At 48.3% G+C, this 71,722-nt stretch overlaps 1 protein-coding gene across 11 annotated transcripts; it reads right to left on the bottom strand.

The window, feature by feature from the left end:
• Positions 1–41,920: 41,920 nt before the first annotated feature.
• On the bottom strand, positions 41,921–70,632 carry C14H10orf143 (chromosome 14 C10orf143 homolog). 11 transcript variants are annotated; one of them, XR_006739214.1, is made up of 7 exons: positions 70,515–70,632; positions 56,190–56,354; positions 56,022–56,084; positions 47,747–48,097; positions 45,610–46,005; positions 42,960–43,302; positions 41,921–42,497 (listed from the first exon to the last, which is right to left on the bottom strand). XR_006739214.1 is itself a non-coding variant. In XM_045568379.1 (4 exons), exons 1-4 carry the CDS (start codon positions 70,581–70,583, stop codon positions 42,468–42,470), a joined length of 327 nt encoding a protein of 108 aa, XP_045424335.1. In that variant the 5' UTR covers positions 70,584–70,632; the 3' UTR covers positions 41,921–42,467. The 11 variants fall into 11 exon arrangements, 3 of the variants coding, with proteins under 3 accessions (XP_045424335.1, XP_045424334.1, XP_045424333.1); XR_006739217.1 differs by lacking the exon at positions 42,960–43,302 and having other exon boundaries at positions 45,610–45,763; positions 45,852–46,005; XR_006739213.1 differs by lacking the exon at positions 42,960–43,302.
• Positions 70,633–71,722: the final 1,090 nt, after the last annotated feature.

Raw genomic sequence — 71,722 nt, 5'->3', positions numbered from 1 at the left:
TCAGTGTCCGGCTGTCCCAGCGCCAACCGTGAAGACAGGTTACGAGGGTAAGGACACTGCTGTCACATGCCCACTCAAACCGTCTCTCTCTGTTTTGGTCTCCAGGCCACAGGGTGGGGAACTTGGGGACAGGGGCATCGACAGCCATTGTCACACAGATGCAAGATTTGAGGTCTTGTTCTGAGGTATGACTTCGTGGGAATTGGATGTGGGCAGGTGCCTATGGTGGCTCCACCCCTGGCTAGACGTTGCCAGGATTCCAGACCCAGCTCCCCGGAGCCGGCCGGGAGCAAAGGCTTGGCTGACGCGAGCACTTCTCGGACGGCCCTGCAGCTGCGTTCCCACCAGGCCCAGGCGGTGGATGTCGGCATCAGTGCTGGTGTTGGGCATCAGTGCCAACCGTGTGCCAGCCCTTGCCTCCCCTGCAAAGACGGCTCTGACTTCTCAGCTGGACGTGTGATGTGTCCTGGGCTTGACTTCACGGTTCTGAGCTCTTCCCGGGTAACAGGCTTTGGCAGGCAGCCGTGGCAGGGTACATGTGCTCTCAGGACTAGCGGGCGGGGCGGGTGGGCCCTGTGGGGGGAGGGGGCTCCCTGCCCCAGGAGGTCTCCGTACGGACACCAAGAACCAGAGCTTCCTTGTGTCCTACAGGTCTGCTTTCACCTTTCCTGGGATCAGCTGGCCTGTCAGCCACTTACACCTTAGTATGAATTTGTTCATCCTGCACAGGCTGCCTTACAACCCGGCAGCTGATAGTAGCCTATACCCAGTTTCAGGCCCACCCAGCCCTGTTGGTGCTGTGAGACTCTCATTCTCCACCTGAAAGGAGACTCTGACCCGGTACCAGCCTTGTGGAATTTCAGGACATTGGCTGGCACGGGAGGTGCTGCTCAGACCCGAGGAGCCCTCACCTGTCCACCTGGCGCCGGAGCTGGGAGATCGCGACCCGGCTGTTCAAACAGAAAGGAGGTCTGTGCACACGATTCCAAGCTACTAATGAAAACATGGAGGAGCTAAAAATAATATAACTAACAGAATTAAGGGGATAATGTGGGAAGTGGAAATGACTTCTCTTCCATACTGGGACATCAAATAGAAATTGTCTAAAATTGATAAATCCAGAAACAGAAGTAAAAGCACTTTATCTAGAATTATGGTGGCAACCACAAGATCTGAAAACATAAACTGTTAAGATGGGGGTCTCCCGAGAGCAGGACTAGGGCTGGGAAACTTTTCTTTTTCATTTAATATCAGTCGACATTGCTTTAACATTTTCACTGTGTGTGTGTATTACTTTTATAATTTTAAAAAATGTGGGGAAAAAGCCATGTACACAGACCTCAATATCCTTGTTTCCTGTAAAAATGTCTTCACTTATTTATGATTTAGTATTATGCCACTGGACTTTATAGAGGGTCAATATAAAAAACAGCCATCTGAAGAGTGTGTCTATATTGTTTGAAAACTGCAATAAAAGACATTCATGTCCATTATGTCAACGAATGTCCCTTATATGAGGATTCATGCTGCAAACTTCTAGAATTTCACACCTGAAAAAAGTTTGCCTCCACCAGGGAAAAATACCTGCCACAGATATGGAGGACAAAGAGGGTGACATTCTTAATATAGAAAACTTTCTCAAATTAATAAGAAAAAGTCTTAAATACTTAGAAAAAGAGAGAGAAAGGATACAAACTTTCTTACCAAAGAAGACATAAAAAATAGCCAAATAAACCAGACAATTAACATTTCACCTCTGGCAAAATTGAAGGAGGAGGATGAGGGAACCTGGTCCCCTGGGCTCTGCAGTCGGGGCTCCACCTTCTTCTGCAGGCCAACTTGATAACCTGGTCAAAAACCTGGAAAAAAGATAAGTGTGAGTCCAGCAGTTTCACTTCTAGGAGTTTAGGCTAAGGAAATAATTGGGTTAGAGTGCAGAAATACACTTCAATCGGATGGTGCACAATATTTAAGGAGTGTCTGTGTTCTATGCCTAGTGCTGACAGGGCTGTTTATTGCAGGAATTTAAAAAAAAAATAGCTCAAAATATTGGAAACAAACCCTCTGTCCCTGTATGAGCTTTCGAGGGCTGCCATAACAAAGTACCCCAAATCGGCTGACTTAAACAATGGAATTTTACTCTGCCAGGGTTCTGGGGAGACTGAGATCAAGGTGCCCGTAGGGTTGGTTCCTTTCAAGGCTGTGCAGGAGAATCTGTCCCCTGCTTCTCCCTGGTATCTGTGGTCTGCTGGCCATCTTTGGTGTTCCTTGGCTTGTCAATCTCTCCCTCTGTCTTCACATGGCGTTCTCCCTGTGTGTGTCTGTGTCCAAATGTCCCCTGTTTGTAAAGCCCCCAGTCCTCTTGGATTCACCCTAATGACTTCGTCTTAACTTGGTCGTCTGCAAAGATCCTGTTTCCAAATCAGGTCATGCTGGCAGATACTGTGGACAGAGGCTTCAGCATCTTTTTGAAGGGCACGATTCAACCCCGGATGATTTCAAACAGGGAAAACGGTGAAGTGAAGGAAGCTCATCCGTGCCATCAGTGCTGAGCAGTCACCAAAATAGTAGTGGAAATAAATATTTAGTCATGTAAAAAATGTCCACAATATAAATTAAAAATTTTTTAAAAGCTACAAATCAGTATAATAGCATGATTCAGGTGTGGTCACACACATTTGGAAAAATGTACTTTAAAATACTGACAGTTGTTTTCATTTAAGCATTTAACATGCATTTATGGAACACCCATTTGATAGCAAGACAGGTGAGCCGCCGCCCCCAGGGTGTCATGGTTACGCGGGGGCGGGGTTTGTTTCTGACTTCCTAGTATTTACCAGGACTTGCAGCACGTTCACTTGTGCGTTCTCTCCTTCACTGCTGCTTTGCTAGACTGGAGGAGCCACGGGGGCCAATACTGCTCACGACTGTATACCACCCTTAGTCCACTAGACCCAAAACCAGCACAGCTATGCGCTGCATGAACAGCGTTCTGGTCAGTGATGGACGCCAGGTACAATGGTCCCATAAGATTACAATATTTTTACTGTACCTCTTCTGCGTTTGGATACACAAATACTGTTGCGTTACAGTTGCCTACAGTATCGGCTCCGTGACCCCGCCACTGCAGGGACACAGACTCCTGAGGTGGCTTGAGGGCTGGCAGCCCTTCCAGCCCCCAGGGGATACCAGTACCGTCCGCACGGCAGGGCAAGTCCTCCTCATGGGGGGGGAGTGCACAGGGCACCCACTGAGCCGGGCTGAGGCAGGACAAGGCAGTGACTAGGGGGTCTCAGCTGGGGGCTGTGAGCACGGAGCCTCTCTCCGTCTGTAGAGATGCCCCATTTCCTGGGTTTGCCTGTCCTCTGCCCAGCCCCCCAGGCCGTCTCGGCCCCCCAGGCCCAAATTCCCAGGGAGGTAACCTGACTGGCTGTATGTTAGGCTACAGATTAAGCTGCTGTAACCAAGGGCCCACAAAGATACAGCAACTTAAATAAAGTGACATTGCTTCTCTCCTTGTATGGGTTGGACAGTGTCCCCACAAAATGCACATCCATCCAGAGCCTCAGAATGTGACCTTATTTGGAAATAGGGTCTTTGAGGATGTGATTAGCTAATAAGAAGAGGGTGCAGCCTACTCCAGTGGCTGGTGTCCTTGAAAGAAGGGGACAGGCCACACAGATGCACCCAGTGAGAACGTCACACAGCAGCAGGCCCAGAGATCGGAGCGCTCCAGCCACAAGCCAAGGAATGCCGAGGACAGTCACCACCACGGGCTGGGCAAGCAGCCAGGAAGGAGCCTCACCCTGGCGCCGTGGCAGGGGTCAGGCCTGCCTCACCTTGACCTTGGGCATCTGGCCTCTGGAACTGTGAGAGAGTAAATTTCTATTACTATAAACCGCAGGTCTGGGTCCTTAGTCAGGCAGCCACGGGAAACAGCAACTTCTCTAACAGCCCTGGGACGGCTGGACAGGCTCGGCTTGAAGGGGACATCCAGGCCCAGTCCAGCGGTCACCTCCAGCGGAGGGGCCTCCTTCTGTGGTCCACAGCAGCTGCCACCAATGCTGCTGGTCCTCGGCTGGCATGCAGGGGAAGAGGACGTCAGTGAGAGCTGCCTGGGGCGGGCACAGGCCCGCTGGTTTGACCTGGTCTGCCCAGCTGCAGCCGCTGTGCCAGGTGGTCCCTGCTGGGTCTGTGGTCCCAGCTGGAGCTCAGAGGTTCCAGCCCAGAGAGGACAGTGGGAGATGATGCTAGGGGTGGCCTGGGGCAGTCTGCTTGCCGCCCTCCCATGCCGTGACCAGGAGGAGGCTCGAGAGAGACAAATATGGCTCCTGGGGACCTCCTGGCTCACGGGCCGGTCCTGGAAGGCAGCAGGGCTTCCCAGCCAGCCGCGGAATCGAGACTAAATCAACACGGCAGACAGAGCGATGCTCAAGTGTCCGCGGTCCAACTTAAAATGATGTCTCTTTCCTCCTTTTCTTTCTTTTACAAATAGGCCAGGTAAGAGCTTTACGCCACGTTTCAAAGGGGAGGCATTCTTGCAAGCTGTAGCAAGAAAGGCAAAATAAAAGGCAGTTTTACTTTTGTCTCTAAGGGGAAGCCTCCACGTGGGTTGAAAACAATAGCAGGAATAATAATAGCGCCAATATGGCCCCGAGAAGTGCCTGGGTGCAACCCCGCGAGGTGGAAGGACCCGCCCGTCTCAGAGCTGAAGTGGCACGGAGGTGACGGTGCGCAGAGGCTGAGCCGGCGGAAAGGACACGCAGGGTGGCAGCTTCACTCAGGAGCTGATGCCAGTCGCCACGTTGTTGGCCCCTGCCCTGGGCTGCTTCCTCGGGGGACTGCTGTACACGCACCAGAATAAGTGGCTCGTTTTCTACCCGGTCTCATGTTTTCCCTATGATGCTGTGTCTTCTTAGACGTGAATGAGAGCCGTGCTTCAGAGGCAAAAATTATATGCGGAACCTTCCCTGTTTCCCCTCGAGGGCTTCAGTCGTCCACAGCAGCAGAGCCCAGGGCAGGGTCCCAGTGGGCCTGGCGCCGGGTGGCGGCCTGGGGACCCGGCAGCAGGAGGCGGGTTGGGGGGGCGCCCCTGTGCTCCTCTCCCCTCACTCTGGACTCTGCCCCCAGCCCTCTGTCCCACCGTCCTCCTGCTGGCCATCGGTCAAGTCTCCCCTGGATGTCAGAGGACATGGAAAAGCTGGCTGGTCAGCAGTGCAGCCATCAGAACTGTCCCCTCCCTCTTCATGGGAGGAATCACCCCTCCTCTGGCGTCCACGGTGAGAGCAGCAGGACCAGGAAAGCAGGAGGGGACCTCAGCCTGCGACGGACCTGAGGCTCAGAGGGACGGACATGGGCCTGGAAACCAGGCTCAGGGCCACCAGGGCTGCATCCGAGGACAGGGCCCTGCTCTCAAGTTTGGGGACAACGTGGCAGGTGGGAGAGTTCAGCCACCTTTGGTGACCTTGGATCCACTGGAAACCATCTGCCCAGGTAGCAACCAGGGCTGGCGTCTAAACGATCCTGAGCCGGTTTTGCAAAGGCAGAAGAGAACTTGGGAACCAGACAGTAATCATAAAACAAAATAATGAATTCATCCAAAGTATGAGATATTGATTTAGCATCACCTAAGAAGGCATCCTAACGCTCTATGAAGAATATGTTTTCAGTTCTAAAATCTTCTAATGGAGATGTCAATTTTAACAGATTTTTCTCTGTTAGGTCTAAATCTTTCCTTTGGATTGTTCCACGCAGCTGTCACAAGCACGGCGCATGACAAATGGGGTTATGATACACATTTCCATTTTCCAAATGAGCTTTTCAGCTGGGGCTGCAGCTGGCCGGGCTCTTTCCAGGCGGAGTCCCGAGGCCAGGGTGGGGCCCCGGGGGCGGGAGGGGACTCCATCCACAGAGACCCGGACCGGGCAGGGCCCACTCCCAGTGCCATCTGGGGCCATCTGTTAATTTAATTCCTTACAACAAAGCTAGTATTGTCCCCTCTGTTCTGCAGGTGAAGATCTGGGGCCCAGAGAGAGGAAACGACTTGCTGAAGTCTGCTTTCAATAATAACAGCAGCAGCGTCAGTAACAAACACCACACGGTGTTGTTTCTGAGCCAGGTGCTGCTCCGAGCACTGTGCCATTACTAACCCACTGAATCCCCACAAGTCACGTATTATCTGCATTTGACAGAGGAGGAAACCGAGGCACGGAGACACGAGGTTTGAGACATCTGCCCGAGGCCTTGTGGCAGCGCGTGGGAAGCTGCAGGTTCCCATCCTAGTCGTCTGGGCTCCGGCCTTGGTGCCAAGTCCTGCTCTCTCCAGGTTGTTCACACCGAGGACCCCCGACCTCTGACCTCCAACCCCACCTTTGGGGGCAAGTCAAGGCTGCTTTTCGGTGTGAGGCCCCTCCCTCCACACACCAGCCTCCCCGAGGACAAAAGGCAGGGACTGTCCTGCCACTGGCACTGGCCGGGCCCTCCAGGGTGGCAGTCAGGTGGCGGGTGGTCCCCTGGGAGGCCGGAGTGGCTCAGCAACAGCACGGTTCCTCACGTCCTTTATCACACGTGCCATGTGCCACGGTGGCTTTTATTGATTTTGCTGCCTCGCTATGCGAGGTTTTCCTCAGGACTTTACCGTAATAATGTGTTCTAGTCGGGCTGATGATGTCTCCCTTAAGAGATATTAATATTCAAATAAACTGTTCTTAAGGTGCATCTACTTATGAAATAAACTATAATAAGCACACTATAGTGTTCCATGGAGCATAGTATACATCATAATATATAGAAGGATGTCGAATATTCATAACTTTGCTTTAAGTTCCTGAATCAGTCTGCAAGGGATGGGATGCCTTTCTAGAACAATCTCTGTGAGGGAGGAAAACTCTCCCAATGCTTCTTCCAAACGAGCTGGAGTGCTGGGCAGGAGCAGCCTTGCTGGGCAGCTGGGAGGGGGCTGCAGGGCCCGGGGAGTCCCCAGGGCAGTAGCGGAGGCCGCTGTTCACCAAGGCTGCCGAGGTCTGCAGTCCCATCTCCTGCGAGATCATCGGCCCCCGCCGGCCTCTCTGGGTATTTCATTGCTTACACCCCAAAACCACCGCTTGAGGAGGACTTCACTGCACTGGAAGCTCTTTTCTTTAGTGGTAGGTCCAACGTGTAGCCACATCCAAATGTTGCCTTCATTAAGTATTAAACATCTGCTCTGAACAGCGGTGTGAAATGCAAATGTATTCAGATAGATCTGAATACAAAATTCACTGAATGGGTAGCCCCAAACTTTCCAGCCTCATTATAAAGCTGTGTGCTTCACATGCACTTACCGAGACGCCCTGTGGCCCCACAGCCTATTCCTGAAGGCGCGACCTTCGGGCTGTGGGGCGCACAAGGGCGATGCCAGGGGGTGGAGTGGGCGTTGCCGCTGTTACCCAGGAGGAGGAGGAGATAGCGGCTTTGCTTGTTTTGAGCATCCCTGAGACAAACTAGATGCCCAGCTCAGAGAACTCTCGGGTTTCAGCACCAGGTAAACCCAAATGTGTGCCTGGGACCTTGGTGGCCCCATGGCATGGGGCAGGGTGGGGTGCAGACCTGCAGGCTGCCCGTGGGGTCAGCGCCCACAAGGCCAAGTCACCGTCTGCAGAGAAGACTTGCAGGCAGCAGAGCCCCCACCCCGGGGCACTGGGTAGGTGAGCCCACCATGCCTGTGGGGTACAAAGCAAACGGGACACGGGGCTGGGCAGAGACCCGGAGCCTTTCCTTCCCACTGCTCAGCCACTCAGAACTGCATCCCTGCTAAATCGCAGGGCACCCAGGGGAGCTGAGACCACAGGGGGCATCAGACACCACGTGGAGGCCAATCAGCAGCTTGATCCTTTGCACGTTTTTCTCCCTTCCATGATGGCGAGAGTCTCAGCCGCTCAGGTGGAGACCTGGTCCCAGCTAATACCCTTGTCACCTCACTGGAGCTGTAATGTGACTGGTACCACAGGGCCTGAAGGTAGTTTTTGTTAAAATGTCTTCCAAGAGATTCACTATGACAATTTGGCATTGAAACGAAAGGATTGTGAGTACGCAGAAAGATACCAAGCATAAATTCGACATCAGTGGGGTAAATACTCATCGTTGGGAGAATGACCTCAAGGCCATATTTTTTTTGCAAAACAACCACTAAGTAATTTATGAGCCTTAAGAAGTGAAGACGTCCACAAGGAGATGAAGCTGGGTTGTGTCTGGTGACTGGGACCCAGCAGTGCCACCGAAGGCAGGAGAAATGGCCAAATCCCTGGAGTAGAGGAGACACTGGCAAACTCCAAGAAGCTGTTGTGACTAATTCTGGGGTCGGAGTGTCTGTCATAAGGCCTTGCATCACGCTGTGATGGGCCACATTCTCATTCCTAGTCCTTCCTGAAACCATGGCACAACTTACAACCATGGCACTTCCGTGGGTGAAATCAACAAGCCATAACTACAACAGGTTTTGCAAACCAGTACTCGACTTTGGTGTGCAATTCGCTCCATTCTAAATTCTAATCATGACCTCCTGCATGGTCATGACCACGATTTCCTGGCCCAGTAGCGGACTGTGGGTTGCAAGGTGAATGCAGGGAGCCATCCCGACCACCCAGAAGAAGAACCCACCTGGGACATGGAGGAGAGACGTCACACCGAGGCCTCTAAATCAGCTCTGTCCCATAAAAATGCAAGGGCTGCCATGGGTGCAATTCAAAATGTGGAGTAGCCGTGCTAAAAGTGTGAAAATAAGCAGGTGAAATTAATTCTAATAATGTTTTATTTAACCCAACATATTAAAAATTTTTTAACATGTAATCAACATGCAACGATTACTGCATCCTCTTCTCCATCCTAAGTCTGACATTGGTGTGTGCTGAAGTTACACTCGCAGCCCATCGCAATGCAGACCGGGCACGTTCCCAGTGGCCAGTAGGCAAGAGCCCCAGGTGGCTGGTGGCTGCCACACTGGGCGGCACGGCTCCCGGGCAGGGGTCAGCAAACCTGTTCCGTAAAGGAGCCGATTATAAATATTCTAGGCTCTGCAGGCCGATGGTCTTTGCCACGACCACTCCACTCGGCCGTTGCAGTGTGAAAGCAGCCGCGACGACACTTCAGCAGATACATGTGGCTGTGTGTGGGCGGCAGAGCAGGCCTGGCCTGTGGGCCAAAGCTTGCCAACCCCTGATGTGGGTCACTCCGTGCCTGAAGCCATCGGTTCTGGACTCTCTGGCTCAAGCCAATAAATCCTCTTTCTAAATGTGCTTAAGCTGTCATCAAAAATTCCCAATTAAGATAGCCACCGCTTTGATCTCCGCTTCCCTCAGCGGGCACTGGGCCGCACTCCGGGCTCTCTCCCGACTCCTGGGAGGACGCGCCTCTGCCTGCACCGGCCTCCCCCTCCCCCCACTCCTCCTTTCCCTTCTCAGAGTGGTCGCGGGTTCCCTGCATGTGAAAAGCTGCAGGGACATGAGGTTGCCCTCCGTAAGAGCCAGCACTGGCTGTCAGGGACTCGGAATCCCTCATCCAGGGAAGGGGACAACCGTCTGGCTGGCCGAGGGCAAGCTGGCCGAACGGGTGGAAAAGGCCCTCCAGGTGCACGGCTCTCAGGCCTAGAGAGAAGCCTCCCCCTCCTCCCTGGTCACTGCCGCCCAGGGCCCTGAGGGGCGGGTGGAACCAGCACTGCGCATCTCGCGCTTGGACACACAAGCGGGGTCAGCCAGGTGGCTCCAACCGCTGATTTCAGCTCCAGCCAGCCTCTTGCCCAGCCCTGCACAGGGAATTAGTTTCAAATGACAAACATTAGCCTGGTGGCTTCCAAATGTCCTTCCCAGAACCAAAGACCGCTGTGTGATGCAGCGTGGACCTCCATAGTTTGCCGCCCGGTCCCTCACCTTCTCCTGGGCGCCCTGGTCCCCGGCTGGCCTCCGCTGACTGGAAGGCCCCTGGCCAGTGAGTCACCGCTCGGCAGATGCTGGACAGGGATTGGGGGGGTCAGGCTTTCTGCGTCCACTGAGCCCCGACCTAGAGGCTATTGGCAGCCGCACCGAGAAAGCTGATCTGCCGTGGGAGGAAGCCGATGGCCCACGTGCCAAGGGAAGCGGGCAGGGAGCTGGCAGGAGGGACAAGTGGGCATCGTGGCCCTGGATCTCGTGTCGGGGTCCGGCTCATTCTTGCTCTCCTAGCAGCTTAGTAGCTCCTGGAGGTGTCTCCCAGTCTTTTAGGGCGTGTCCTTTCTGTTTGAGCCCTTACCTTTCTACCACTTGCAAGCAAACGAGTCCTAATTACGTCCTATTAACAGGGCCAATCTCAGTCAGGTGGTGGGAAGTCATGGCATGGTGACTGCAGGTGAGAGGAGAAGGGGTGGGCTGGAGAGTGCAGGGACAAGGGGGGCCCTGGTCCCTCTGGGGCTGGAGCCTGTCTGAGGCCAGCGGATCCCTCCCCACTCCATGTCCCTGTCTGCAGTCGCTGTCATGGGGCTTAGTTTAGGCTGTGGAGGCAGCACCTCCCGCCCCAGAGGAGGAAGCTCAGGCTCCAGGGTGGGGGAAGGGGAGGGCGTGGGCAGCTGGGCTCCATCCACTGGGACTCACGGGGACAGAACTCCCCGCCCGCCCCTGCATCTTTCTGCAGAAAGCACTGACATTCGTCAACAGCACATGATGCTTTGGGAGTGTTAAGGGTGTGACCTGGGGAATAAAAACCAAAGCCACCCCAAGCTGGGGAAGGGTGGCTGCTCTTTATAACAAGCTTCCTGACAGGAGTGGGGTGGCTTGGATGATGCCCCCAAAGCCATGTCCACCCGGAACCTCAGAATGCGGTATCATTCGAGACAGGTCTTTGCAGGTGCAATTAGTCAGGATGAGGTCATACTGAGGGAGAGTTGGCCCCGGTCCAGTGACCAGTGTCCTTAGAAGAAGAGCAGAGGACACACAGGGGAGATGGCCATGTGAGGACGGGGCAGAGGTCGGGTGACTCAGCTGCAGGCCAGGGGTCCCCAGCAACCCTGTAAACCAGGGCCAGGAGGACCGTCCCCCAGCGCCTTCAGGGACAGCACAGCCCTGCAGATGCCCTGCTCAAGGACTTTCGGCCTCCAGACCACGAGAGAATAAGTTTCGGCTGTTTTAAGCCGCCTAAGCTTGCAGTGATGTGTTGCAGCAGCCCCAGGAGCACCTGGAAGAAAATGAACTCACAGCCCCTCCTGCAGCCCCTGCCGGCAGCCCCTGGGCCTGTCCCGCTGGTTTGCACTTGCTGGGAGGCGCGGGGTTCCCCTGCACAGCCCCTGCTGTCCCCGTGCTCCTGCCCTCCTGGACCCTGCTCCTCCCTCGGGTTCCCTTTGCCGGTGACCTCACAGGGTGCCAGCGTCCGCATCCTGCCGGCCTCCCTCTCCTGCCCCTGGGGGCTGCCCCGCCCCAGAGAGGCGGCTCATGAGTGACTGACCAAACAGGGTCACTCAACAGGTGATCTGCAGGGCCCAACATCACGTGCACTCGAGGAAGAACTGCTGGGGCTTTGTTGGCACAGCAGGGATTAGGGAAGCAACCTCCGGTGTTTACCAAGGGCTCGACATTCTTCAAAACTGTGCCAAACTCTGCTTGCCTGGATGGGTTTCTTTCTCCTTCCCGCATCCAGTGGGGGAGATGCTCCCAAGCGTGTGTGATGGATGAGGTGACGGAGGCCTGGCGTGTCAGCGGGTGGCCCGTCAGTCAGGCTCTGGAGCCCCCGTGTGCCACCCCTGACTGTCCAGGGCCCCCTGCCCTGTGGGGCCAGACCAGCCCTGCACAAGAGGGAGCTCGGGCCAAGACTTTTCCCCTGGGAGGTGCCCAGCAGCCGCCCGGCCCCACCCGCTCTTTGCCAACGGGACAGCCGCCCACACCCACTCACAGTGACCATTTCTCACATTTTGATTTAAGGCCCAAGTGCCCTAAATTTGGGCCATTATATGTTTCCAATGGGTATTAATAACAGTCACACAAATTCCTAAGTCTCGCTTTATGAAAGGGGGAAGAGCTGCCCCGGTCCCTCTTTGGAGCCGTCCAGAGCCCTCCTGGGTGGAGGAGCCCCGGGCTGGCTGTCCGGGGAGCTGGGGTGGGTGTTGGGTGAAGAGCTGGGCAGGGCAGGGACTCCCTGGGGACAGAGAGCTTAGGGACCTGAACAGATGGAGTGGGGCGAGGGGACCGTCTCCAGGCCTCGTTCCCTACCCCTGACATGGCTCAGTTGTCTGCTTCCTCCAAGCCCAGCCAGGGCACACCTAGGCGCACCTGGCATGCTTCCTGCTGAGCCCTGGGTCACAGAGCCCAGGATCCGCCTGGCTGGCAGGACAGGGTGGCAGGGACCCCAGCCACCTCCTCTGTGCACTATGACTCATGAAGAGGACAGTGGTGCCCCACAGGGCGCTGGCTGTGGTTCCCTTAACCCAGACTGTGCCTTCGTGAGAATGAGGAAGCCGCTCCTTCCTGCCTTCCCCAACACACTTTGCTCCCCGATTTGCTCCCCACGCAGGAGCCCATCTGCAGCTCCCCTCGGCTCTCGGTGGAAGGGGTGGGAGTGCCCGCTCTCAGGGGTGGGGCCCGACTGCAGCACGGCCCCCAGCGGCCTGGGGAGGGGAGGGTTGTGACACCCCAGGGAGTTGGCCCCGCCCACGGGATGAGCCGGGAGCAGAGACCTGGGGTGGATTGTCCTCAGGGACCCCTGTTAGCTCACGTCCCGCCCGCCTAGGGCCTGTTCCCCAAGCACAGGCCTGGCCCTCCTCGGCCTCAAACTATGGAAACGATCTCACAAGAGCCTGCTGTGCGTACTCACGCCTGACAAGACCAATCCTGCTCACCGCAGACATTCTTGCTGCGGGTGGGGACAGCGGGCATCGTGAAACACAGACGAAAGAGGTGGCTGGAAGTTTGTTTTGGTTCATATCCATTGTATGCAGGGTATAAGATGCCTTCTAAAAATACTCAAAAAACGCAAATTGGGTGGTTCACAGAAAGCTTCCTTGAGAAGCCACTGTCCCCACAAGCTCAGCATTCAACAAGATCCACAGGACATGTGAGTACTCACGTTTGTCTTTCGTGCAGGACGGGCCCAGGAGGTCCCCAGCCTGTCTCTGTCTCCAGGGCTGGACACACTGGCTGAGTGGCCTTAGGAGCTCCGGCTCCACCTCCGTGAACGGGTCTGTTGCCCCCGGCCCTGCAGGTGTGGCGAGGCCCAGGGGCAGGTGCAGAAAGCCTGTGAGGGACACATTTCTGCTGTTCAGCAGCCCCCTCCCCAGCTGGGGGTGCTTTGTGGCACCAGCCCCAGCAAACTAACAGGCAAGCTGCCTGCTCTTGTCCATCTGCCCCACGTTCTGCGTCTGATGACTCACTGATCGGTACCCTGCCACGTCCCAGAGGGACGTAGTGTTTTAAGGTCTGTGCCTACAGGTGAGTGGTCCAGGGAACAGTTCGCAGCCACCCACAAAGGTGTGAGCTTTGCCCTCTCACGTTTACGGCCGCGTGGTCAGGCGCTCACCTTTCACCGAGCTGGTTTGAGCGGTGACAATGGACTCACCAGCTGGACGATGCCACGGCCCGTTGGCGGCCGGACTGCGGTGCCGCTGTCCACACAGCGCCCGCCGGTGTGTCTTCGGGAGTCACGCGGCCTGAACAACAGAAACAGAGGGTCCCAGTCGCAGAGCTCGTCCAATCCTCCTTCCACAGAACTGGGGACACATCCACGTGCCCCTCCGGAGTACTCTCTGCCGGGCGATTTCGGGGGATGTTCCTGGAAAGTAATTTGTCCTCTCTCTGCAGCGAGCGTCGGAATGGCTGTGCTGTGAGCGGGGACTCCAAGTGCTCCCGGTTCACAGGATGTTCTCCCTAATTGGAGATGTTTTCCCCTCGCAGCCGTTGAGCCCCCGCACAAACGATCCCGGTGTTTCGCTTTGGAACAGAGCTCCGGCGCGGCCGGCGTGGGGAGAGGAAGAGCAGGTAATTTGAGCCGTAGAAGGCGGTAGAACCTCCCGCGCACATCAGGATATGAAGGGAGGGGGAGTCGGCATTCAGCCAACCCTGGGGGCCATTGGCGTCGTGGGGCTGCCGTGAGAAACAGGCCTGTTGGTGGGATGGACGCACTGAGGGGTGGGTGACCTCTGTGAGCCAGGACTGGGTGCCCAAGGGCCCCTGGGTTTCTAGCCTCCCCCAGCCAAGCTCCTGGGCATGGACAGACAACTAGCACGTGGGCACTTGCCCATTCTGTGGCTCTTTGGCTTTAGAGGAGGTCATACGAATCCCTGGGCCGCTGAGCAGGAACAAGCGCCCGTGGCAGGCCCCGGTGCCCAGTGTGCTGCAGGAGCACGGCCGTCTGCGTGGGAGGCAGGGGCTGCAGGGACACACCGCGGGCCACACGGCCTCAGGCTGTTACCTGAGCTTGTTCCCTGTTCCCTGGCCTGGGAGCTCTGAGCGAGGGGAAGGCCCTGAGGCCCTCCATCCGCCCTGCTGGTGGGACCTAGGGGAGCTCTGAGTGAGGGGAAAGGTCCACGCACCTGCTGCCCACCCCACGGGATCAGACTGTAGGCCGGGGACCCGCACCAACCCTTTCCCAGCCAGAAGCCACCACCCCAGCCGGCCCACATGGCCCCTGCCCATCTCACTGTCTTTCCCCTGCCCCACTGCAGAGACCCCCCCACCGTGCGTGAGTCCAGACACCAGGCAGGGCCCACAGGGAGGCCTGACAATGAGGGAGGAACCGCAGCCTCCCTGCTGCTCTGTGTGCCTGCCCTGCCCCTCCCCACACCTCCTTGTGTGCCCGTTCCCCCTGTCCCACCCCCACACCAGGAGTGGTGACCATGGCCAGCCCAAGACTTAGGGCCACACTCTGCTCCTGAGGCTGCTGGGCTAGGACAGGGTGCACTACATTCCCGCCTGTGGGTTGGTTGGCTTTTGGGGGATAGAGTTAAAGGTAGAATGAGAGTTAGGATCGCATAAGAGCCACGGCTAGAGGTGGGGTTAAAGTTAGTGCTGTGGCTAGAGCTGAGACCCCATTAGGTTTGATTTCAGATCCTTGAACAACTCCTCTCTGAGAGGCGTCCTGAGTCCCTGCATGGCCCCCACCCCAATCCTGGCAACACCCAGCCTCTTGACCTGAGTGGCTTTTACTTGCAGCTGTTTGGAGTAATAAGAACATTCCCGAAGGCCAGCTTCTACACAGCACCGTTCAGGGCGTTTGCCGGTGCCAAGACCCGTTACTCGGTGGGGGTCCTGTGGGGTCCCATGCAGAGCTCAACCTACATTCCTCCCCCACCGGCTTCACTCTGGCCCAGCAAGGGTTGTCCTGGGACATGGGGCCCCGGACCCTCTGACCGCACTGCCTGCCTGCTGAACGGGTACCCCAGGACATCTGCACCCTGAACGGACAAGTGCATCTCATGCGAAGAGCCACGGCCTCCCCAGGGCTGAGCAGGGTACAGCATAAATACCAGTTAGGTCAAGGTAATTGATAATACTTTTATAGCACCTATATTTTAACTGATTTTTTCTCTGTTTGTTCTATCAATTGCCAAGAGATGGCTATTAAAATCTCTAAGACTGTCGAATTATCTATTTCTTCTTTTATTAGATGCATACATATTTATGATTGTTGTGTCTTCCTGACAAATCGACTCTTTCATCGCTGTGGCGTGTCCCTGTTCATCTCACTTAATGCCCTCTGTCCTGAAGTCTGTTTTGTCTGACGTTAATGCAGCCACTCCAACTTTCTTTTGCTTACTAGTTGCAGGGTATATCTTTTTCCAACTATTTATGCTCAACCTATCTGAGTTTTCATATTTAAAATAACATAATTATTATTACAGCAAGGTCTTGCTTTTTAAATTTTTAAATTTTAATTGCACTAAAGGAAACATAACATAAAATTTGTCTCCTTAACCATTTGTAAATGCACAGTTCAGTAAGTGGATATGCATTGTTGTGCAACCAATCTCTAGAACTTTGTCATCTTGCAAAACTGAAACTCTATACCCGTTAACAGCTCCCACTTCTCTCTTCCCCCAGCCCCTGGCAACCAGCATTCTACTGTTTCTCCAAGTTTGACTACTCCAGATGCCTCATATAAGCACAATCATATGGAAAGATCATACATTTGTCTTTTTGTGATTGGCTTATTTCACTTAGCATAGTGTCATCAAGGTTTACCCGTGTTGTATTGCAGCATGTGTCAGAATTTACTTCCTTAATAAAGCTAAATAATATTCCATTATTTGGATATGCCATGTTTTGTTTACCCAGTCACCCCTCAATAGATACTTGGCTTCCGTCTTTTGGCTATTGTGAATTGTGCTGCTATGAACATGGTGTCGTGGGTGTGCAAATCTCTCTCTGAAACCCTGCTTTGAATTCTTTTAGATACATACCCAAAAGTGGAATTGCTGGATCCTATGAGAATTCTATGTTTAGTTGTTTTGAGGAGCTGCCAGACTGTTTTCTATAGCAGTTGCACCATTCTACATCCCCACCAATAGTACACAAGGGTTCCAATTACAATTTCTCTACATCCTTGCCAATAACACTGTTGTTTTCTTCTCTTTTTTCTTTTTTTCTTGGATAGTAGCCATTCTAATGGTTGTGAGATATGGGTCTGGTTTTATAAAATCTATTCTGACAATCTCCGCATTTTAATTACAGTGCTCAGTCCACTAACATTTGACATGAGTATTGACATGGTTAGGTTAGGTGTGCTACTTTATTATTTGTTTTGTACTGTATGTAAAAAATATAGAAACCTTACAACTCCATATGCCCTGTGCCCTAGGTCTTCATGCTATAGTTGTCATTATGTATTAATCCACATACATAATCCCATAAGACAATGTAGTAACATTTTGCTTTAAATGATTTTATGTATTTTAAAGACATTAACATTTTTAAGGCTTTTATATTTACCCATATCTTTCCCAGTTTTGATATTCTTTATTACTTCCTTAAATATGAATTCCCGCTGGTATATTTCCCTTCAAAGAACTTCTTAAAGCATTTCTTGTAAATAGCTATACATTCTCTAAGTTTTATTTTATCTGAAAAATATCTTTATTTTGTCTTTATTCTGGAAGGATAATGTCTCCAATTAGAGAATTCTAGGTTCATAGGTTTTTCTTTCAGAACTTTAAAGACATTGTTCCACTGCCTTCTGGCTTCCATAGTTTCATTGAGAAATCTGCAGTCATTCAAATCATACTCCTGCATCTGTAATGTGTCTAGTTTTCTCTGGGTGCTTTAAGGATTTCCTCTTTCTTTTGGTTTTCAGCAGTTTGACAATAGTGTTTATGCATGGATTTCTTTATATCATCCCATTTGGGGTTCACTGAGCTTTTTGAATCTCAAATTTGTATGTTATACCCAATTTAGGAAATTTTTTGGCCCCTATATCTGCAAATACTTTTCTGTTCCATTCTGTTTCCTCTACTCATGGGACTCAAATTATGTATCTGTTATACCTTTTGATATTGTCCCTAAGGTTCCCATTTATTATTTTTCATTTTTTTTCCTCTCTTCCTTAGATTGGATTTTATTTATATTCAAGTTCACTGATATTTCATCTGTTCCCTCTGCTCTGTTATTAAGGCTATCCAGTGAATCTCTTAATTTCAGATATTATCTTTTTTCAGGTCTAGAATTTCCATTTGGTCCTTATTTTTAGTTTCTATTTCTTAGCTGAGATTTCTTATCTTTTTTTCACTGCCAGCATATTTCCCTTTGCTTCACTGAGCATAGTTACAATACCTTCTTTAAAATCCTTGTCTTCAGCCAGGCATGGTGGCTCATGTCTGTAATCCTAGCACTTTGGGAGGCTGAGGCAGGAGGATCACTTGAGGTCAGAAATTCAAGACCAGCCTGAACAACATAGCAAGACCCTGTCTCCACAAAAAGTAGAAAAATTAACTATGAGTGATGACATGTACCTGTAGTCCCAGATACTCAGGAGGCTGAGGCAGGAGGATCACTTGAGCCCAGAGGCATGAGGTTGCAGTGAGCTACGATAATGCCACTGTCTTGTCTGGGCAACAGAGCAAAACCCTGTCTCAAAAAAAATAAATTAAATAAATCCTTGTTTCCTAATTTCAATATTTTGGTCATCTCAGGATTGTTCTCAGTTGATTGACTTCTCTCTTGAAACTATGTCACATTTTCCCGGTACTTCATATGTCAAGCAACTTTAGATTGCATCCTGAACATTGGGAATGTTAAGTCATGGAGATTCTGGATTACGTTCTAGTCCTCTGGGGAGAATGTTGACTTTTGTGTCTTCTTGGGCAGTTAACAAGTTGAACTTAAACTGCAAATTTGGTCACTTTAGTATGAGCTCAAATCACAGGTTAGATCTTTTATGCTTAACTAAACTGCTTTGAGACTGTATAAAAGCATGTGTGGTTCAAAGGTCAGCCAGAGACTTGGGTGGAGTTTGCTTTTTTCCTTTTTGTTCAGAGTCTATAGCTTTTATCAGTAAGAGGGTTAGGTTCAGTAGGAGTTAACTTGGCCATACTTAACTGTTTTTTCCTAACCCTCAAGTGTTTTGTCCACCTGTCTCTAAGCCAGGAGGCCTGTGAGCAGGTGACTTGGTGGCAGGTGAGAAAAGCTTCAGAGAGGCTGAGGAGTAAAGGGCCCGTCCCTCTAGCTGAGGGCAGAGGTGCTGGGTCAGGCAGCTCAGGCTTCCATGGCAAAGTACAGCAGACCGGGGGACTTAACTAAAGAAGTTTGTTTTCTCATAGTTCTGGAGGCCTCTCTCCTCGGCCTGCCTTCTCACCGTGTCCCCATGTGGTCATCCCTTGGTCCGTAGTGTCTGTGTCCTAATCTCTTCTTCTTATAAAGACACCAGCCATCATGGATTAGGGTCCACCCCGATGACCTCATTTAACCTTTCTTACCCTCAAAGACTCCATCTCCAAATATCACATTCTGATTTACTGGGGCTTAGAACCGTAATGTATGGACTGGAAGGGGACACAAGTCAGCCCTTCACAGGGCCCTTCAAAGGTGGACGACCACCCTCTCCTAAAAGGCCACGAAGGGAAGAGGCTGCCTCGTGGCGCCTTTGTCGTGGGACGTTCGGCTGTGACTCCCAGAGCCTCGCGCCTTGCCGTGGACACGGCGCCCTCCCTCTCACGTATCCTCCTCGCCATGGGGGGGTGTGGGTAGATGTCACCATGCCCACTTCACAAGTGTGAGGATGACCCAATCACACAGCGGGGACACGGATGCCCACCGCACACCACGTGCTCACTGCGTGCTGGCCCACGCTTAACGCAGGTTAAGTCAGTTGATCTGCCCGGTGGCTCTGGTCTTAGTCTGCTCGGGATGCCAAAACAAAATGCCACAGACTGAGTGGCTTAAATAGCAGGCACTTACTTTCTCACAGCTCTGGAGGTGGGTAGCCTGAGCTCAGGGTGGCAAGGATGCCCTTCCTGGCTCGCTGATGGCCGTGTCCTTGCTGTGCCTCCTTTCATGAGGACCCTAATCCTGTCAGACCAGGGCCCCACCCCCCTGACACGTCTAACCATAACTGCCTCCCAGTAGGCTCTGCCTCCACATAGGGTCACACTGGAGGTTGGGACTTCAACATATGAATGGGGGGACTCATGTCCCTTCATAGCCACGCCCGTGTGTCTCCTGTAGTCTGGTGAGGAAACTGAGGCTCGGGAAGATGCAGTCGCAGAGGAGGGAGTGACTCAGCGGGGTGCCACTCCCCAGGCCAGGCCTGTCTGGCCAGGAGCAATTTAGGGTCTTGAGTCTGGTCCCCCAAGCGCAATAGGTCAGGGGCACCGTCCAGGGACCTCAGGACCTCCGGTCACAGGACCACGGTGAGCACCAGTCAAGGCAGTTCCGAGGGAACCAGACAGTTCTTCAGGCCTGAGGCCCAGCATCGGCTCCTGGTGGCCCTGGTGGCCTGACCCGAGGCAGGCGGCTCCCCCTGCAGAAGCCAGGACGCCAGGGCCCTGGCCCATCGCTACAAACCTGCCAGGTGCCTCCAGCCTGCGGGGAGCAGCCCCTCAGCTTCCGCCCAGCCGCGTGGTTCCCGCGAGCATCCTGCATTTCGCAATCTGGTCTGCATTTGACAACCAAAGGAAGCCCAGGCACCTCTGAGATTGTGATTCACCAAAGAAAATGCTCTAAGTCCCCAAAATACAACAGCAGTGAGATGGGGGTGCAGCCTACCTTTTCATGGAGCCTGGGTGGAAGTTCCCAGAGAACCGTGGTGCCCAGCAGGGTCTGCAGAGTCCTGGAGCATCCGGAGTCCCACACCCACCACTCACCCCTGCCCAGGGGGGACCGCAGCGGGGGTGAAAACTCCTCCAAGGTGCAGAGGCAGGGATGAGGCAACACCTGTACGAGCAGAACTGAGATGTTTGCAAAGCTCGGCCTCGACACTGTTTGAAAGTGCAGGTGGTACTGAAGAGCCACAGGGAAGTCCGGTTGGAGGCAGGGGCGGGGGCAGGGTGATGCCCTTGCACGCGGGAGGGGTGGGTTAGGGTTACTTGGCAATGACACCTACCAGGGCCAGGCCACTGGTGCAGTGGCACGTGCACATCAAAGGACACTTTTAACTAAGCACTGTGCCTTCCCCCAGCTGAATTCACCCAATTATTTGCCCCAGTTCCATGGCCTGGCACCCCACTTAGCCCCTGATAAAGTGTTTGCTGAGCAAACAAACATGGAGAAGGATCACTCCCGGGCCTGCGTCCCACCAGCCCCCTCGCTGTGAGAGAACTGGGTGCTCGGCCTCCAAGGAAGACGGCTGGCTCTGTCCTCTGTCCTTAGAGCATGTCCCCACTCCGTCCAGCCACCCTGCTGAGGGAGATGCCATTTGCAAGGCGTGCATACCCCAGACAGAAAGCAGCACCGCATGTGCATTCGGCCATCAGGAAACTGTGGCTCAGCACGCAGGCCGGGGGACAGCCACATAGGAGGATGTGCAATTACAGGGACAAAAATACCCCAAGGAAATCAACACGGGACTTATTAATATCAGACCCATAGGTGACAACTGTCAGACAATCGGTCAACAAGGGGCCCCGTGTCTGTGTGATCCCAGCTAACCCATTATGATCTTTATGAAGTGTCCTTCTGGGGGGTCCGGATCTTCAAATATGAGGGGCAGACCCTTCCCTTTTATTAGCAGCTAAGCTCTTTATACTTTTACCATATTGCAGCAGGTTAGAAGTCTGAGCTTTATTGTCTTATGTTATTGGAAATCCAGATTCCGGCAGGCATCTCCCTCAGGTCAAGCTTTGTCTGCGAATACATTCTCATTTTTCCATGTACAGAGACCGTCTGGAGAGGGGCAGAAAAAGATTATGACTGTAATATACTTAAATCCAATTTATTTGCCTGGCCAGAAACTTCCACCCTCCACAATTGCTTCCTACCCAAGATGTTGTCTTTAATTCTTTCCTGACAGGGAGTAACACGCGTTGGCTGCTCCCAGCAGGTACAGGTGCAGAGAGAGGCTCGGATCCCCCAGCAAACCGGCCAGCGGGTGACAGGTGGCCCGAGAGAGGGCTCCAGCTGCTGACTGAAGTTTTGGGTTCAGAACTTCTCATTTGCTTATGAGGAATGGCTCTTCAGCGGCATGTTGTATCCTGGGAGAGAAATATGTTAATTAGAGAATAACAAGCAAGCCATTGTCCAGGAAAGACATCCGGCCCTGCCATTCTCGCCATAGCCCTTGGCTCGCACTCTGTGTCCCCAGGAGTGGCCGTCTTGGTGGCTGCCCAGACCTGGAGAAGCCTGTGTTGGTCCCTCCTGGCCTATCCTCTGCTGCAGCCTCACAGTCTGGGAGGGAAACGGTTTGGGGGATTATTTTCTTAATTAGCATTTGTTCATTTTAAGTGATGGGATGAAAGGCACTGCCAGGGCAGATGGGAGGTGTGGGCAGGGCCCGGCTGCCCAGGGACACCCTACCACTGCCCACGCCCGTCCCCACCCCTACCCCAGCCAAGTGATGCCTGCACCTGCCTTGGCCTTGGGCCACCGGGCTGAGGAGCTTGGGCCTGGCTGCCCCGCTGAGTGGTCCTGCGGGCCCTGCCGACACCCGCCACGGAGCCACGGAGCACTGACCATCTCCGCGCTGCCCCGCAACCCAGAGAGGAGTGACGGACCGGCAGACTCTGCCCTCAGGGCGGGGGTCTTGGCCAGCAGACCTGGGAGGGGCTTGGGAGACACTGTGTAGAGCAGCCAACTCGGCCCGGTTTGCCAGGGCGTATGTGATGTCAGCACTGAAAGTCCTGCACCCCAAGAAACCCTCAGACAAACCAGGACAGCCGGCCACCCCAGCAGCCAGGGACGGTGACACGCAAGCCCACCCCAGTGCTGCTCTGTCCTGTCTGGGCGGCCCCTGTGTATTGGGTTCTGCAGAGAAACAGAACCAACAGGATATGTGCGGATATGTAGGGAGGGATTTACCAGGGCCTCAGTGCACACGTCGTGGAGGCTGAGAAGGCCCGAGGTCTGCCACCCGCAAGCTGGGGGCCCAGGAGTGCTGGCGGGGGGGTCCCAGCCGGAGTCCAAAGGCGCAAGGCCAGAAGCACCGACCCCCGAGCGCAGGGGGAGATGGGTGTCCCGGCTCAGGCAGAGAGCAAACTCGCCCCCTCCTCCGCCTTTCTGTTCCAGTCAGGCCCTCAGCCAACCAGACGGTATCTGCCCGCATTGGCAGGTGCGGATCTATGTAGTCAACACCCAGAAACACCCAGAAATAATGCTTTACCGGCTGTCTGGGCATCCCGTGGCCTAGTCGACACATAGAATTCACCATCACACCCGAAGGCAGCTGACTCCCGGGCCTGTGTCCTCATCCACGCACGGCAGATGATAGGGTGACTTCCACCTCCAGGAAAGCTCCTGGCTTCTCTGACACTCTTTGTTTGGGTCCACGGCCTTCCCAGGGGCACTTCGGCTGCCTCCAAGGAAAGCACAGTGGGTGGCCACCAATTTGCTGTCCCCAGTAAGCCAATGGGCATGATCCATGCAGGAATGTGGCAGATGATGCAGCTGGTATCATGCAAGTTTTGGGATGAGAAACTGGCCTGCCCGGGGAAGCCAAGTCCGCAGTCGGTTTTCACAGGCTTAGCACGAGTGTGCACATATCCAGGGGACACCAGGGCTGGGCCGGAACAGATGGGCTTGGATGCTGCCTCCTTAAGGGAATGCTGGGGAATTCAGCGGCCAGCACCCGGAGGCCTGGGATCTGGGACCCCCAGCCCCGTTCCTACTGGGCCGAAGTCACCCCGTCCCAGCTAGCTTGTTGCCAGCAGTCCGGAAAGAGCTCCCAGGACCGTGTCCCCACACACGAGTGGAGCAGCCTGCCCCCAGCCTGCACACAAGGCCGGTCTGAGTAGCTGGGTCTCTCCAAGGTGGAGGTCGCAGCAGGGCTTCTTTTGCAAAACAGCTCAGGAAGTGCTGGGGTCAAATCCTTCCTACACATTGGAATAAGACATCAGTAAGCCTTCCGTGGTTCTCCACCCCACACTGCGTGCCTCCAGGCGGTAAAGCGCCTCATTCCAAAGAGACCACAGCGGTGGAGCCAAAAGCCCAGTGAGAGGGGCTTCAGGACACCGTGCTGGTCTCCTTGCTCCGGGGCGTTCCTGGGCATGAGCAAGCATGCAAAGGGATTCCTGGGTCTTGGTGAGGACCCGCTGCCACCCCCAGACCTCCACGAGGTTGCGACAGGTGGCAGAGGTGCTGCCCACCCTGACAGTCCTACCACGTGCAAACTGAATTCTTCTCTGCTTTAAGGAAGCTCCTGAGCTGAAGGAAGCTGCTCGCAGCCAAGGGCCAGAGAGCAGGGGCACTTCAGACAGTAACAGATTTTGCCAGGAAGACAACTCGTTGCTACCAGCAGTGACTGAGTGCCTATTCTCCAACATCTTCACCAGCACTAAGTATTATAATTTCTTCAAAATGTTGCCAACTTGATAGCAAAATAATATCTTGTATATTTGATTGGCATTTTTAACTTATTTAACATCTTTTCCATAGCCAAAATTCAAGAGCAACCCAAGTATCTATCAGTAGGATCTCAGTTATGTGAATTACTGTTTGTCTATTCAACATAATAACACGCAGCTCTTAAAACAGGAGTTCTGTCTGTGCTGATGAGTTGTGTCATGAGAAAGACTATCAGGACATAGTAAGAGAAAAAATGTTGCAGAACTTTTGTGTATAATTTTAATAGGCTCCACACACACCCACACATGCACGTATACACATGCAACCCATGTGCACACACTCATACACATACCCAAATATGCGCTCATGTGCACACACATACATTCACTCACATGTGTGCTCATGCATGTACACAGGAGCACAATGCATTGTGCACATTCATAAACACACATGCACACATGCCCCGGCAGGGCCCTACAGGCATCAGTGTGAAGATGTGAGACAAGCTGGCCCTGGGGGCGGGCGGCTCTCACTGTTGGGATGCAGGGCTGGACTGCTGCTTTGCTAGATCAGAAAACATGGGCAGAGCTGCCAGCACATAGAAAGAGCATCCCGCAAAAGTGTCAACCAGTTTAGAACAGTTTGCATGTAGCTTAATTAACTGGCCAACTAAATATATTAGAAAATGAAAAGTCTGCTAATTTCATTAAATTTACATTCTTAGAAGAGCTCGAAATGGATAAATAGGAACAAGTTCCTTTAGGTCATTTTTTCAGAAGAAACATTGTGATTGATTTCACCATCATTTTCTAGAAGTCTTTGTGCTGGAAAATTATGCCAGTGTGCTTGAGGGCTGAAGCCCCAAAGCCCCTTCTGTGCTGCCTAAGTCACCAAGATGAGCCACTCTGACCGAAGACCACCTTGGCCTGGCCCTCCCCGCTCCTCCCTTAGCCATCACCCTGCTGCTGCACTGCAGACGTCTGAAATTCGTTCCTGCTGTCAGTTTTGTATCTACCTCTCTGTTCTCAGGTGCGGAGCTGCTCAAAACCACACTCTGGTTACATCATTCCCGTCGATGTTTTAGAAAGCCTAGGAAGCCTACGTATAGCCAATGTGAGGAGGCAGGAAACTGAGAGTGAAAGTATGGACAGAGTCTGGGCTCCTCGGTTCTCACCTGTAACTCTAGCACTTTGAGAAGCCAAGGCAGGAGAATCTCTTGAGGCCAGGAGTCCAAGACCAGCCCGGGCAATATAGCGAGACCCCTATCTCTACAAAAAATAGAAAAATTAACTGGGTGCAGTGGCGGGTGCCTGTAGTCCCAGCTGCTCAGGAGGCTGAGGCAGCAGGATCCCTTGAGCCCAGGAGTTCCAGGTTGCAGTGAGCTACAATGACTGCACTCTAGCCTGGGTGACAGAGCGAGACCCTGTCTCAAAAAAAAAAAAAAAAAAAAAAGTAGAGAAGGAAGGGGTGGACAGATGTCACCACTTGGAGGAAAATTGAACAGGAACTAGATATCAGATTATATTAAGGGGTCATTGATAATTTTAAGTGTACCAACGCAAAGCTGTGTCAAAATGTCCTTATCTGTTAAAGACACATATTGAAGTATTTAAGGGTTAATTAAGGATTTGCCTTAATACACTCCAGGAAAAAAGGCCTAGGAGAGAGAGGAGGAGACAGGACTTGCTGCAGCTGGGTGAGGACCACGAGGCTCACGCCCCTAGTCTCCCTGCTGTCGTGTATGTTTGAATTTTCCATAATATTAAGGTTTTTAAAACTCCTACCAAGAGCAGGGAAAAAAAATTTTAAACAAGGAAGTTAAGGAGCTGATATACTTAAAATTTATTATTACTAACAAACATGTTGGTATTCTTAGGTAATTTAAGAGAATTAATTTGTTAAAATATTAAAACAAATTGGAACAGTTGTCAGCTACCTACCTACAAAATACATCAAACCGAAAACTTCTTCCAAATGCCAGCCATAACGCTCTGGAAAATACAAGTTTTGAAACATGCCCATTGTTAAGACGGTCTAGGTCGCGTGTGCAGGTGGGAGGAAGCCCCTGCCCCACCTCTGTGTCACCCTTGCTCTCTGATCTCCTCTCCCGGGCCTGCGAGGGCCTTCTCTACGCGTGGCACCACCTCCACCCCGCGTGCTAGAGGACGGTGGCACAACCTGCACCCCGCGCGCTGGAGGACGGTGGAACCACCTGCACCCCGAGCGCTGGAGGACGGTGGCACCACCTGCACCCCGCGCGCTGGAGGACGGTGGCACCACCTGCACCCCGCGCGCTGGAGGACGGTGGCACCACCTGCACCCCTCGCGCGCTGGAGGACGGTGGCGCCACCTGCACCCCTCGCGCGCTGGAGAACGGTGGCGCCACCTGCACCCCGCGCGCTGGAGGACGGTGGCATCACCTGCACCCCGCGCGCTGGAGGACGGTGGCATCACCTGCACCCCTCGCGCGCTGGAGGACGGTGGCGTCACCTGCACCCCGCGCGCTGGAGGACGGTGGAACCACCTGCACCCTGAGCGCTGGAGGACGGTGGCGCCACCTGCACCCCTCGCGCGCTGGAGGACGGTGGCGTCACCTGCACCCCGCGCGCTGGAGGACGGTGGCGTCACCTGCACCCCGCGCGCTGGAGGACGGTGGCACCACCTGCACCCCGCGCGCTGGAGGACGCTCCCGCCTTCGCATAATCCCTGTCCGGGTTAAACCAAAACAAAGGATCAGGCGCCCAGGGGAGGGCGGAGCTCCGCCTCCTCCAGGTAAAGCCTGCCTGCGCTCTCGAATGCGGAGCGTCTTTGTAGGTTCTGCACGTTGCAGGTTTGAAACTCCCGGGGGTGGAGCTCAGCCCAGACGGTCGCCCCGGCCCCGCCCTCGGCCACCCGCGTCGTCCCGGGGAGCGGCCTTCAGAGCCTCGTTCCAGACACGTTTTTATTCTCTGGCATTTTCAGTGAAGCGGGGCTTTCAAAGAATGAACGCGGCGAAGAAGGTGTCACGGGGCGGCCAGGGCGTGTCCCGTCACAGCCGCACGCCTGGACACGAAGGCCCGACTCGGAAGTCGCCTGCGCGGCGCCGGCCGAGCTGGGGGCCTGTCGCTGAAGCCCGGCCCCGGGGGACGACGGCGCCGCGGGATCCCGGGCGGTCCGCCTTTCGGGGAGCAGCCTCCTTCCGGGCGCGCCCCCACTTCCCGGCGGGCGTGGGGATCCGGCGTGGGGATCCGGCGCGGCTGGGGGCGGAGCCGGGTGGGCCGCGGCCTGGGGCTGGGCGTGGGGGGCGTCGGGGGCTTCGGGGGCGTGCGGGCCCTGGCGGGGCTGCGGAGGGGTCCCCGCGCCCGCCGCCCACCGCCTCCCCCGGGGCCGCTCCCGCAGCGCCAGCGCGGGACCCCACACCGAAGGCAGCCGTCTGGTGGTTCTCACCGCAATTCATTTTAATTACGTGTGACATAAAAAGACCACCTACAGATGAGACAATGCTGCCGTAGAGGCTCAAGGTTACTGTAGGGAATTCTTCATAACCCAAGTGTGTTTTCCCCAAGGAGTTACACTACCATTTGATTTAATTTTTAATTTTTACATTTTAATCAAAAATAGATCAAATGGTGGTGGTCTCTCCGGGGAAACATTCTTCAGATAGGAAGCCGGCCATGCTCCTTTTAAATAGGTAAAGCTGCCACCTCCCCCGGAGTCACGGTGGCGCTGCTGCCAGCAGCCCCCCGCGGGCCGGGCGTGTCCCTCCCACCTGCTGCAAGCGGCTCACCTGCCGTAATCACGGCACCTGCGCAGCGCGTGGGCCTCACGTCCTCGGGAGACGGCAGTGACGGCCCCAGAGGCAGCTCCCTTTCCTTTCTGGAGGCGCCAGGTGGGCGGTGAGAATCTACCTGTCAGGTGTGTGCGGGCACACGTGTGCACACTCGCACGCTCATGCTCTGTGTTCCTGTCAGTACCACTGTTCAATCGCATCAAAGTCGTGCGTTTTTACCCAGGTGCTTCTTTGGAAGGGCTGTGTCTGCCATCCACGATGGTCACCTGGCTTGTCACATCCCTGCACTGCAGTTGGCCTAGATTCCTGCTGATACCCAGGTGGGCTCCGAGATCAGCCACCCAATCCCCTGTGTGACTTAGGGGATGCATTGTGTGCATTCTGCAGCTTCCCTGGGCTTCGTGTCCTTATCGTACAGTGGGACCAGTCTGGTGTGAACTACCTGGTGTTGCCACCTGGCATTATGGTGGAAGGAAGAGCCTGCCAGGTAGAGTGCTACGGAAGTGCTACTGTGTTCCTGTCATTGTCATTGCCAGGGAAATAAAGGCTCCCTTGCTCTCATTCTGAGCATTTGCACAGGGCGTTTCTGGGTCCGTGCAAGGCATCAAGGGGGCTGGGCGCTTGGTAGGGAAGCACCAGAGGGACCACGGGGGAGGCTGGGGGCTTCCAGAATGCCCGCTGCTCCCCACGGCTGCCTTCACGCCCTGACCGTGCCGACAGCTCCCGGCTGCAGCTTCTCTCTCAAGTACCCGCATCCCCAGCACTAGCAGCCCGGCCCCTGCACTCCAGGCTTCCCTGGAGACCTGAGCGCAGAGCGAGTCAGCCCCGAGGAAACTGGCAGAGCTGAGTGACGGGGGCGTCCACTTCCTCTTCCTCTCACTCCTGTTCCAAACCTGTGGAGGTCAGTGACACCTGGCCACGTGAACCTAGCTCCCTGAGACATGCTTTCAATACTTACACCTTAGCAGGCGGCCTTTGCCTCTGGTGCCCATATGGGACGCCCAAGCCAAGCATGCTTCTCCACCACCCATCGATGTGATTTACAAAAGAACCACTGAACATATTTTTCTGACTTAGCACCTGGAAAATAATGTGGCTTCCCCTACAGAGCAGTGTGCGTCCTTTCTTCCTCTGCCTCAGAAGCCCAGAGACAGCTGAACGCTCCAGTCTGGCAGCCTGGCTTTTGGGCCAGCACCCCCCTCCATGCAATCTGGAGTCTGTCTCCTGCCTCTGCAGCTCATCACAGACAGCTGTGGTGCAACACAGCCCCCATGTTGTCTAGGTGGAGCCCAGCGGGCAGAGGGACAGGAGAGATGAGGGCAGGGGTGGGCGGGCAGGGAGGGGACAGCAGCCCAACCAGCCCTCTGTGGATCTGTTTGAGGTCAGCTACCCAGTTCACCCCCAAAGCCCTAGGACAGCAGGACCAGGCAAAGGCCGGCCTCTCTGTCGTCCCTCCCTGGCCCAGCCACCATGGCTGAGGGTGCAGCACTGATGTGTGGATGCCCCGCCCACTGGCCGGGTCGGGCAGGTTGGCTGGGAACTGGTTCCCTCTTTCCCTGGGCGCACATCCTCCAGCACCCCCACCTTCTGCCCTGTCATTACCTTGGTCCATGGCTGGCTGGACTCCCATGCTGAGTCCCAGCACTTACTACTGGGGACACCATGGTCTCTTCCATCTGCTCTGGCTGGGGCTTCAGGACAGCTGTGCAAGCCCCTAACTCAGGTTGCAGGGTAAGTGGATTTGGCTGTGTTCCAGATCTGCAGGGCCCAGGCAAGGGAGGCCTGCAGGGACCTCAGCCTCTTTCAGGCTCCAAAGGCCACCCCCTGGCTCCATGGTTACACACGTCCCAGATGCCCTGTTCTACCGAGTTTTCCTGCCAACTGTGCATCGCAGAGGAAGCTCATGAGTGAAAGGGAGAGCCTGGGAGACATTTTCCCAATATACTTCATTCCTCAAGCAGATGTCCTAGAATGTGCAAGGCTGAAGCTGGCCCTGGGGACTCCCCGGCTCCATTCCCCAGCACTGTCCCAGGTTCATCCCTGAGGCGGATCAAGGGCTTGTGCCCACTGCCAGCCACTGCCCGGGCTGCACGTTGCACGTCAGCCACAGGTGCCTGGGATCACTGGCTGGCACCTCGCACTTCGATCTCATCCACAGGAAGATCGTGTGGTGAAGGGTGCACGGGAAGAGGAAATGGCCTGGAGCGACAGAGCTTGGACGAGTTCCTTTTCCGACACTGGAGGGAACTGCAGCGCCCACCGTGCAGCCCGGTGGACGAGGCCCCGTGCACAGGAGCCCCCTTTCCACGCTTGTGTGCCGTGTCTTTGTTGCTTGTTTATTCATTGTAGAACCAGACTCCAAACGATGGATTTCCAGCGGAGAGCACCCAGGGCAGGACAGGCTTGGTGTGCAGCGGCCCTGGCAGCCCCTGCGAGGCCGGATCTCCTCCGTCTAGAGGGGCCTTGCCGCACCCAGCTCCTGCAGATGCCTGAGTGCCCCTCCGGTCCTGGGCAGGCACTCGGGGCCTGGAGCCCCCACTGCAGGGACTTCCGGGCTCCTGCTGCGGTTGATCAGAGGTGACTGACTCTGCAGTGGCTTTCTTGTTGTTTGTTGCCGGTGGCAGTTCTTTTCCAGATGGCAGCTTCAGATCCCGGGGAGGGCGAGCAGTCCACTGGTGGGGCCCAGTACTGGGTTTTGGAATTTGAGGATTTCTCTGAAATAACATTTACAGTTTTGAAAGTCATAGGAAATGCACAAAATAGTAAATGGGAAGTTCAGAATATCAAATTGCGTGTGCGGTACGCTCAGGACTCAAAGGAGGGAAACACAGCACCATTGAGAAAGCGGCTGTCGCTCGGCAAGGAAGTTGAGTCCGTCTCCAAGTGTTCTGCGTCTTCTGGGCCTCTCCACGTGCGTGTCTCGCTTTTGTAACCAGGAGAAAGTCATCAGCCACAAAGGGAAACAGGCTGTGGGCAGGATTTGGAAACACGAAGCATGTGGTGGGGAAGCAGGAAGGAGACCCAGGCGGCCTCACACCCTCACTCAATCCTGCCGGCCTCGGCCAAGTGCTCCGTGGGCCTCATCGTGGCCGTGGCTTCTGAAGTTCTGATGCTCATTAGGAATCCGTGCGAACTGACGCTGAGAATACGTGCCGGACCCTCCCGGGCGCCAGGGAACTCCGCGCTGCACTGAGAGAAGCATCGTCCTGGCCTCTCCCCCAGCCACCAAACCATGCTCAGCTCTCAGTCCCCGGCTTCCCCATCTCCAAAACTGATGACAGCAGCTGCCTCAGAGCGCCACCGGGGATTAACTGAGCCTCTGTGTGTACAGCGCTTGGGACAGAACGTGGAAGGAAGCCTCGCCCTTGCCGCGCTGGGCTCCCCAGGGCGTCCGGACGGGACCCTGGGCCAGACAGATGGGGGCTGGGGGGGGCACCAACGGCAGAGTCATCTGAAATGCATCAAACGCCATTTAAATATAAAATCCACCTTAGTCACAAAGGCAAAGTGGAAAATAAAGTGTAATTATAGTAAGGCTTTAAAACCTAATTTTTTTTTTAAAGAAACTTGAAAATCTACACATGACATTTTCTACCTCAATTAAGATAAGGAACATCCGGATTAATGTCACATAAGCAATCAAAGAAACATGAGTTGGCTCTCAGATTCTATTTAAGAAATTATTCTAATAGATTGTTTTAAATAGAGGGAGTGTGTGGCAACTGAGAGTAGGCCTGGAGCCCCCCAGCCGGTCGCCTGACTTCTCGCCTCGGACACGGATGGCAGTTCCTGTCTCAGGGGCCGTGCAGGGACCACCCGGCAAATCACAGCAGCCCGTGCGTGGTCCGAGCCAGGGTGGCTGAGATTACAGTCCTTCGACGCACTGCTACGCCGATTGGCTCCTTATTCAAAGTTAATTTTTGAAAGGACATTTTAAGAAACATACAAAAAGTAGAAAAATACAATAAATAACAAACATTCTCACCAAAACTGTTAACACTTAGTCATATTTGCTTCTGCTTTTGTTGTGATTAGCAACCGCCCCAGTCTCATCTCCCCGCCCCCACCCCACGGGGCCCCCCCACGAGTGCCTTCCCAGCCTGCGTGAGGTGGCCTCTCTGCAGGATGCCCTTCTGTCCTCCTGGGCCAGGCCCCTAGATGGGACCCCAAGGGGGAGGCGAGGGAGTGGGGGGTCCATTGTCAGCCTGGGTGTGACTCCAGGCCCCTCCGGGTGGCCTCTGGAGAAGGTTGCCATCTACCACCCCCAGGTGCCACAGCCAGGACGAGCAGGGTGGGGCCGGGGCTCGTGCCGCACTGGCGCTGGTCTGTGCCAGCCCCACAGCAACAGCGCCCTGATTTTATAGGACCGGACCCCTCTGCCCTCGCTGTCATACAGCAGCACCATGCCTACCTAATCACAAATATAAACTGCCTATTCCAATATTAGGAGCTATTTTAATAAAAATAAGGGATTAAAGTAAGAGCTTAGACCAGGACGCCAGTGGATAAGACTAGTGGCCAACTAATCTTCCATGCTCTTTAGTGAGCCCCAGTAGCTTTGAGGATAAATTATTAGTAGAGCATTTGAAAATTCTGGCATTAACTTTGAGGAGGAAAGAAATACAGGTTCTAAGAACGTTTTCCAAACATTGCTAACTCCAGTGGAGCATCGGTGATCATTTGTACAGTAAACCTTTGCAACCAAATAGGACCCGCATCTGCAGTACGGCCGTATGCGTTTGTATGAATTGTGTAAACAGAGAAAGTGAGTGGGGGGGAGTGACACAATGTTGGCTTTTCTGTTATGCTAAAACCTACTTTTTAAGACTGACCGAGAGCTTGAAAGACTATAAATAATACTTCAGCTGCTGCAGGAATTTTGAATTTGCTAAAATGAAACAGTTATTTATAAGGTTTTCGGGACCATGGAGTCAGACCTGGTTCTCACCTCTACCATCTGTGACAGTTTCCCAGAGTAAGTCCCGGAAGGGCCTCCCAGGACTACTTCCACCTGCGTCAGGAACGCGCTGTGGAACGGGACTCCAGGGACCGGCTGCGGGAGTCCAGGCCCGGCAGCCTCCGAGGGCTTCTCAACAGCCGGGCGTTCGGACGATGGGTCTCGAGTGCGTCTATCAGTTACTCCGGATGTCAGTGAAACCATGTCTTAAGTGGAACCATCTGGAAAGACAAGGCGGCTTTGTCAGGGCCTCAGCCCACTCCGCTGCCATCTATTCAAGGAGAAACTGCTGGCTTTGGGCAGAGGGAGAGAAGGCCCTTTAGCAGCCACCACGGAATGGGGGAATTTTCAGGGGGAGCAGCAGTGTCTGAACCCAAATGGAAACAACTAAAGCAAGCAAGACCCCTCCCTCCAGGTGCTACTGAGGGTCACCAGTCAAAGTGATTTTTTGTTTTTAATTTTATTATGGTAAGAACACTTAACCTGGGATCTACCCTCCTCACAGAGTTTTCAGTGTGCAATACAGAGCTGTTAGCTGCAGGCACTATGCAGTACTGCAGGTCTCTAGAACTTACCGTTTTGCATAACTGAAATTTCATGCCCACTGATTTGCAACTCCCGTTCCCCCCAGCCCCTGGCAAGCATCTTTCCATTCTCTGCTCTTTTTGGGTCCAACTGTAGACGCCACACACAGGTGGGATCAGGCAGTGCTTGTCTACCTGAGACTGGCTTGTTTCACTTCATGTCCTCTGGGCTCATCCACGGTGTCACATGTGACAGGATCTCCTCTTTGAAAGCTAAATCGTACTCCATTGTACGTATATGCCACATTTTCTTTATCCACTCATCTTTCAATGAACATTTAGGTTATGCCCACATCTTGGCCATTTTGAATAGGGCTGCAATGAACACAGGAATGCCAATATCTCTTCAAGATCCTAATTACAATTATTTTGGATATATACTGAGAAGTGGGATTGCTAGATCATACAGTAGTTGCATTTTTAATTTTTTGAGGAACTTACTGTTTTCCAGAGTGGCTGCACCATTTTCCATTCCTACCAGCAATGCACAAGGGTTCTAATTTCTCCACATTCTCACCAACACTGTCTTTTTTGTTTTGTTTTGTTTTTGATAATAGCTATCCTAACAGGTGTGAGGTGCTATCTCATTGTGGTTTTGATTTACATTTCCCTGATGATTAGTGATATTGAACATCTTTTCATATATCTGTTGGAAGCATCACACTCTCTGATTTCAAAATATATTACAAAGCTACAGTAATAAAAACAGTATGGTACTACTATAGCATAAAGACAGACATAAAAACCAATGGAATAGAGTCCACAAATAAGCCTATGAATGTATCATCAGCTGATTTTCAACAAGGGTGCCAAGAACACAAAATGGGCAAAGGACAGTCTCTTCAACAAATGGTATTGGGGAACAACCCAAGTGCCCATCAGTACATGAGTGGATTAATAAAATGTGGTGTGAGTATACTGCAGAGTACTGTTCAGCCATAAAAAAAGTGAACTACCTCTTGTATTATCCTGGATGGAGCTGAAGCCCATTCTTTTAAGTGAAATATCACAAGAACGGAGAAACAATCACATGTACTCACCATCTAATTGGTACTAATGGATCAACACTTATGTGCACATATGGATGTAACATTCAGTGGGTGCTGGGCGGGCGTCAGGGGGAGGAGGGGATGGGTAAACTCACACCTAACGGGAACGGTGTGTGCTGTTTGGGGGATGGGCATGCTTGTAGCTCTGACTTGGGTGGTGCAAAGGCAATTTATGTAACCAAAGTGTTTGTACCCCTGTAATATTCTGAAATAAAAAATAAAATAAACAAAACAGCAACAAAAAAATGATACTGGGAAAACTGGATATCCATATGCAAAAGAATGAAATTGGACTATTATCTTACACCATACTAAAAAAATCAACTCAAAATGGATTAACACTTAAACATAAGACCTAAAAGTGTAAAACTAGAAGAAAACAGGGGGAAAGCTTCGGGACATTAGTCTTGGCAATGATTTCAGGGCTATGACCCCACAAGCACAGGGAACAAAAGCAAAAGTGGCCAAGTGGGACTACATCAAACTGAAAAGCTTTTTCACAGCCACAGAAACAATCAACAGGGTGCAAAGGCAACCTACAGAGTGGAAGGAAATACGTGCAAACCATACATAAGAGGTTACTTTCCAAAACATGTAAGTAATTCACACAACTCAAAAGCAAAAAATTAACAGCCCAGTAAAAAAGTGGGCTTTGGACATTTCTCCAAAGAAGACATACAAACGGCCATGGGGTCATCTTTGATCATCAGCAATTTTTAAGAATTGGGTGCGGCATTTATGATCTCTGGGATGTAATTTCTTCTGTTAATTCAAATGAATTATTAAGAGGCTTGTCAAGAATGTTTGAAAAAATTAAGAAATTTGGAGCATTGGCTTTCCTGAAATACGAATGGGCCTCACCAGGAGCTTGATCAAGTGCATCACTTTAATTGATATATACATTGTGGTTGGCGGTTATATTTTTTAAAATAATTTTATTCTTTTTAATAAAGGTCATTTAATAAACGAATGAATGAGATTTACATTTGTTTTTGTGTAATTGTCTTCACATATGTACATGTAGGTGCCAGAAATCTTGCCTGTCCTGATCTGGCGCTAAGAAAGTCACTGCGTGTTTAGTCCATGTGCAATTAACCCTTACTGAGCCGAGGAGCCACTCGCAGGCTGGCTCTTGTTCCGGAGGGCGGCGTCAGCCACCTCAGCTGTGCCGGAGGAGCAGCCGTGGGAGCAGCCGTGGGAGCGGCCGTGGGAGCAGCCGGAGGAGCAGCCGTGGGAACGGCTGTGGGAGCGTGTCCGAGCAGGATGAGGGGCACCTCCCAGCGCCGCTGCCCTGCCCAGCTCAACAGCAAAGCCTCCGGAGCTGAGCGTTTACTGCGGACACCCAGGCGCTTCCTGCGGGTGACTGAGAATTTGTGTTTGGACTGTCCATCGTCAGGGAGAAATAAGGGAAAGAAACATTGCCATTTATTCCAGAGAAAGGGAAAGATTGAACCACTGTAAGTTTTTATTTTTATTTATTTTTTCATTGTGGTAAAATATACATAAAATTTACTGTTTTAACCATTTCGGTTACATTCAGAGTACAGTTCAGCGGCATTAGTACACGCACTCTGTTGTAGCACCACCCATCTCTAGCTAGAACCTTCTCATCTTCCCCAGCTGCAACTCTGCACCCACGAAACCCGCACTCCCCGCTGCCCCTGGGGGCCATTCCAGGCTGGCACAGGACAGCCCTGTCTTCCTACCACGTGCAGAAGACTTGACAGTGACCGTGTGAAACCAATGGCCAGAAAATCCTCACCAGACATGCATACATGCTGGTAACTGATGGGCCAGAAGCCTCCAGAGTTCCCTTAAAATCTGCCTAAAACCCAAGAATCCCAGCTACAAGGCTGGAGCGGGTGGGGAGGATGAAGCTCTCCAGGCCTGTGGTTGTTGGGGAGGGGCTTCACAGCGGGGTCAGCGTGTGAATAGCAGAGAGGCCTGGCTTTAATTCCTTAGTCACTGACATCCCGTGGCCTGGGCGTTGGGCCGGACAGGCTCTGAGGCCCTGTGCACAGACATGCATAGTAACCGTGGTTACGGTGGCCGCACTCCATCCCAGGCGTCTCAAACACGGAACTCACTGCTGACTCCTCACTGTGCGCTGTGGCGTGGTGCTGCTGTCTCGCTTGACACGAGGAACTCGAGGCACAGGGTCACGTGTTAGAAAGTGGCAGAGGGATCCCAGGCAGGTGGCCTGCCCAGGCCCCAGATGTCACTAGTGGGGACACTGGCTTCCTAGACTGGCAAAGTAAACTGTTCCAATTATTCCATAAAACAGAATGATTTCCACTCTAGAGCCAGGGAACATCTGCACCTCTACAAAGGATCCCATTTTACTGGATCCTAAATGACTTAGGCAGGCGGCGTGCTGTAACAGCCCCGACTTCCAGAGTGTGGTCTGGGGCACCTCTTGAGAGGTTATTCAAAACGCAGAATCCCAGGCCCCACCACAGACATTAAAGAGTCTGCATTTTAACCGGGCCCACCCGACACCCTGTGGTCCATGTGCGGCCGATGAGAGCCTGGAGGAGGCAGACGCTGGAGGCCGGGGGGCCTGTCTGGACCCAGGCGGGCTGACGGTGGACCAGTGCCGCAGCCTCCCTGAGCCTCCATCCCTATTAGGACAATGAAGATAATTCTTCTCTCGAAGGGTTTTTGAGGCTAAATATGATAATGCATGTAAAGTGTTCAGCACAGTGTGTGACAAACAGTGTTGCTCAGTACACACCAGCTCCCCTCCCTTTGCATTTGAGGGAAAATGCACTAGTGAGTTTTAAACAGCAGTTTTTCAGGAAATGAGCTGGGGTAACAGTTACAGACAGAAAATGTAATGGAACGAAGATGACCTGGGATGGATCTTACAGTGCAGGACCTAGACGAACAAAACAAAAAACAAAACAGAAAAAAAAAATTCTCCATCACAGCCAAATGTACTATGTCTGGGCAAGTTTCAGTATTGTAAAGCTACTCCTTATCCTGCAATTAATCAATAAATGCAGCACAAATCCAATCAATATTTTATGTGGTTTTTATTTTCTAAATTTGACAAAATGATCCTAAAGTTGATCTGGAAGCATGAGCACATGAGAAAGAAATTTTCTTTTGACAAAGAAAACAACAGGGAGAGGTGAAAGTAACCTTCACCCACACGCGTGCACTAGGCCTGGACGCTCCTCTATTCACTTTCTGCAACTGTGTTTAATGAAAAGGCCACACACACACAGGCACACACACACAGGCACACACAGCGTTACAGCCACCGGATGAAACAGGTCAAAGAACAGAGAAGAACCTGCAGAACTACCCCATATATGATGGAAGTGGAATTGACAGTTAATGGAGAAAGATGTTCTTAGAATAATTGGTTAATATTTGGGGAAAAAATGAAGTTAGATATATTACCCTTTACACCCAAAAAGTTGTAAATGTTAATCAGAATCATGCAAAAATATAGATCCATCTATTAATACAATGGATTTATAATCAGTTCATATAACGTACATAACCTTGGGGAAAGGAAGGCCTTTATTTTCCTTATTTATTTTTTTTGAAGATGGGGGTCTCACTATGTTGACCAAGCTGGATTCGAACTCCTGGGCTCAAGCCATCCTCCTGCCTCAGCCTCCAGAGTAGCGGGGACCACAGCGTGTGCTGCAGTGCCCAGCTGGAAGGCTTCTCTTGAATGACTACAAGGCTAGAAACCAGCAAAAAAGGAGCTGACAGAACAGTGAAAAGCTGCTGTGTGGCAGAGGATATAGAAACATCATTGAAAAGACAGTGATAAGTAATAACCTGGGGGAAATATCTGCAACACGAGAGAAAACCAGACTTAACAGCCTCAATGTATTAAGATACAGAACTCTTAAAAATAGTGAAAAGACACACCCCAACAGAGAAATGAGCAAAGATGGAAAGTTCATGAAAGAAGACACACACGGCCAGTAAGCTATCCAAATGTAATACGTGGCACGCAATTAAAACCACAACGTCAGCAGCGCAGATCGGACTGGAAAGGATCAGAAAAGGCGTCTTGCCGAAAAAGTCAAAACTGAATCTGCTCGAGCTTCTGGATTAACCACCAATTTACAGGAAATACAGAAGTCAGAGAGGCAGGTAAGACACGAGGGACACGCAATTATAACAGAAAAATCGGTACAAACTCTGCAAACTAGTTCCTTGATAAATGCATTTCGACGGGAAAGAAATGGAGGGACCCTTCGCTAGAGACTTAGGAACACACCAACTAATCGGAATACGTGGCCCTTACTAGGATCCCAACTCAAACAAGTTGTAAAAAACACAACAAAACAAAAATAATCATTTATAAAATTGGTGAAGTATGTAGAAATTTGATAAAAAACTAGATATTTCATAATAGAAGGAGTTACTATAAATGTTGTGTTAGGAGGGACAGTTTATCATGGCTATGCTTTTCAAATGTCTGTTTGGGACAGACACACTGAAAATATGACAGCTGAAATCGTATGATGCCTGGCGTTTGCTTCCAGCGCAAGGGGGCAGAGGCTGGGCAGGAGTGGCCAGGGTCTCCCACGGTGGCGCAGGACAGCTGCAGGGCTCCTGGCACTGCTTGTTCTGCCGACTTCTGTGTGTGTTCAAAACTCTCCAAGTGAAAACAGGGAAAAAAGATTGTCTCTGCTCAATGTTCGTCAAAGGGAAGGGACACGGGCTCCTGGTACCACTTTTCCAGAGGGGAGGAAACCGGAAGGTGCCCTCTGATCCAGCAATTCAACTTCCAGAATGTTCTCTTATGAATATAATTGTAAAACTTTACAAAAATGTGTATAAGGATATTCATACAGTAATTTTTTTAACAGCAAGTAAGTAGATAGATAAATACAACCTAAATGCTCATTACGAGAAGAATAGGTAAATGCACTGTGGTGTTTCCATTAATGGAATATTATGTTACCACTTAAAATGATAATCTTATATTTACTGACATGGAAAGAGGTGCATGATGTTAACATTAAAAGCATATGCTTACGGGTGCAGATGTTCACACAGAAAGTTTTGGAAGGATACACATCAAAATATCAACACTAGTTACTTTTGAGTAATGGGGTTATGGGTGACTTATTTTCATTTCTACTTATCTACAATTTAAATTTTTTAATAAGTATGGATTTAAGTTATAATCTTTTAATGTTTTAAAAACAAATTTGGAAATAAACCATATTTTAAAGGAGGCAAAACATTTTAAACGATGTTAATATATCTTTGTTAACCATTTATCATGCTTTTGAATTTTCTGACGTTTTATAATTTGTTGGTTTAGAAATAGCGATAAACTTGTTTTGCAAATTAAGTCTGTTCTGATATTTTTAGCCCCTACACACAAAAAATGACAGATTATACTCTGGAGTTTGAGGTTGCTGTGAGCTAGGCTGACGCCACGGCACTCACTCTAGCCCCGGCAACAAAGCGAGACTCTGTCTCAAAAAAAAAAAAAAACAAATTGAAAACTTATCTAGTGGAGATTCACACATAAATGCCTAGTCTGTGTCCTCAAGGTGTAAGAAAATGTCTTTTTCCTTCTCCTTTGACGAGAAAACAAAGAGGAAGCACTTTAAAGGGATAATCCCGTTTCATGCTCGTCACAGGAGCATCAAAACCCAGTTTAGTGACATCTGCGCAGGGTTTGCCATGAGCTAAGTGTGTTAGCGCCTGTGGTGCTGGCACGTGGATTTGGCAGGGGAAACGGTTCTGTGGGGAGTGGAGTCCTCCAGGTAATCCCAGCAGGACGCGCGGGGAGCCCCTGCACGGCACACCCGACTCACCCTGCAGAGGTGAGCAGGCGTCTCCAGACCCACGGACTTTGCGAACAGCCAACTCGCGGAGGGCATACCTCGCACTGCTTCAGGAAGAGCTGTCAAAATGGTGGTCTCTTCCAAAGTGGGATATTCTGCTATCTTTTAGAAATGACAGTGTCCTACCGTGATTGGGAGGACATACAGCATTTAGTTAGAAAGAGGTCTACACATGGGGACTGCTAGCCAGCAGGTCAGCAGTGGCCATCTGGGATGCATGAGTTTGTTTTCCTTTCTGCATCTTCCACATTCTTTTACAATGAACTATTATGTTTAAAAAAATCATTAAAAAGCCATTTAAAACAACAGTTCTAACAAAATGTTCATTTTCCTTGTAGTTTGTAGGCTGCAGGACCCAAGAGGAGGCGGGCTGGGCTGAGCTGTTCTTGTGGCCAGGGGTGATTCCGGAGCTGGCCTGGGTGAGGCAGCTGTGACAGCCAGTCCGTGGGGACAGGGCAAGCTGCCAGGCTGCACCACGCTCTAGTACTGCATGGCCGCGGGTGGGACCCTGCCGGGGCCAGGCCAGCCTAAGACGGGGCTGAGGTGTGTACCAAGTCTAGAAAGGTGGCCTGGAAAGCTGGAATTTCAGAGCATTCTAGTTTTATAGCCTGTACTAAACTGAAAACGCAGAGACATTGGCACGCCCCCTCAGATGCCTCGTGACCAGCCTCTTGGAGCTCAGCGTTCGCACTACGGTCTAAGAAAGGCAGGCACTGTGATAAACCGCTGGGTCCCCTCATTCTGGCCAGCTGCGCCTCACCCCGTTTGTCATTTCCACACTGTTACAATCTGTCGTGACCTTTTGCTTCTTCGGGACAGAAGACCTGTTTTGGGTTTGGGGGGCCGTGCATGGAGGGAGGGAGCAGACACAGAGCGGCCGCCAGGCACCCGCATGCGCTGACGAGCCCTGTGGCTGCCGTCCCACTGCACAGGGTGGCACAGGAGGCTCCAGGACTCGCTGAGGCCCCACAGTGGGGTGTCTGGTGGAGACGGGATCAGGGCATTTTCCACAGGGTGGGAGAGCATGGGGCCGCTTTCTACCGGAAGTGTTCACTTCACATAAATAGCCGGGCAGCCTGTGTGCTACTGCAATTACAGAAACACCCACCAGTAAATACGTGGGCTTCTCTTCTCTCTGCAAATCTGGTGGAAAAGGAAGAGTTTACTCACAAAAAAAATGTGAATCTAAGAGTTTTCATTTTTTTCCACAAAAATTAAGATGTGTATCTCTTTTTGAAAAGAGAGGAACAAACAAAAGCTCTTCAAAAAATAGTTTTTAAGGCCACAAATCCTAATACTTTCTCCTCTCACAGCCTGGTTGTTTTGGCAAGGACTGGCATTTTTCTAATCTAGCTGCAGCTCTGGGATCTTACTCAGGGTTAATGGGCACGTGTCCCGTGACACTGGGTAATCCTGGCTACGGTGGCACTGCTCTGGCTTCCCCTCAGCACCGCCTCTGCCCGTCGTTCCAGCATGGACTTGCCCCCACAACTGCGCACCGCCATCACTTACGATCGGGCTCTTCCACATGCCACTGGAGGACCGTCACTGACAGGGAACTCGGCCCCTATGAATAATGTGATGAGAACAGGGAGCCTACGAGGGGCTCTGACCCTCCTCTGGCTTTGGAAGGGCAAAGAACTTGAGATCGATTCTGTAATCCAGTGGTTTCTTTAGGACCTGCCTATCGTGTGAGCAGGACACCTCAGGAAGCTTTCAGACCCCAGGAAAATAATGCCAGTCTCTACAGTCAGAAAACGAGCAAAAAAAAAAAACAAAAAAACAAAACAAAACAAAACAAAAAAACCCAAGAGAAAAAGAGCAATTTCCATTTTAATATAAAAGGGGTCCTGTCTCTGATAACTTTGGTTGGAGAATTATACAGATCGGATTGGATACTAGCATTCAGTAAAATTCACTTCAAGATTATACAGCATTTTAAATACAAAAATAAGTCTTTTAAGTTAAAAAGAGTACATAACCAGCCCTGAATACAGCCATAAAACAACTGAAAAGTATGAAACGGGACTGCATCTGGATATGATTCCATAAGCCATGGTTCCCACACCTCGCAGGGAGTTTGATACGGAGTTTTTTAAACTTTTAAATAATGCAACTCATCTCCCTCTTAAGCAAGATACGCTTGAAAGGAGGCTCTTTTGAAGTGACGTGGATCCTCCAGGCTCTGGCGCAGAGGAAGGTGGGATTACCTGGATGAGAGGACAAACCGCCACCTGGCAGGGCGCACGGGATGCCCTCTGGACAGGTGGGCGCCCAGACACATCTGGAAGAGATCACACTTGCTGTCACACGGAGGGTTCAAAACCAAAACTGGAATCTTCCTTTGTCCAGCTGGCACCTTCTAACGATTCTCAGTGTGGTTAAAATGCCCCTACAAAGATAAAACAGCATATTGTGGGAACTAATTTACCTTGGCCAAATTAATATACCTTGGCTATACATTCACCAACAAGAAGCACGTCATTTAAAATAACTGGGCTAGGCTCGTAAATAGTATCTTAGTTTTTAAGGTGAGTATACATATATAGATATATTAATATCTATTACACTACAATTAAGACATTTAAAGCATTTCCAATAGTGGTACAATGTTCTCAATGTTATTTCCCACCTCTTCTACAGTACTATGAGGAAAAACAAGAGAATGAAAATATTATCTACATATTCATAAAATAAATTTTTAAAAAGTGATGTTGTCTAAATGTCAGATCAGGATTCAACACAAACGCAGCTCCTCCCTGGGGCCATCTGCAGTCGCCCGGGCTCCCAGAATCCCCACCAGGCCCCGCCCGCACCGGTCTCCTGGGGCAGGCTTCTCACCTCTGACCCTCACCTACAGAAATAACTGGAGAACCAGATGGCTGGGGACGGACACTCGGCCAGACACTGTAGCACTGTGCAGTGAGAGGTCCCGTCAGCATCTAGGACTCTCTGTCGCACCTGGCCATGTACCCTGGCACACAGGCAGTGCAAGCGTGGCCTCCCCGTCCTGCAAGGACCACACCACGACGGCAAATAGGCTCCTGGGCTAACTGAGGCCCAAGAGGGTGGGGTGGGCTGGGCATCAGGGGACAAAGCAGTCCAGTCCTTGATGATGTCCCTGTTTCCTGGAAGGCAGGTGCTGTCCTGAGCCCCGGGAACCCGACAGGGGCTTTGGATGGTGGCACACTGATTTCCTGTGGATGGCGCATTCGGGTGATCAGAATAAAATGCTACGGCAGCCACGGAAAGGCACACATGGCTCTACCTGCTGAGGGAGTGGAGGAAGGCTATGCACAAGGAGAGGTAACTCGGGTGGCCCATGAAGAAGAGAATCTTAGGAGGTGGGAGCAGTGAGAGGAGCATGAGGTCAGAATGTTCCAGAACCAGAGAACTATCTGTGATGGCTGGAGCCAGAGGTTCACAGAGCACATGGGCAGGGATGAGAGATCGTCTGGGAGGTCAAGCCCTGAATGCCATGGTGAATTAAGGTGCTGAATTTATTCAATGGGATTGTGCTTCCCAAAATAGTCTCAGAATTACATACGGTAACAGGTATCCCTTTATAAAAGGACATTTTGGAAACAAATTTCTTTTCTGCAATTCTCAAGATCTTTAATAGTCTAATGTACATCAAACCTCCAAAAGGTGAGGGAAAGTATGCAGCATTTTCTGAACGTCTGCGGTGAGACCCTCAGTGGCAGGAGCCCGGCTAGAGAAGCACAGCTCTGGGCAGTGCACCGTAGGAACAGGGCCAGTGGAAGCCTGGGAAACTCACACTGAGATGCTGTTGGGAGGAAGTGGAGTGGGTGGGGCCAGGAGACAACGGGCCTCTCTTGGGGGAGAGACAGTGGGATTGGGGTGGGGAGTGCTTTTCAATTAATTTCATCATTGTCATTGTCATCACCATCACATAACTCAAAAAATAAAATGGCCAGGTGCAGTGGCGCGTGCCCTAGTCCCAGCTATTTAGGAGGCTGAGAGGGGAGCATCACTTGAACCCAGGAGTTCAAGACCAGCCTGGGCAACAGTGAGACCCTGTCTCTAAAAAAAAAAATTAAAAATTTTAAAAATGATTTTTTGACAAAAAGCTATTCACTGAGATGTCTGACTCCTGCCCCCATCCTTACTCACCCTGTTTGAGGAGGGGGTATATTTGGAAGACATGTTGGAGACAGAGCAGATAAGGCTTGGGGACAAAAAAAGAGCCACATCAACATGAGGACTGGGACCTAGAACCTCAGATGCAGAAGACCCTTTTTAGACATGGCTCGTTTAAACCTTGTACCCAAAGCTCTGTCCCCTGACGTGATCTCAAGCTCCTGGCATCATCCTATTCACTCCTCCCAACACGTTCCATTGTCATCGTCTCTCTCAAAGCACACAGCCCACAGTGATACCCAAAGAGGAACCTGGTCACGTCCCTGATCCAGACAAGGGTGGGTCCAGTGAGGTCTGAAGTCCTCAGATTCGAGTTCACAGACGACACACACCAGCCAGCAGCGGCAGGTCCGCTGAGGAATGCCAGGCACTGAGCCCACGATTTGGTAAAGCCGGGAGGGCGAACTGCAGCCCAACTGTACGTCTCACCGCAGACGAGTGAAATGCCTCGAGCCTCCTGTCTGGTTGGGCTTGAAAAGTGTCTGATAAGCAGGAGTGGGAAATAATACACCACAATTCCAGTATTTTTCCAACGAGCAACAGAAAGATGTTTTTAGAAGAGGGAGTTTTTATTGCTCCCAACACTGGGCTCTAAAGGGACTCGGGTCTGGCTGCTTCCGCTTCCCTGGTGAGCACCTTCTTCCCCTTCCCGTTCCCTGGGGCACAGCCTTACCCTTTCTGATAGCTCCCTCCCTGCGATGACTTCCTCACGGGGTGCTGGCCACAAAGCACGAACCCTTTCAACACTTCCCACTTTACTTCTAAAAAACCTTCCTCTGCAGGGTACGGTGGCTCACGCCCATAATCCTAGCACTTTCGAAGGCCAAGGAATGAGGATCACTTAAGGCCAGGAGTTCAAGACCAGCCTGGGGAATAGTGAGACCCCCCATCTCTACAAAAAAAATTTTTTAAATTAACCAGGCATGGTGGTGCACACCTGCAGTTCCAGCTACTCGGGAGGCTGAAGCAGGAAGATGGCTTGAGCCCAGTTGTTTGAGGTCGCAGGGAGCTACGATCATGCCACTGCACTGTAATCCAGGTGACACAGCAAGACTGTCTCAATCAAGCAGTCTTCCTCCCTGGGCTCTCCCTCACTTGTCTGAAGAGCTCCAGGGCCAACAGAGCCACCAGGGCCACCAGGTGCACACCTCACTCCACTTGGGCTTGTCACACTAAACACGCAAACTGAGACCTTCATCTAAGGTAAACCTAATTACAATTCAACCCATGTATGTTGTGGGCAGAGAGAACTCTGCCACATACCATTTTCCCTTTTTGCTAAAACCATTTTTCCCTGACGTGCAGGACACTGACTGTGGCTCCCCCGTCCCTTTCCCGGGTACCTGTGTGACACAGTAACAGCAGCCCTCTGTGGGTCAGAGATGTCTGCGACTCCTGCCGTTACCATCTGCCTGAGGAATCACTCTTTCTTTCTTTCAAGCATATTCATCTTTACAGCCACCAAACAGTCTTTTCTCAACAGAATTCTTCCAAGGCCTATAACAAAAGTGTGGACTTCTAAGACAATCATCCTTACTTTGCTGACCTGAGTCTTTGTATAATGAAATATCTTTATAATACCTACCTGTGCCCCATGCAGACTGAACACATACCATATTCTTGCCTCATCCTCCCCCGTCCTTCTTGGAGGTGATCACTGCAGTGGGTGTGCACCCTTCTCTACGGGGCCCCACAGGAAGTAGACGGTACGCAGGAACAGCAGGACGCACAACCAGTTACTACAAAAGGGTCAGTCACAAAGCTGCAGCAGGGAGCCACGAGGGACAGTGCAGGCCCAGACCAAAGGGACGAGGGGAGGAAGTACTTACCAGAACCTGGAATGTGGTATCACTGCTGGCTCCCTGAAAGGAGCAGTGCCCTTGGCCAAGGGACACGGCCACGTACCCCACCCTCCCCTCTCCACGTCTCTCCAGTCTCCTGCTGCCTTCCCCACATGCCCCCAGTGGCTGAACCCAAAGGGAAACTGGAGAGCCCGGGCACCTCACTGGTGAGGACCATACAGGTTGGTCCCTGGGCAGGAAGCAGAGAAAGGTGGGCGGTGAATGTGGAGGGGCAGACACTGGACTTACTAGACAAAGACTTTAAATCAGCTACTTTAAATATGTTCAAAGAACTAAAGGAAATCACGATTAAGAACTAAAGGAAAGTAGACTGACATCTCACAAAATAGAAAATATCAATAAAAGAGACAAAAATTTTATATATATAAACTAAACAGAAATTCTAGAGTTGAGAAATATAACAGAAATACAAAATTCACCAAACAGGCTTGACAGCAGATTTAAGCAGGAAGAAGAATGAACAAGTAAACCCAAAGTCAACTGAGATTATCCAGTTTGAAGAACAGAAAAACAAAGCAGGGAGGGGAAGCAAAGTGAATAGGTGCTAGAGGCTCAGGGAGCACCAGTGAGTGTACCAACATGCACATAAAAAAGAGAAGTCCCAGAGGAAAATGAGAGAGAAAAAGGAGCAGAAAGAATATTGGCAAAGTAATGGCCAAAGACTTCTCAAATTTGATGACAAACAATAATCCATACATCCAAGAAACTCAATTAACTCCAAAGGGATCCCCACCTAGACACATCATAATGGAACTATTTTAAGTCAAAAAATCTTGACAGCGGAAAAGGGAGAGGCAACACATCACGAACATGGGATCCTCCGTGATGTCAACAGCTGGATTCTTGTCAGAAGCCAGGGGGTCAGAGCAGTGCGATGACATATTCAAAGCACCAAAGGAAAGACTGCCAACCAAGAATTCCACATCCAACAAAACTATCCTTCAAAAGTGATAAGAGAAATTAAGACTTCCTCAGATAAACAAAAATGGAAAATCTGTCACTAGCAGACCTGCCCTGTAAGAAATACTGAAGGGAGTCCTTCAGGATATAACATAAAGACTCTACTTGGTAATTCATATTCACATGAAGAAATAATGTAAATGAGATTTTTTTCCAATTGATTATTACCAGTAAGAGTCTATCCATTTTTGCATGTTTATCTTATATTCAACAACCTTGCTGAGTATTAGTTCTAATAGTTTATCTGTAGATTTTCTTGAATTCTACATAGATAATTACATTGTCTGGAAACAACAATTTATGTTTTTTCCTTTCCAATTCTTTCACCCATTGTTTCTTTTTTTAAAATCTTACTATGCCAGCTAGGCACACCAGTGCACTAAGTAGAAGTGATGACAGCAAGTACCCTTGTCCTTTTCTCTTCAATAACAGAAATGCATCCCCTAAGTATCATGTCCTTAACTTTTACCAGGATAAACCCTATTTTTGGTTAGCTCAGTTTTTATTATGAACAGATTTTTAGATCTAACAGCATGATGTTTCTACATCTATTAAGATGATCATTTTTTTCTTCTCTGATCAGACAATGCAGTAGTTTTTCTAATGTTAAATCACCCATGTGTTCTTGCATATGGGTTTTTTCAAATCTGTAAAATACCTGGCATGGTAGCTTTTTGATAACTTTCTCAGTTTCTTCCATTGTTACTGATCTACTTAAGTTCTCTTCTGGTGGGGGGGGACCCATTACTTTTGCCGTCCCAGCTCAAGGCCCAGCACAGCCTGCCCACAGGCCCACAGCTGCAGTCCCCTCAGTATTTCAAAGATGCCATTCCAAGGTCTCCTGGCATCTGTTGTTACTGAGAGATCTGTTGTCAAATTACTGTCTTTTCATGGATAATCAGTCCTTTCTTTCTAGCAGCTCCACAGATTTTTCTCTGTGGTTGATGTCCTCCCGTTTCATGCTGACGTATCTGTGGGTGGAGACATCATGCCCAAGGCTCACACAATTCTTCAGGGATATAAAAAAACAAAAGTACAAGACAACAATGTAACACTCGTGAACCATCACATAACTAAAAAGACAAAACATTACAGACATTATCAGAACACCCTCTGTATCCTGAGTCCTTACTCTCAGGAGAAATAAACCTTGTTATTCTGAACTTGATATTTATCAACCTCACAAATGCTTCTGTTCTTTTAGCAGATAATGTATCAATGTTTTCCACATTTAAAATTGTATCTAATTTTATCATTCTCTATATATCTCCTCCTATAATTTCCTTTTTTAGTTCATGCATTTTTCACCACTGTCTATAATATTTCATTGAATAAATACACCCCAATTCATTTACCCATTCTCCTGTTAATGAACATTTAAGTCGTTTCTGGCTTTTTCCTATGCAAACAGTACCACAATAAACATTGTGTATGTATTTCCTTGGGCATCTATAAATGTACATACCTAGGATTGTATCTTCTAGGTCACCAGGAATGCCTACCATCAGCTTTACTGGATATCTGCTCTCCAAAGTCACTGTGTCAATTTATACTGCTACCAAGAAAGTGAACACATTCTTTAACCCACAACCACACCCTTATATCACCGGATGTTTTTATTTTCTGCTAATTTGATGGTTTAATTTGCAAGCCCTTAAATTACTTGTGAGGTTGAACGTCTATTTATATTTATTAGCTTTGGGTTTCCTCTTCTCTGAACTGCACGTTCATACACTTTGCCCATTTATCTGCTGGACACTGATGTGGATATTTATTCAAGATCTTCATCTTTCTATTTTGTGTACTGCAAATGTCTTCCCTGCTTTATGGCCTCTTCTTAACGATGGAGGAACTTTGATACATAATGTGTCTTAATGTATATAGTTATATTATATATTTTCTACTGAAAGATTTAAAGGTATTTGGGGGGCACATTTAGGTTCTTTAACCCTCCCCTCTACCTCAGAGAATGAACTTTTGCATGAGGTAAAGATCTAATTTACTTTCTCTCATGTATGGATAGTCAGCTGTCCTCGCACAATTTATAGAGTACCCTGTCATTCCCATATGATTTTTAATGCCTTCAAACTGCCATATATGCATGTTTAAAGATCTCAATTTTATTTCCTTGGTTTGTTTACCCCTGGGTCAATAACACAGTGTCTTCACCTTGTTATTCTACTTCAAAATTGTTGGGCTACACATGCCTTTCTTCAATTCTGGAAAATTCTCAGTCATTATCTTTTCAAATATTTCTCTCTCAACATTTTTTAAATTCCTTCCTCCTGGATTTCCTAATGGACTGCCTCATTTTTTCCTCTATGACTTCTAATCACACTTTCATACTTGCCACCTTTTTATCTCTCTTGCTGTGTTTGGGATGATTTCCCCAGATCTATCTTCTAATGGATTAATTCTGTCTTTAACTGTGTCTATTCTGATGATTTTTTTAAAACTTCAATGAACTTATTCACTTTTAGGAGTTTTTTTTTTAAACCTTCCAACATTTTTTTATACTGTCTTCTTTTACTATGGCTCTATTTCTTCTTTAATCATTTTTGAAAATTTAAAATAATTACAAGCATACCTTGGAAATATTTTGAGTTTGGTTCCAGATCACCATAATAGAGCAAATATTGCAATAAAGTGAGTCATACAAACTTTCTGGTTTCCCAGTACATATTAATGTTATGTTTACACTCTACCGTCTATTCTGTTAAGTATGCAATAGCATTATGTCTAAAAACATATATACCTTAATTTAAAAATACTTTATTGCTAAAAAATGCTTCATGCCACAGAGACATGAAGTGAGTACACGCTGTTGGAAAAATGGAACCAACAGACTGTCTTGACGCAGGATTGCCACAAACCTTCAATATGTAAAATACACAGTATCTGCAAATACAACAAAATGAAACGCAATAAAACAAAGTATGCCTGTACTTTATAGTAAACTTCAAGTTTTCTATTATTTCAGATTCTTGAAGATTTGGATCCTTATTTGTTATAATTCCTGACACCTCCCCCCACTTCATGGTAGGAGATTTGTTTATATGTGTGTGTGTGTGTGTGTGTGTGTGTGTGTGTGTGTGTGTGTGTGTTTTGTAATCTTGTCCTCAGGGGGGTTGTTTTACCTCTGAATCTTATATGTACTGGATGGTGGAAGCACGTCTACAGGATAATTCTGCATTTGCCACTATCCACGGCATTAAGGACTTCAATGGTCTCTATCTATTTTTATGTTAAGGCTTTGACTTTTGGTTCCTGTGCCACTGAGATAGACTACACTTGCAGCCCACACCCATGCATGGCCTGGTATTTTAATTAACAATCCCCTTTTAAAGTACAGTCAGAACTTCAAGGCTCTGAACTTTATGCAAATTCTAGCTGCCATACCTCTGTCAGGCCAAAGTCTCATCTAACTCAGACATTAGAATTCTAGTCCCCGGCCCCTGGGCCCATTCTAGGACCAAGCCCAGTAATGGTCAAGACCCAATAATGGCCACTAAGGAATGTGTTTGTATCTACTACTCAGCTTTTGTTTTCTCTCTTCACTTATTACATGATCAACCATGTATTTAATTTTTTATTAGAGTTTACCCTGTATCTCCGTAGCAGGAGGGAGACACATCTGCGTTAATTTAGTCTAACATGTTTGCAGGAAGTCTAAATTGTACTTTGTTTTTTCCTTCTACTCACATGAGGCCCCTCAGCTCCTTTAGAACCTGAAAATGATCTAAAAAGGCAATTTTTTTAAAAAAGTAGTTTTCTGGTATCCATAATCCAGAGAATTTACGGTCAGATAGTGCCAGAAGCTAAATGTAAAGATATTGTTAGTAGTCTATTCAAACTCATCTATGTTGGAATTCCTATCTGGCTACACTGACACAGTCCGATTCTTCTGCTAGCCAGCTCACTCCCTCACAGCTGGAGTAAGTCAGCCCCGTGTCTTAGCCAAAACCTCTCACTGTGGGGATGATGCCCACAAAGACCCACAATATCACAGCCACACTTATCAGGGGGTGTGAGCTGGCTGCTGGGCCACCAGCGTGGGGGAGTGATGCTGGCACACCTGCAAACACACAGATCAGCCAAAAAGAGCAGAGAGGAAGGGGCTCCAAGGAGAGCTCTCAGGCTCCGGCCACCCTTCAACCATGGTGCACGGCAGGCCAATCACTTAACCCCTGTGGACCTCATTTTCCTTATCTGTAAATTGATGGGTTAGACCGATGAACTCCAGCATCCTTGACAAACTGAGGGAAAAAATGCAAGGAGCACAATTTGATTCTTACAGAATGATCAATGAAACTCCTGTTGATCCCTCCATGATTGTGTTTTCTTCTCTCAGGACGTGAGAATAAAGGCCTGACAAGAGCTGGCTGTTGCTAAAACAGGACACAAAGAGTGAAGCGCTGCACATCAATCTTTGCTGATCTATGTCAGAATGTTACATTTCCGTCCCCAGCCCTGCTCCTGGCTGACACGCAGACCTGCCGTACCAAGCTGCCTGCATCTCCCTGCCTCGCTGCGGCACAGGGGGAGGCAGGGTTGCCAGGGTCCGCGAGGCTCCTATTTTAGTGCAGTATTTGCAGACGCTGCAGATGTAGGAAGCAATTGCCAGTCATTTGCAGATATGTAAACAAAACAAACAGAAGTATTTTAAAGGTCATGCATTTGGAGATAAAAAGAAATACAAAGAAAAAACTGTATCCATTTAGAATCAGAATAATCATACTTTGGCTCCTCCTGGTGTTCCTACAGAGGAAAACTGCACCAAAACAATAGATTTGGACCAAACACCTCCCTTCCCCTGCCCTCAATTTCTCCTCCCGCATTGCCTGCCTCTGCGTGCGCACGCTCGCACACTCAACACGCACACACCAAACACACTGCACACACATGCACCCCATGTACACAGACATGCATGCACACCAATCCATATATACAAAGAACATGCCCACACACACACACACACACACACACACACACACACGTCAAAAAGTGAATAATATAGAGGCTTATTAAGACTACTCCCTTAGTATTTGCCCTCAAATGAAAAAGAAAAGCTTCACAATGCTAATGAATAGGCTGGTATACAAAATTAACCTGGGGGGGAAGGGAGTTCCATGACACCCAGAGAGATCATGTTTTGCATATTGGCTTTTAAGTGGCAATTCCATACCAGTTTGAGCAATAAACCCCAACGGCCCCAGATAAAAGGTGGCAAAGGAACATCAGCAATGGGCAACACGAAGGGCCTGACCGTATTTTTAATGTAATGTCCAGGCTCTCAACACCACCACGTGACTTACCTGGGAGGGGCTCTGCAGAACTCCAGAATGCTGAGTTTGTGGACCAAGCACCTGGGCTCTGATGGGGCACAACACAGACCCAGAGGCTTATGCTGAAAAAAGCAGCCTTTCCCCCCCAGGAGCACTTGTCCTCATTAGCTGATTAGCCCAGGTAAGGTCCAGTCAGAATACAGAAACCAACCCAGGTATTTCAAACAGAGGGAATTTAACACAGGATTCGACTACACACAGGACGGAACAGATGAGAAGCCACACGGGAGGGTGAGGCAACCAAACACCCACCACAGCCGTAAGCCACTCCTCCAAGGGCTGGGAGGACAGCAGGGAGGCAGTGTGGCCTCAGAGGCAGAAGCTGGGACCACTGAGGCAGAGGGTGGGAAAGGCTCTGGTTCCCTGCCATCCTCCCCACACTCCAGTGTCCTGCCAGCACCTCACATTGGCTGAATCCCCCAGAATCAGAGGTAAAGGAGTCTAGGAAACGTAGTCTCCCCCATAGAGGGACAGGGGGCAGCCAAAGGGGGGAATGGAGCTGACAAAAAACGGGTAACTGACCATCCTGTCAGCCCAGTAAAATCTGGGGGTGGCCCCTTCCCTAAAAGATCCCCACAATGAGAAGTAACAAAACAGTAGAGACCAGATCCCACCAGGAACATGCAGTGCTGAGGAAATACCACCTCACTCCTCATCAAACCTCCTAAGTTCTTTCCACAATTTTCTGCCTCATAAGGCCCGCTCCCCTCTTCATGTTTCTTCTTTGAGGACTCCGGAGACCTCTGGCAGCCTTGTACGGTTTTACTTAATTGGTCTGAATCGCAAAGAACAGCATAATTTGCCTACTACACCTGGCTACTATGTGCCCTCATGCAGGCAAGCCGAGCTGATCTGAGAAAGGAAGTGTGCTGAGCCAGGGGACAGTCTGGCTCAGGAGCCACTTGTGGCAGGAAAGGAAAGGACGTCTCCTGGTGACATGCACACTTCTGGACTTGCAGTGTCAGATGGCACATGCAGGGGGGACAAGCAGTTGGGCCTGGGCGGGAGCGGACACCTCAGATGCCACAATCCCAGGTCCCACCACACCCACTGTGACTGTCAGTGACGTGAGCAGGGTGATTCAGGGCTAAGAGGAGATGTTTCCAAACAGTAATGTGCACTGTGAGTTGAACCAGCACAGTAATGACTGTACAACACCAGCTCAGAGACTCCTGGAACAGTAACCACTGTAGCAACACGCCAGAATGGATCGAATATAATAGAAAATGCAAACGTGGAAAACGAGTCTGAGAAAGTCTATGGGAAAAGTTCTTGCACCTGTGAGAAGTGAAGACCTTACGCATGTGAGGAGTGCCTCAATGATAAAATAAGGAAAGGCTCAGGAAGGGAGGGCCGCGGGCACTCAGGCGCCGAGAAGAGAACTGACCCGCTCAGCTGATATCCCATTGAGGTCAGAAGCGCACTCGCGGGTCGGGATGCAAAGGAGCTTCCTGGGGGAAAGCCGCCAAATAAGCTAAGAATCACGTGCAAGTTTCCTGGTTAGAATTCCCAAAAATGACCACTGACACAACCTTTGCTTCTCTGTGATCCAAGGGAGCCATTCTGAGTCACCCACGGGAATTACGGCCAGGAGACCGGGCGCGCTCATGTGTATGCAGGCAAGCGTTTGTGAATGGAACCGTGGTTAATAAAGTCTTCGGAAATTTGGAATCGTTGCCCATAGGTGATTTATTGTTAAGCACAACTCCCTGGGATCTTGCATTTCTAAAAATACTATTTGCTTTTTATTTAACACTGAACCTTTTGATGTTTTAGAATATAAAAATAGTAAGTGTCTTATTATTTTAAAAGCTTAGGAGAGAAACTAGCCATATTATTAGAAAAAGAAGATATATGCAGCTATAGTCTGTTCAAATATCAAGAGGTGTGACTTTTCAAATTCACATTTCAATCTCTATTTACATAAGACTTTTAGAAATAGTGGGTGTAAATATTAAAACGCCCAAGCCTGGGTAAAATTTTATTGAGAGTAACTACAAATAAAAGGAAACTGATTTTTTAAAGTCAGTTTCTGAAATTTAGATGAAAAGAATATTGAGCATTAACAAAAAAAATGATATTTACATATCAATGTAAGTTTTCCGCTCATAGATTCCTTTCCTATGAAACATAACAGAGGCAAGCTTGGGGAATTACAAAGAAAGGAAAAACCCTAATCAAATAGGTACTGTTGTTCAAACAGAATATTAGCCAAAAAGATCCAATCAGTTGCTTGAGCTAAGTATATTTTTTGTTAAGCCATTCATGCCAGAACACAACCCTCAGAGCTTTATGAATCTGTACACACTCCAAGTGTTTGCCTCCAACAGACGGGGGATCTGAAAGATACATCCCCTGGAAACGGGGTGGGAAAAGAAGGGTACTAGTCAGTCACTAGCAAATACATCATTCAACCATAATGGGGTCATATTTCTCAAAGTAAGTAGTATTCATTTGCATTCCAGGATATGTTCAGCAACTGTGTGAATCAACCTAAACACACTAAATTCAAGTTGCTAGATCTTTAATTTCACCATTGTTCAGAATTACACCACAGAATACAACATAATCTACAAAAATTCTTCCAAAGATAGAATACGAAAAGTAGAAAAGTACACCTTCGTGGAGTGAGTTTTACCCTAAACTTTGTTTTCTCACTTCTAATGACTTCAGATAATCAGAGGTTCACTTGGATGACGCTGTCACGGTTTTAGGTCTTTGTTCAAAGCAAAAGCAGTGCCTATCACTGTAAAGCACAGTAGCCTACATGTGTCAATTGAAGATCTCTGTAACTTATTGACTCGATCTTTTGCTTATCAAAAACAGAGCAATACACTTCTCTAAAGATCTTTAGGGGACAATCTCAGAAATACACTCACATACACACAAATTCCTAGTTTCTATGTGGGATTTAAATATAATTCTATTTTATTGCAATATTAAGATTTCAAATTTAAAATTAAAAACCCCCCAAGAATTATAGAGGTTATCAAAGACATATTAACTTGTTCTTGGAGTAAGTTCAAAATTAATAACAAAGGTATTATTATGCTAATATATACTTTATGATATTCTGCCCAATGGAAGAGATTGAGAATTTGACTCTGGCAGTCTCTGACCTCCCTTTACTTTGAATTAATGGTGTGAACACTGTGTTTCCTTCTGAAATCTGTGATTTATGTGAAGTTTATAGAAACATGCAAAAAAAGCTTAAACAGACAAAAGAAATAAAGCAACGTTGATCCCTATTTTGATAATTAAACGAGAAAGTTAGGTATTTTCTCCAAGATGTCCTTAAATGATTCTCTAGTTTAACCAAATCAAGTGGCCTGTTCCATTCCCTAAACACTGTTTTTTAAAAAGAATTTTAAATGTATTTGCAATTTCTATTTCCAATCTGAAGCTGGAAACAAATTAGTTTGCACCCAACTGAATGCTAAGAAAAGCTTAAATCAATCTTCACCTTTTTATTTACATCCCTCATTCCTTAGAAACATAATTGCAGTTTTTATTAACTTTGTTTTATGGATCTAATATTAAAGAAGAAGCCTATCTTTTATGTCACAGCAGGAAGGTTAATGCACTTACAGATTCCCCGGCAATACATCTTGGGCAAGGCTGAGCTGGGCTCCTTCCACCGTTTTGAGGAATCTATTTAACAAATCACAGTCGCAGATGTATCAGAACAATGATTATTTACACTTTTTATTAAAATATTTAAATGGGCTAACTCGTTTTGTGGGAAGAGAAACATACCCCTGCATTTGGCTTCCCCTGGCCACTCTCGGGCCTCGGAGCTGGGGGGCAACCTCTTGGTGGAGACTCCCAGTCCTCGGGGCCCCAGGACACCAGGGTACAGGTGTTCACCTGGTGGCAGCCAGGCTCCTGCCCACTGGCTTCTAGTCTCCTGCATGCCCGTTTCTGAAACAAACAAAATTTCACTTTAAATGGCCTCATAAAGCACACAACACTCTAATTGAATTTGCTTTCAGAAAACTTCAGCTGCAAATACAGACCCCTGTGGAGCTGGAAAACTTTATAGGCCGTTTGAACAGATGACTTTAAACATTATCTTTTTAGAATAACAACCATCAATTACATTTAACCTCATTATTCCTAGAATTGTCTAATACTTACTTAGTTTTATAGATTTAAAATAGTCATTTTAAACAATTTTGGCTGAAACTCTTGTAATAAACCATTGTGACTGGTTTATTGATATTGAAAATGTACAAAACCTATAAATTTTGTTCAAGCAACTAGTTATATGCTTTAACACATTTTGCTTAGTATCAAGTTATGTACTTTCTTAATATAATATGAATAATTCACTTGTGACTAATTCTTACTGGCACTGAAGAACAAATTAATTTTATTTATTTCAAAAGTTGCACCATCAGTCCACAACTGATAACTTTGGGAAAGTTAGCACTCGGTGTTTGCTTCCACATGAACTAAAGAAGATAATTAGGAAAGTAATACTCCAATGTTAAAGAAGAAAGTATTTAGTCCCAAAGTCGCAAGACTTTGTGTATTTTAAGGGTAACAATGTTTCAGCTGGCAGAGCTGCAGAGGCAGGAGGACCTCTGCAAACAGTCTTGCAGTCCACCCTCCGCCAGGGAGGGCCCAGGGAGGGCGCAGAGCGTGCTCTGTCCCAGGCCCTGACGGTGGGAGGGTGGGCAGCTCCCGGAAGAAGACACTTCCTGGTGCACTGGCATCTCCCCACCGTCTCCCGTCACTTGCAAACCACCTTCGTGATTTTTGCTAAATTTATTTATTATCTGCACTATTATTTAATATTTTCTAAATTGACTTTTTTTCACTTAATGGATTTATTCAATATAGAAACTTTAAATACTATGATGAACTATAATAGAAAAAATGAAATAAAAATGGGTGATGAAGAGAAAGGAGAGGAAAATTCTCATTATCGTATAGCTCACTGTTATATGAGCAATAGGTGAGTATTAAACGTACTGAAACAACCTGAGAATTAGACAGTAAAAGGCTAAATAATAAAATAGGGCACTTAGGACATTAAATAGATTTAAATGCAAATAATCACTAGAAAATACAAATCCTTCTAAAGCCAAATAAAAAATCTCAATAAAAGAGCAAACATAAAAAAATGTACATAATTGTAAGATATGATAGAGTTGTAAGCAAATAAGTCAGTCATGTCAATAAATACTAATGGGCTTAACCCACCCATTAGAAGAAAAAGGGTTTTAATCTGGCAGACAGAATAAGACGCAACTACATACTGTGTATGAGGATATGCCTAAAATCAAGTGATTCTGAAAGGGTGAAAATAACAAGGATAGACAAAGGCATACCAGGGAAGTAAAAGTGAAAGCATGAGTAGACCACACAGAACTCCAGCCCAAGTGCTCAACACAACAAAGGACACTTTTTAATGCCAAAAGCCACATTCACAATGAAGACGCCATGCTCAAGAACATCTGCGAACCACATAATCCAACCACCGCCCTTACAAATTGAGACCACAGGAGATGTGAGCAGGCGCAGAAACATACCAATAGTGGGAGATTCAATACACTGTTCTCAGTACAAATGGTGTCAAACATACAAATATACAAAAATAAGGAGACAGAAGATCTAAACAAAACCATCAACCAAGGTAGACCTTATGGATATATATATATATATTGAACTCTACACTCTGATAATAAAGAAGACACATTCTTTTCAAGAACCTACAGCACAGTCACAACTGATCAATTAAAGAAAACATCAATAATTTCCATAATTCTATCAATATATACAACTATTATGTACCCATAATTAAAAATAGAAATTTAAAAAAAAAATTTCCATAAGGTTGAAATGCAAACCATATTTTCTGATCACAATGGTATAAAAGTCTCAATTATTAACAACAAACAGACAAGCACTTCCACCTGGAAATTTAAGAGTCTTATCTCTTATATGAAAGAGAAAATGCAAACTGAAAGCACAGAATTTTAAAAAAATAAATGAAAACACTACATATCAGAATCTATGAGATACATTTAAAGTAGTAATCACAGAAAAATTCATTGACACTTTTATCAATAAAAGAAAGAATAATTCCTAGCTCATAAAAACTAAAAATAAGAAAGTAAACCAAAAGAAAACACACCAAAGGAAATAATATAGGAAAAAGCTGAAATTAATGAGGTAGAGAATAGAGAAAACAGTAGATCTAATGCATAAATCTAAGTCTTGGTTTTTGGAGGAAAAAATAACAGACAAACCACTAGCTAAGTTGATCAAGAAAAGGAGGAGTGAGCATAAACATAGAAAATAAGAGATGGCACAGGGGAAATAACCTATGAAATGGAAGAAATTTTTAAAATCTTAAGGGAATACTTTGCAGATCTCCATGCAAATGAATCTGAAAATGCAGATGAAAAAGGATAACTTCCTAAGGAAATTCAGATTACCAAAATTGACCCCATTAGAGTTAGAAAGCTTAAACTGATGATTTCCCAGAAGAAACAGAAAGAGTTATTAAGCAACTAACCCACAAGAAGCACCAGGACCAGATGGTTTCACACGGGAATTCTACCAAACCTTCAAAGACCAGATAGCGCCACTGCTCTATATAAATTATTCCATAGCATTGAGAAAGAAGGAAAACTTCCTAAGTCCTTTTATGAAGTAAACTCAACACTGATAAGCTAGAGGAAGAGAACACGGAACAAAAACTACAGACCATTATCATTCATGAATATCAATGTAAAAATATTAAGGAACAGAATCCAACACCACACTAGGAAAACCATGTACCATGACCAAGTAGGACTTTTTCCAGAAATGAAAGATGAGTTCAACATTAGAAAATCCATTAGTATCATTCACCATATTAATAAACCGAAGGAAAAAATAATCTGATTATCTCCACAGATTCTGAAAAATCCTTTGACAAAATTTAAAACCCATTTACGATAAAAGTTAAAGAAAGTAGGAATTGAGGGTTACATTCTGAAGCATGATAAAAGCCAGCACCTTATTAAATGGGGACAGACTAGCAGCATTCCTATGAAGATCAGGAACAAGGCAGAGATGCAGCCATCTCCACTTCGGTTCAACACTGTGCAGGGATTACCCAATTTAGTGAGACAAGAGAAATCAGTCAGACACATAACGGGTAAAACAGTAAAACTACTTCTATTTGCAGATGATACCAAACATCTATCTGGAAACCCTCAGAGAATCAATAAAACTAACTCAAACAAGAAATGAATTTCAGTGACAAAAAATTAACATACAAAAATCAATTGTTTTAAAGTACGAAACAGTAGCAGTCAGAGAAAATGCTGTTTAAAATAACTGTAGCAAAGATTAAATATTTAGCAATAATTTAACAAGAATTGCATAAAACCTATACAAGGAGAATGTAAGATGTTCTTGAAAGACACTAAAGTATATATGTACAAATGAAAAGACATCCCCTATTCTTGGATAGGATAATTTGACATTATAAAGATGACAGTTCTCCCTAATTTGTAAATTCAATATAACCCCAGTAAAAACCCCAATAAACCATTTTGTACAGTCACACAAGTTGATGCTAAAGGTCAAACTGAAAAACAAATATTTAAGAATAGTCAAGAAAGCCCTGAAGAAAAACATAAAGCTAATGGATGTTAAAATATACCATAAATACTCCTTAATTAAACAGGGGGGTCCTGGTGCATAGAACGTCAAATACATCAATGGGATAGAATTAAAAGTTCAGAAATAAACTCAAATGTATATGAAAGTTGGCATCGCAAATCACTGGATAAAGATGCACTTTTTACACTTGACCTTAGCCAGAAGACCTAGAAGTGATGAAAGACGGACTTTTTAGTGCTTGGTGCCGGGAAAACGGGCAGCATGTGAAGAACAGACCACCCTAGATCTGTATCTCACACTCCATGCAAATAAACCGAAGAATCAGGGATATAAACGTAAAAGATCTAATTACAAAGAACTGTATAATTCTTAGGAGAAAATATGAGTGGATTCCTCTCTAACCTTGGGGTAGGGAAAGATTTTCTAACTATGACTCAAAACCCAGAGGCAAAAATACCAAGACTGATAATTGACTACACAAAAATAAAAAATCCTGCAGGGCAAAACAAAACCAAAAAAACCCTAAACAAAGTCAAAAGCCAAAATATAATTGACAATTTGGAAGCAAATATTTGCAACATATACCACAGAAAAAAGGGCTAATAACTCTAATATATGAGACTTTCATATAAATTGAGGAACAAAATAACAAAAATCTGAGAGAAAAACGAGAAAAAGACAATTTACAAAAGTTATTAAAGTGGCCCTCAAACATATGAAAAAATGTTCAAACTCACTCATATTCAGAGAAATGTAAATTAAAACAACATCAGATTTGCAAAAATTTTAAAATGTAAGGCAGCCCCCGCTGGAGAGGCTGCAGGAGAAGAGGCATCTCCCACATTGCTCAAGAGGGAATCCACAGGGACACGTGGCACTAGCAAAGCCGTATGCCACCTCTGAGAATCCATCTCAAAGATGCACCCGCAACAGTGAGAAAAAAGAAATTGCATAAGGTTATTTAAAACTGCAGTGTGCTGGAAACAACCTCAATGCCCCTACGTAGGACAGTGGCTGGATAAACCACAGCACAGTACACTGGAGGGCTACGCAGCTGTAAAAAGGAGGAGGAAGATTTCCATGGACTGGTCTGTGACTTCCAGAATATACCAGCAGGCCAAAAAAACAGCATGCAAAAGACAATCTGTAATACCCATCCTTCGTGTAAGAAAGATGAGGACATAAGAAAACATGCATGCATCTGCTCACTTGTGCAAAGGAGCCAGAGAACGGGTCCACTGGACATGGAAAAGACTGCTCTCCTACAGAGAGTGGGTGGGAAAGGGGCATAGGCAGGCATGAAGAAGGAATGTACAGCTCTGCAATGCAGCTGCATGGTGACACTTCACATACCAAAAAATAAGAGAAAAATTTAAATTGACCAGGATGTCAGGGGAGGGGACCCCAAACAGAATACAAACATTAACAAATGAAGCTAACTATGCCATAAATGAATAATCTAGACACAGTGAAGCAAAGAACTTTGGAAAATACCATTTTGACTAGAAACTCTAGGGCTAAAGACAAAAAGAACTACACAAACTATACTCCAGCTAGTAAATGTTTCTCAGAGTTAGCAATTTTGAAACTACCTTATTGGCATTGAATAAATAAGTAAATATATTGCAAATAATGAGACAAGTCTCTCACAGTTGAAGAAATAAGCTACAAATAAAGAAGGAGGAAGGGCTACGATGAACCCAGTGGTGTTGGAGTGGATTGGAAGTGTTAGTACGAATTCACAGTTTTAATACATATCCAGACAGAGCTATAGAGATATAAACAGATGTGTATGTGCGTGTGTGCAATGTGTGTATATGTGTGCCTATACATACATTAGTGTGTTTATACATGCACTAACGTGTGTGTGTGTCTATATACACACACAATATATAAAAATTTCCCAGCTGCATCTGCTGGGGCTTACTGAGTCATTGTCATCTCCTTTTTCTTCTTTTAATTTAACTGTAGACTTTCCTATGTACACTAGTTAAATTTGATTTCCATGTTGTATTCTAGAGTATCAAAATATATTCAATCCTTATTCTGTCATATATTACAGTAATCATATTAACCATCTTCAGAACTTTTGCAAATAATACAGCCTTCTCTGCCTTCACCTAAGTTAGATGAAAGTTTGAAGAAGACCAAGGCACTAGATCTCTGGGTATTCAGGATCTGCTCAATCTGTATACTGCAAAACAAGGTGTAATATATTAAAACTGGTTAGCTGTCAATGTTCAATAATCTAGGTTAAACGGAAAAAGTGTAAATATTAAATATTCCCCACATCGTTTAAAACGTTTCAACATCCTCTTTCAGTAACGTCACAGTTTGCTAACAGCAATAATATTATGTCCCTTGCTGTTGTCTCAGTAACATCGGACTTGCTAAAAAGGAATGCAAAGAGGCATGGATAAACATGAGCTAGAACCTATCCTTTCTGCGTGAAATTAGAAACACTCTGGAACTGTATTCTAAACCACTTCCAGTGGGTAAATGACCTTGGTACAGCAAGGTCAGCAGACCTGTGATGATGAGCTGACATTCGTCAAGTGGCTCGGGTGGCTGAAGGTTTAGGGTGCCCACGCCCTGTGGCAGGAGAAAGGGGAGGCCACGCTCTGATACCAAGGGGGGCAGGGGCCTGGGCCCCTCCAGGGAATTGAGGATTACGTGCTTGGTGGCCCTCAGCCAGCAGAGTAGATTAAATTATTCGTATTTTCTGTGATTTCTGTGGGTTGAGAGCTGACTGCATACACTATTGATCTGTACATTCACTTGGCAAATAGTCCCATTTTCACAGAGTGGCCTGGACCAAAGAAAAATGACCACTGCAGAGGCATTAACTCTGGGACTGCTTGTGTTAAATGGTTCATTCTCTTTTACTCCCTTCCAGAGATGATCTGTCAGCCTTCATCAAGGCAGATGAAGACTTACCACCAAACTAAAAAGACACTTGCACCGTATAAACAAAATTAAAATTGTGAGTATACACAATGACCGTGTGACATAACAATAACTAAAGTAGATCACGTGACCAGCATCCTCACCAGAGAACAGCTGAAACAGAAGCATGGTTGAGAAACAGAAGCTACTTCATAAAACGCATGAATTGAAATGTAAAATATGTATGGTGTTGCCTCAATGATGGAATCAAACGAACCTGGAGCAGGTCTCAGAAAGACTAGCCGCCTGACCCGTGGAGCCGAGATCACCCCAGTGTTGACGTGGACTTTTCCTCTATTGGAAGTGATGGGCCCAAGTGAGCTTAATGAGTAAAGTGCCTGGGTGGGACAGGGGATTAAAGACAACAGTTTGTCAGAGATGAGATTCAAAGTGTTGGTTTCCATGCTGAGGAGGTCCAGTCCTTGCAGAAACCAGTCAGACTGTGGACGTTGCCCCGACGCCCCAGGGAACGCACAGCCAGGCCAGAAAACAGGCAGCACCGTGAGCAGAGCCCAGCCAGCCCTGCCCCCAGCGGGACTCAGCCAGGCCAGCCACCTCCAGAAGTGCACCTCTCCACCCTGCACTCAGGGAGGAAGGTGCCTGGTACCTATTAGCAGTTACTCCCTATTTCTCCACCCCAAGCCCTAAGCAACCACTCATCTTTCTGTAGATATGCCCATTCTGAACAGTTCTTATAAATGAAATTATACATATGTAGTCCTTTGGTTATATCACATTTTGTTTAATAATTGTTCATCAGTTGATGGCCATTAGAGTTTGCACTTTGGGGATTTTTATAAATAATGCTGCTGTGAATATTCACGTACACATTTTTGTATGGACATATGTTTTCATTTCTCTTGGGTAGATATCTACTTGTAGGATTGCAGGGTCATATGGTAACTCTGTGCTTAATGCTTTGGAGAACTGTCAGACTGTTTTCCGAAGCAGCTGCACCATTTCACATTCCTACCAACATGTGAGGGTTCCAATTTCTCCTCTCCTTGCCAACACTTGTTGTTGTCTATCTTTTTGACTATAGCTATTCTAGGGGATGAGCAGTGGCATCCCATTGTGATTGTGATTTGCATTTTTCTAATGACTGATGATATCAAACGTCTTTCATGTGCTCATTGGCCTCTCGTGTGTCTTCACTGGGAGGTTGCTACTCTGTGTTGTATTCTGTCTGTCAGTCCTTTGCCCTTTTTAAAAAGTGTGTTATTTGCCTTATTGTCAAGTTCAGTTGAAAGAGTTTTTAGTGTATCCTGGATGCAAGTCCTTTATCATATGTATGATACATAAACATTTTCTCCAAGAATGTGGCCTATCTTTTCACTTTCTTAATGGTGTCATTTGAAGCCCAAAAGTTTTGAATCTTGATGAAATCCAGTTTTTCAATTTGTTTCTTTTATGGATCACGTTTTTGGTGTTGTATGTGAGAACTCTTTGCCTATTCCAGGATCACAAAGAATTTTTCCCATGTTCTCCTTTAAAAATTTTATACTTTTCTTTCTGACATTTGGGTCTCTGATCCATTTCAAGTTAATTTTTTTGTGTGATATGTGTTAAGGGCCTAAGTCCATCTCTTTGTATGTGGATATTCAATCATCCTAGGACTATTTCTTGTACAGACTGTTCTCTCTTCATTGAATTTTCTTGGCACCCTTGTTAAACATCATTTGATAAGGGTTTATTTCTGGACTCTTAATTCTATTCCATTCATCCTTTTTTTTGAGACAGAGCCTCACTCTGTCACCCTGGGTAGAGTGCAGTGGCATCATCATAGCTCACTACAACCTCAAACTCCTGGGCTCAAGCAGTCCTCCTACCTCAGCCTCCTGAGTCCTGAGTAGCTGGAACCTTAGGCACGCACCACCACACCTGGCTAATTTTTTTTCTTTTTTACCTGACTTAATTGACACTTTAGAACTTTTCACTCAAAAACAGCAGAATATACATTCCAATATTGATTATATTTGGGGCTATAAAAGAAGAAATCTCAATAAACCTAGAAGGATTCAAGTCATACAAAGTATGTTCTCTGACCATAGTAGAATTAAATTTAAAAACAGGAACAGAAAGATTTCTAGAAAATCCCTACATATTTGGAAACTAACACACTTCTAAATGATCAATGCATCAAACAAGAATTCAAATGAAAATTTATAAAGTGTTTTAAACTGAAAAAAAAAAAAAAAAAAACAAATCATATCAAAATTTGTACTAAAGGAGTACATAGGAGGAAATTTATAGCACCAAATACCTACATTAGAAACGATAAAGGATCTCAAACCAATAACTTCTGCTTCCATCTTAAGTGGAAAAAAAATAAAGAACAATTAAACCCAAAATAAATAGAAGAAAAAATAAACATCTGAGTAAAATTTAATAATAAATAGAAAGGCAATGGATTGGGAGGCCAATGCAAGTGGATCACTCACTTGAGGCCAGGAGTTCGAGACCAGCCTATGCAAATAGCAAGAGATCTGTCTCTACTAAAGAAAAAAAAAAATTAGCCAGGCATGGTGGTGTGTGCCTGTGGTCCCAGGTACTTGGAAGGCTGAGGCAGGAGGATCCCCTGAGCACAGGAGTTGGAGGTTACAATGAGCCATGATGATGCCACTGCACTCTAGCCTGGGCAACAGAGTAACATTCTGTAACAAAAAAAAAAAAAAAAGAAAGGAAAGAAAGGAAAGAAAGAAAGGAAAGAAAGAAAGAAAGGAAGGAAGGAAGGAAGGAAGGAAGGAAGGAAGGAAGGAAGGAAGGAAGGAAGGAAGGAAGGAAGGAAGGAAGAAAGAAAGAAAGAAAGAAAGAAAGAAAGAAAGAAAGAAAGAAAGAAAGAAAGAAAGAAGAAAAGAAAAGCAATAGGGGGAAAAAAAAAACAATGAAACCTGGGAAGATTGGGAAGCCATCTTATGTTCATGGATAAGACGAATTAATATGGTTAATATCGTTAGTCACCAATTACAGATTCAACACAATCCCTATTAAAATCCCAGCTGACATCTTTTCAGAAATTGGTAAACCAACCCTAAAATTCATACGGAAATTCAAGGAACCCAGAATAGCTAAAATAATCTGAAAAGAAGAACAAAGTTGGAGGACTCACATTTCCAGATTTCAACACTTACCACAAAAGTGCAGTGGTACACTCCAGACAGTATGGTACTAACATAAAGACACACATATTGATCAACGGAGCAGAACTGAGAGTCCAGGGAAAAAAAATCTCACATTTACAGTGGACTGATTTCCAACAAGGGCGTCAAAGCAATTAACGGGGAGAAAGAATAGCCTGTTAAACAAATGGTACTGAGAAAACTGAGTATCTACATGCAAAAGAATGCAGTTAGAACCCTACCCCATACTCAAAAGTTAACTTAAATGGAACATAAATCTGAATGTAAGAGCAAAAGCCATATGACTCTTAGAAGAAAACATTAGAGTACAGAATGGGAGAAAATTTTTGCAAATCATATATTTGATAAGAGACTTGTATCTATTATAAATAACTATTATTATAACTCAACAATAAACAAAAGTAATACAATTAAAAAATTTAAAAAATGGGCAAAGAATCTGATAGACATTCCTAAGACATACAAATGGCCAAGAAGCACACAAAAAAATGCTCAGTCTCATTAGTTAACCAGGAAATGCAAATCAAAACCATAATGAAATAACACTTCACATTCACTTAGGATGGCTATAATTAAAAGGACAGGCCAGGCGCGGTGGCTCACGCCTGTAATCCTAGCACTCCGGGAGGCCGAGGCGGGCGGATTGTTTGAGCTCAGGAGTTCGAGACCAGCCTGAGCAAGAGCGAGGACCTGTCTCTACTAAAAATAGAAAAAAAAAAAATTATACGGACAGCTAAAAACATATATATATATAGAAAAAATTAGTCGGGCATGGTGGTACATGCCTGTAGTCCCAGCTACTCAGGAGGCTGAGGCAGGAGGATTGATCAAGCCCAGGAGTTTGAGGTTGCTGTGAGCTAGGCTGATGCCCTGGCACTCTAGCCTGGGCAACAGACTGAGACTGTCTCAAAAATAAATAAATAAATAAATAAAAGGACAAATAATAAGTTGGTGAGGATGTGGAGAAATTGGGACCCTCATCGATGGCTGGTGGGAATGTAAAGTGGTACAACCGCTTTGTGCCACAATCTGGCAGTTTCTCAAATGGTTACAAATACAGTTACCACGTGACACCCAGAAATTCCAAAACTAGCTATATACCCAAGAGAAATGAAAACATATGTCCATATAAAAATTTGTACATGAATGTTCATAGTAGCATTATTTATAATAGCCAAAAAGCCAAACTGTACACTTTAAATATGTGCATCTTGTTATATGTCAATTATATCCCAACAATGGTATTAAAAATAAGTAGAAAGAGACAAAAATAATAGGCAAAAAACCTGTAATGGCCAATGAATTAATGCATTCTTATCTTCTATCTCTAAAGGACAGTGAATGGAAAGAAATTATAAGAGAGGTACTGGTTACTTATTCACAGGATTCAAAGGCTATAAAAAGATCTCGAATCAACCCACATGAAACCAGAAAAGATATGAACTCATGGTCCAGCCTAGGCATCTCAGGTGTTGCTCTGCCCAAGGTAAGATGCTCTCTTTGCTGAAGGCACCTGCTCTTCAGTGACTTCTTTTGGTGGGAGAGTCTTAGCAGAGATGGAAGGTGAGTGGACATAAATCTTTAGGTATTCTGGGCAGACAACTTTCATTCTGACACATGTGAGTATGGTGAGCAGGGAGCTTACTATGAAAAAAGCCAGGCACGGGAGTCGCAGAGTAAATCTAAGCAAGGCCTTCACTTATCTCATCTTCATCACATCTCCAGTGCCTAGAACAGTGCTTGGGACACAACACGTGCTCAAAAAATGTCTGCCCAGTGGAAATAATAAACACTGACACTTAACTCCTACATGTGTAGGACCACACTGGCTTACTGTAAGGAAACTTACAGGGATCAGGAAGTTCAGCATTACGGGGGTACTTGACTCTGGCTCTGCCTGAGAATCGCTTGCCAAGCAATTACAGAGGCAGGTTCTGACCATCATGTTTTCTAAAACTCTGCTGATGGTTAGTTATATGCAGAGTATGGACCGCTAGGCTGTGAACAGAGGCAGCAAACTAGTTACAGCTGGTTCCTCACAACCAAATTGTGGAGACACGTGAGAGAATGAGAGTGTGAGACAGAGAGGCAGAAAGAGGAAAGGAAGCTTGGTAGAAGAACTTGGATACTTTATTGAACTCAATATGGATTATTAGATCAAAGACTAGGACACAATACAACGAGAACGTTATCAAATTAGGAGGCAATATACACCATGGCAATAAGCTACCCAACTCATTATTCTTTGGCAAAAGTCAGGAAATATTGCAACCTCAAGCTTGGCACTTAATTTCAGCAATTCCAATCTGATAGATCATTCAAGGTTTCTTCCATTAAGCCTTCCCTATCCTCTCTGATCAATAATGACCTCTGGCTCCCTGTCCCTGACAGCCCACAGCTTCACACTTTTCATCATTTTATGATGGTCAATTTATGACCTTGTTGTGAAGCCTCCTGTGTTGGTTTCCCCAGCTCCACACGGCAAGCTGTATAGTTCCGTGGTTAAGGGGGCAAGTTCTGAAGCCAGACGACTGGGATGTAAGATCTAGTTCCACCACTTACTAGCTGTGTATCCTTAGGCCAGTGGATTACCCTCTCTGTACCTCAGTCTCCACATTTGTAACATGAGAGTAAAATGTTGTTGTGAAAATCAGATAACCCACATGGTAACCACTCAATGACTAGCATATTTCCCAGATCTCAAATGTCTCAAAGACACAAAACCCAGCATGGCCTGACCAGAACTCGTTCTTGTTCCCCACAGTCTCACACCTCTCTTCTCCACTCAGTGAGCAGCAGCACTGCCCTCCCAGGTGCTCAAGTCCCGACTGCGACTGCGGCATCCTCCCTCCCTCCCTTCACACTACCCTGCCACGCCCACTCCATCAGCAAGACTGTCAGTACTCCCTCTGGATACACAGCCACGCCTGCTTTTACCAACACACTGCCCACTTGTGCAAGCCTGTGCCACTTCTCGCCTGACTACTGAAACCCCCAGCCTTGCCCCCCTGCCTGCACTCCGACCACCACCCCTTTCATTTTCCACAGAGCAGCGAAGTAAGCTTGTAAGTGTCCATACGATCAGGTCACTTTACTGTCTGCTTCCCTACTGTCTGGAAGCACTGTAGTGGCCCGCCAGCTTTGATGATGCAGGTGAGGACCACACCCAGGACATGGTGTTAGGGGAAGCAATCTAGGTCCCTGGATGTCCCTTGATCTGGGCACCACCCGTCCTACACCTATTCTTAGGGGCCCTGAGTTCCACCACACTGAATTGCTCAACTCCATGCTACTATGTGCGGGGGAATCAAACTTTCACCTTGTTTGCGCCAATGTGGTTTGAAGTCTCTACCCTCGTAACGCAACGATTGGTACCTGCGGGTGGGGTGCTGCCGTGACAAGCTGCACTGGCTTTGTAGTCCGGCAGTGGGTAGTGAGGCAACAGACGACTGCAGCGTAGAAAGCTAGTCACTCTTGCTACGCAGTAAAAACATGTGAAAAAAACGTTGCCTGCATTAACTTGGACGACGGATCCTGCACTTATCGAGCTGTAGCTCTAGAAGCAGCAGATAGGAAAAGGCAAACGCTGGGTAGGTATGCTGGCTGCTCACGTGTTGCTGCTCTTAGCAAGGAACTATGAAACAAATGGGGCTGAGCAGGAACTAGCCAACTTGCAAGCAGAGATGGAAGGTAACACGGTTCTGCTAAGAGGCTCTGTCCTCCTGGTCCAATCCTACAGGACTCCTCTGAAATGCTAAGGGGGCCCTTTCTTTTCCCACCGTTTCTTCTCAGCTCCCCGCCTGCCTACCCCGTCGTCCTCAGTTCTCACACAGACTGCCCTGCCCACCCACCCGGATCTCTCCTCGGCCCCCACTGTCAGCTCACCTTACCCTGTTCCCTCCGGTTAAAGACGCAAACAGAGCGACACTGACGTGCCCTCGCCGGTTATCTGCTGAGCGAGGTTCCCACCGAGCACCTGTCCCCGGCGCCTCGCCCAGCGCCGAGCAGGTGGCGGGCGCTCAGGGAACGGGTGACTCAAGAACCGCAGAGCGCACGCGGCAGGCCAGAGGACCTAAGCGCTGGGCACAGGGCGCGCAAGGGGTCCACGCGTACTTTCGGCCCCGGACCTAGAGCCCCAGTGAACCCAGAGCGCGGGGAACTCGCCGCTCGGGTTCCGCATCTCTACGCAAGCGCGCGGGGAGGGGGGGGCCGACACCGCCCGCTAGGCCCCGCCCACCGCCAGGAGCGCGCGCGGGCGGCTCCGGCCCGGCTTTCTCACAGGCGGGGCCGCGCTGGGAGACGCGAGACCCTGTGGGGCCCGCCCAGGGGCGTCCACCCTCCCGTTCCTAACGCCCAGGCCCCGGGGGCTCACCACGTCCCCCGGAACCTGCGGCTCCTCCGGCCTCCGCCGTCGCCACCGGCCCACGGCCAGGCTGTCCATGCGGCCTCAGGCCCGAGTCCGCCAGGCCACTCACGCTCGGGCGGAGGCCGCCGCGCGCCACGCCCCCTTCCTCACGTGGCCTGGGGCAACCAATGAGGAGGCGGGGGCGGGGCGCTGCAAGGAGCGCGCGAGTTCTGAGGCAAGGGCCGCAGGCAGAATTAGCGGAGACCGGAGTCTTCTGATGATGAGGCTAGGTGGGGGGTTATCCGTCTGCCCCAGGTCATTGTTTCGCAAAGAGGGGTCGGCTTGTCGCTTCTCCATCACAGAGTCAGCCGTGGGGTGCAGAAGAACCCGTTCTTTCAGGTTCCCGCCACGCTTAGACTACAGCCCCAGGATCGGCAAGAGGAGCGCCCGCCTCCTCTCTCTTATGATTGGTCGCTGGTCCCCGTCGGCAGCTGTCTTGTGGCTGGTTGGCTGATAAGTAGCGCGGCGGGCCAATCAGTATGGGTGTGGCTGCGGGTGCCTCTGGGAGTTGTAGTCCTGGAAGGCCGCATGACTGTGGGGCGGGGGTGGCTGCGCCGGGTGGGAAGGCGCGGTGTTTTCCAGCCCAGCCCTGCAAGGTGCGCGCCCGCTGTTTTCGCTGGGCTCTCGCTGGGCTCTCGTTGGGCGGCCCCGGAGGCACTCTGTAGGCTGCAGGGCCCAAGGAGGTCGCAGGCGCTGAGCTGCCAGGGCACTCAGGCTGTGCTGACGGGGAAACTGAGGCCCAGAGAAGCGCGGCCGCTGTGGGGAGCGTGCGCTGTGGAGGTTCTCGCGACCTGCACGGTCGCTCCATCAGGCTGCTGCCGTGGGGAGCCGCCGTCCCTCTCCAAACGGCAGGTGGTCAGTCTCCTGGCCCGTCGCTGTGCTGGTCACCCCCGCACCCTCCTCTCCCCAGGGGACCCAGGACAGGTCCTCCTGCGCCACCGTCGCTGTCCTGGTCACCCCCGCACCCTCCTCTCCACAAGGGACCCAGGACAGGTCCTCCTGCCCCGCCGAGCTCCCAGAGGCTTCGCTCCAGAGCGCCCACTGGGGCGCCCTTTGTTGGTGAATTAACAGGGCCAGCCATTTGCCAGTGAGGCCAGGAGTGGATTGGCCAGTGAGAAGTAAAGGAGGTCGGTTGGGGCAGTCTGGGAGGGGAGATGGGTGGGGCTGTTTTCTTT

Source organism: Lemur catta, chromosome 14 (genome assembly GCF_020740605.2).
Source record: "Lemur catta isolate mLemCat1 chromosome 14, mLemCat1.pri, whole genome shotgun sequence".
NCBI classification, from domain to species: domain Eukaryota; kingdom Metazoa; phylum Chordata; class Mammalia; order Primates; family Lemuridae; genus Lemur; species Lemur catta.
The sequence above is the reverse complement of the archived record's forward strand: the minus strand, read 5'-3'. Positions and strand labels throughout refer to the sequence as shown.

Bases quoted from the DNA above. Each gene is read 5' to 3' on its own strand.
- C14H10orf143 (XM_045568377.1), bottom strand. From the start codon at position 70,583: ATGGACAGCCTGGCCGTGGGCCGGTGGCGACGGCGGAGGCCGGAGGAG. The intron at 56,355-70,514 runs GTGAGCCCCCGG...TGTTTGTTTCAG, and splicing joins CGCAGGTTCCGGGGGACGTG to AAACGGGCATGCAGGAGACT. The intron at 56,085-56,189 runs GTATGTTTCTCT...TTTGTTAAATAG, and splicing joins AGGGGAAGCCAAATGCAGGG to ATTCCTCAAAACGGTGGAAG.